General features: G+C 38.8%; 1 protein-coding gene across 1 annotated transcript; it reads left to right on the forward strand.

The window, feature by feature from the left end:
* Window positions 1-22751: 22751 nt before the first annotated feature.
* LOC112817787 (intraflagellar transport-associated protein-like) lies at window positions 22752-23670 on the forward strand. The gene has a single exon (XM_025865108.2). The coding sequence runs from the start codon at window positions 22860-22862 to the stop codon at window positions 23592-23594; it is 735 nt and encodes a 244-aa protein (XP_025720893.1). The 5' UTR covers window positions 22752-22859; the 3' UTR covers window positions 23595-23670.
* The last annotated feature ends 48419 nt before the right edge of the window (window positions 23671-72089 follow it).

Here is a 72089-nt window from a genome sequence, read left to right on the forward strand (position 1 = left end):
AGAAACAAAAAATGTAGATCACATTGCCCAACATTACCAGAATTGCTAAATTCTATATGTTGGAATAACATCCGGCAATTATAACTGAGAAATACCTAATAGCATAATACATAAAATGTGGTCTATACTATGATCCCAATGATATTATTGCATTATTACGTATGTCAACACAAAACTTTTCTAGAAATGCAATTAAAATGACATTAGTGGCTGATTTGGGTTATAATGATTATGGGTTATTTTCCATATTCTCTTTAAACTTTCCTGGGTGGCAACCCCTCTCAACCAGCTCACCAAGGAGCATTATGCCTTAATGTTCTTAAGTGGGAGTTAGCCACCTTTTTCTATACAGGAGTGCCGAAGAGTAATTATTTTAGATACCGCAGGCCATATGGTCCCTTTCACAGCAACTGCTCAACTATGCCATTTTAGTGTGAAAGCAGCCATAGACGATGGCAAACACCCATGAAATTAATGGGTGTGGCCTGTTCCAATAAAACTATTTGTAAATAGTTTTTACAACCTGACCAGGCAGCAGGTCAGGTTTGGCCTGCAGGCTGCAGTTTTCCCAGCCCTGTTCTAAAGCATCTGTCCTATTCATCCAGACTGGTAGTAAATGTGCACTGTCCTTGGACAATTAAGAAAACAGTTATTCCCATCATTTTCTGTTGGGCTTAATTCCTTCACTGAAGTTGTTGAGAAAGATTTCCATATTTTCTAAATTTTCAGAAAATCGGCTACTTCTTCTATAATCATTTTCTTTTAAAAAGCATGCATTTTTAAATGAAATCAATATACTATGGAGGCGGGACACGAAGAGGATGAGAGAAGTACTGATGCACAGGTTGTGCAAAAATGATATTCCGCAGTAAGGAAGAACACTGGCTATGGAAAGGCATGGATGGATTCCAGAGGTTTTAAAGTTTGACAAACGGGCACCTGGGTGGCTCGGTTGGTTAAGTGTCTGCCTTGGCTCAGGTCATGATCTCAGGGTCATGGGATCGAGCCCCACATCGGGCTCCTTGCTCAGTGGGGAGTCTGCTTCTCCCTCTCCCTCTGTCCTAGCGCTTTCATTCTCTCCCGCCCTCTCTCTCTCTCTCTTCCCGCCCTCTCTCCCTCTCTCGTAAGATAAATAAAATCTTTAAAAAAAATAAAGTTCAATAAACAGAGATTGATGACTCATTGGCTGTGAGGGGAGTGGAATTACTTCATTGATTCTGATTTGTGTACTGAGTGGATGGTGCTAGCATTTACTCTAAATGAGAAATATAGGTACACAAAAATATGTGAGGAATACTAGTTGGGAAATTTAAGCGCCTGTTTTAAAGACTCTGTCATAATACTTTCCAGGTGCTCTGTGATAACCATCCATTACTTGGGTCTTGATTTGAGAGATGGCTGTGAGACAGTACCCCTTATACTGCATCTCAGATGAGTGCTTTAAAGACTTTTGAACAAGCATGGTATCCGGTTAATTAACTATAACATGTGTATCTTTGGGAAATATAAAGCAGAGAGTCATTTTGGTATTTACAAAGATGAGAACAGAGCCTCCCACCTGCTTTTAGCTCTTTGTAATAATCCCCCTTATAAAATCCTCTATGATTCCAGCTGTCAAGTGAAAAGTTGGACAAGAGATGCATTACTTATTAACTGGAAAGTCTTACATCTATATTTTATTAATGACATTTCATTTATATATCCTAAAGATTTTATGATTAAGCTGGGAGATATATACAATAAGCATACATAAATTCATTACATAGCCTCCAAATATATGGGAAAATTCAAAAAAAAAAAAAGAAGGAAAAAAGATACATGGGTGAGAGAACTGCTGGAAACAAGTAAAACAATTATGGCCATGACAAAATTCACCAAAATAAACCAGCTTTGTCTTTGACATTCTCTTTCAATGGCATCCTGGATCCAATCAATTGTCACAGATGCATCACCATGCCCTTTACCATCTGCCCCTCAGCTCCATTCCCAGAGCCCTTTCAACAGCTCAGCCTCACATTTCTTTTCTCAATTATTTCACCTGCTCTCCATGCCTCCAGGCTCTCCCCACTCTTAATTCACTTTCCTTCCTGCTGCCAGAATTCATGTTAAAGCTTTACTGATGATGTAACTCCCTAACTACAAAAGCTCATCTTCAGCTACTGCAGCCAAATTACATCACTTGCACTTCCCAGAACCCTCCCTCTCACTCTTCAATTTCTGGCCACCCTCCATTTCTTAATGCTCTTCACTCTTACCAATTGATCTCCTTCTGCCTTGGTCATCATCTGTGTCTATCAAAATCCTGCCCATTCCTCAAGACTGGCCTCAGAATTCTCTAACTCTCCTTTTAGGGAGCTGTTATAACTGTGTTTACCGATGGAACTGGGAAGTGGGCCTGGACAGCATAGAAGTTGCACGCATTCCCTTGACTTGAAGTGGACTTCCTGTACCTTAGGAAAGCTTAGGTGGCACATAGAGACATTAGTCAAATCAGCACAGAACAACGATGTGATCCTTATCAAAGCAAATTTCTCCACATCCTTTTCTTGGACTATAGTTGTCTGTCTTATTTGTTAGCAAACTCCAAGAGAACCCAGACTGTACTTTAAACCTCTTGGTACCCTTGAGGAGCTTAAGGCAGTGCCTTCTTCATAGTCCATACTACATTAAATCAATTTAGTTGTAAATTTGTGTCTGGACAGCTAAGCACACACGAGTCCCATCATGCCGGCACTGGTATAACTGCTTCTTCTGTGTCATTGACTATCATACACACTGTTTTCTGTCCTGGCCTATCTCTAACCAGCATTCCCCGGGCTCTAATAGCATGGCCACAGAAGGACTGAGGTCAGTCTTCCACATGGCAAAGACTAATAGGAAAATTTCCACCTCAATTTTCACAATTAGTGTGCAAAATGAGACACCTAAATGCCAAATGAATGTAGGCCAGAGCACGGACTACTGACCAGAACAATATAACAAAAAAAGACACAGCAGGAATGTGTTAATTTTTTTTTTTTTCCTTTTGACATCAGCAAATGAAGCAGGGCCCCCACAGAGGCTGGAAAGATAGAGATGTTAGTCTATGTGTTTATTTATTAACTTATTATGCTTTCTGTGTGAACAAAAAACAAGGAATAACAAATAGAGAAATGCTTTAATTAAATAGAAACAGTGTAGAGAAACAGACTGTGCCATTAGAGTCCAGGCACTTTTTCTTTATGCTTTTGGCTGAAAATGCAATAAGATACAGCGCTCAAGGCATCTTTAATATTACATGGTTGTTGCTTTCCTCCCCAAATGGTTTCTTTAAATACCTACAATGCCTGGATAGCCACCTGAAGACAAATAACACATGGTTTTGGCCTGATATGAGCCAAAAGAGTTAGAAACAATAATGGCCAAATATATAGTTATAGAAAATGCCTGCCCATAGCAGGGAGAACGAGCTCTCTTAAATGTTGTATGTTCACCGTTTCATGCAACACAGAATTCTTAGTTTTATCGAGAGCTGAACCTCACCTCTTTATAGAAAACTATCCACTTTGTCATACTACCACCCACCCACCCACCCACCCACCCACACACACACTCAAACCGAAAAGGATTTTAGGAGTTCTGAGAAGACCCAAGACTCAGGATTTTAGAGCTGGAAGGAATTCTGGGTGTAATCTTATAAATTCCTTTCTCATATTTCACCAGAGTAAGCAGAGGCTCAGAGCGGTAAAGAGATCTGCCGATTTGCACAAGAATGTCTGAGTCAAGGACAAGACACCAAGTTTGTGGTAGTGAGGCCAGCACTGTTTCCAATTAAGCTTTCTGCAGAAAATGAACTTTCTAGCTAGGTTTTAGGACCATTATTTATATAACTGAAAAATAAAGGGTTTCTAATTTAAAAGGACTTCCAAGGGACTCTGCAAAAATGGATCATTTTCTTTTTATCTTGGCCTCTGATGTTCCTGTTATAAATCTAAGACTAGCTCTTTCTTGCACATGATCACCTTAGTCTACGGGAATAGAAACCAACACACGGCAAACTTATAACACCTCTTCCGAATGTTCTCCTATTCCCATTGCAGGTCAAAATGAAAGCTACCCCAATTAGAAATCGATTTTTGAAAACTTTGTAAACATAGTTTGTTATTTTGCCAGGTAAGCCTATTAACTTCTGAAAGAAAGAAAGAAAGAAAAAAAAAAAAGAAAAGAAAAGAAAAAAAAAGAAAAAAAAAGAAAAAAAAAAAAAAAAAAAGAAAAAGAAAAAGAAAAAGAAAAAGAAAAAGAAAAAGAAAACAGCCTTGCAACTACTCAGGTTCCTAACAGTCTAAGTTTGGACCAAAAAAAATTTAGAGTTGCAAGCTATTTCTTCACCAAATTACAGATTTCATGCCTTCCTCCCTATCCCAGCACAAATACCTTCCCCTACGTATAGATCACTCAAGGAAACTCCTGGATGTCAAAACAGGCCCGGTGGTTTCCCGGGTGATAACCGAATACTGCAGTGAAAATGTAGGAATGCTCTTCCTCAGAAACGCTGACAGCCAGCTGACAGAATATAAGAATGCTATCTTTTTTTTTTTTTTACCAGAGTTTTGAATATATTTGAGTATTTCCATAATGCACAAGGAATACACAAGGGGGAAATCCCTTAAAGTTTCTGTAATAAGAATATACATGTCCTTCTTTCTCAAGTCTGAATAGGAAATTAGTTTATTACATGTGTAGTCACTTTTTAGGCTTTCAGAATACTTTCCCATATCAGTCCATTCGATCCCTACACAGAGTTAAAGTAAGATGAGCCTGTCTTATTATCCTCTTGTTTAGATAAAGAACTTAGGTACAAAGAGATGAAGTGACTTGCTAAAGGTCATGGCAGAAATGGGACTAAATAGTTTTTTAAGACTGCTCTCTTGTTAAAAAAAATTGAAAGGACATACTCGGAGAAGACAAATATATTTGATAACATATGGATCAGAAGATAAATCGAACATATCTGTTATGATGAAGTCTGTTAATTCCACACGTATTAGACATCCCCCAGTGGTGTCTCATACACCTCTACAACTCAGTATCCTTACTAGCATTACTATTATTATTACTACCCACACAGCCAAACATTTAGCATGACTCTCCAGCCTATTGTCTTCAATCCCATTGAGTGGTAGGACTACTCAGCTTGCCCGCCAATCGCCCATCGATAACGCTCAGCTCCTCTTTCTCCTTCACCCACCACATTGGCTTGTTCAGTCTCCGCCAGCACTCACCTATGCTCTCTCTGGTCTCCATCTTGACACTCAATGACCTGGTTCAATTCGTGACCTTTCACGAGGAATAGGAAAACGGACCTCTAATTGCTCTTCTTGGGCTATAGTTTGGCCTTCTCCTAACTGCCCTTCCAACTGTTGCCAGAATGACCTGCTTGCCCCAAAGCAACTACAGCATTCCACCACCTTTGAGCACTTCCAGGACAAAGTACAGATTCCTTAGCGTGAGCAAAATAAGACTTTTCCATCTGGATCCAACCAAACTTTCCATCTTTCCCTCTATAGATTTCTATATCTTTTCTGTACAGTGCAAGGATAGGAATAGATGATTTCTAAGATTTCCTTCCAGCTGACACTCTGTGATTTGCTAAAGAAAATGGCGCTTGAGAGATATGACAAAAAACCCTGTTTCTGAACTTTCAGAAATATCTATATGTCAGGGTAGAATAGTGAGCTTTAAATACAAATCAGGGGGGTGCCTGGGTGGCTCAGATGGTTAAGCGTCTGCCTTCGGCTCAGGTCATGATCCCAGGGTCCTGGGATCGAGTCCCGCATCGGGCTCCCTGCTCCTTGGGAGTCTGCTTCTCCCTCTGCTTCTCTCTCTCTCTCTCTCTCTCTCTCTGTCTCTCATGAATAAATAAATAAAACCTTTAAAAAAATACAAATCAGGGAAGTAGTACCAGTCAGGAGAGAAGATATGCTATCCACCCAAGTGGAGCAAACCAATCTAAAGAGAATTTCATTTATCCTCTAAGCTACAAGCCCCAAATCTACACTAATATGATTTCTTACCGAGGAGCACTGCATATTCAGGACCATTAGGCTGGGTTCTCTAAGGGGCTGAATTGAGAGGTGAAGCTATTACTTGCATTAAAAATTAATTAGTTGTGGTAGGGGACAAAAAACAATGTGAAGTGGTACATGTACAGAAAGTAGCCTGAGAAGACTATTAACCAATGGGGGCAGCGGAGGAAGAGACAGAAGCCTCTCAAGTCTCCCCTCCCATCCATCCTTCACACAGCAGCCTGAAGAACCTCTTTTCAAATGCCATTTCCCTCACGATAACCTGCAGTGGGTCTGAGTTAGATGCATTTTAATAGTGACTTAATGAGATCTGTTTCACGGCTAATGTGATTGGCCAGGCAAAAACCAATTATTATTTTAGATTAATCAGCTTTTCAGTAGATTCTCTCACCACATGTAGACACAGGAGGCTGGTGTAACTGATCAAACTGGAGCCCTATTTAAATTATACACTGATTTCCTTCTGCCTTGGCTTCTCTAGGTCTTTCCTTTCAAAGGCAGCCTTGGGCCCTTAGCCCCTCAGGCACACTGCCAGGCTGAAGTAAGGCATTGTCACCGAGCTCTGAGAACTCTGGGAATCTCTGCATTTTATGCTCCAAGAAATCCAGCAACATTTTCCCAAGCTTATGTATCATTCAGAGAGAAAACAAAGAAGAATGGACTACAATTCAAGTTTGTGAAAAAAGGTCATTCAAAATAGCCAAACCTTTCTTGGATGGGAAATCATAGGCCGTGTTTGCATGAAGCAAGAGGAGGAAATGTAGATATTCTGGAATAAATAGGTTGCTGAGGAAATCATTAAACACTTAAAAAAAAAACCCTTCAACTTAATGGATTTGTAGAGTGGACATTAGTTGCATTTACTCCTTTGGTCTACAGAAAGGCAGAGCTGTTAAGTTCCAGATTTGAGGTTTTTCCCTATTACTAAAAGCAGCCATTTAAGCAACTTTGACAAGTGGTAAACAATAAATGCTATTAGTTTTATTTAAAATGCTTTTTCAGAGATCATTTGTGACTAAAAATTCTAAAGACAACCTGATATTAAAGTGCGATACTTATGTCAGAACACATTTTGCTTGGGGCCCCTGGGTGGCTCAGTTGTTAAGCGTCTGCCTTCGACTCAGGTCATGATCCCAGGACCCTGGGATTGGGATCGAGCCCCACATCGGGCTCCCTGCTCAGCGGGAGGCCTGCTTCTCCCTCCGCCACTCCCCCTGCTTGTGTTCCCTCTCTCGTTGTCTCTCTCTCCCTGTCAAATAAATAGAAATCTTTAAAAAAAGAAAAAGAAAAAGAACATGTTTTCTTGACCAGGACAAAGCAATTAAAGTAATGAGAGATATTCTATCAAACTGACTAGAAACTCGTTTTCTGATTTTTAGTGTTTAATTTCACCCTGAGTTAAAGCATTATTTTTGTCCTAGGGAAAGCCTGATCAAGACCCCCATACTGAATTATAAACGTGAACAGTGAGCAACGGTAAATTATTTACGATCTCTAGATTAGGGTTAGTAGTAGAAACTACACTTGCCAGCATATGAAAGTCACTTTTTTTTGTAGCACATTTTCTGACATGGAGGTGGCTGACAGAAAAAGAGGCTTTCAGATGTCATGCCTGAACTTCAAGGATTTGGTCCTCGTCTTTAAAGCCAAAAAACCCAGTTTTCTTAGTTTCAATAGATTGAAGAGTCCTTCATATGTTAACCTTTCTTTTCCTCTGGATTTTCAATTACTTATGGCTAATGTTCCAAATTTCAATGTGATTAGTGTTCTACTGATCTGCATTTTAATTTTCTCTATTAAAGTAAATGGAAACAATTTTTAAACCGTATTAGACTCTTTTCACAAAGTGGTGAGGACAGGATAGAGAATAAATGAGAAACTTCAGATCTAAAGTAATGGGAACATACTTCCATAAGAGATCGTTCTAATCCGAATTCAGTATACTCTATAAATATCTGAATTGGACTATAATTTATAACAAATACACTAATAACAGTTTATCAATTACCTTTTAAGATATACTGAGATATAATTCACACCATAAAATTCACTCTTTCAAAGTACACAATTCAGTATTTAATGTTTTGACAAAGTTGTGCAACCATTACCAAAATTTAAGTTTTGATCATTTCATCAACCTAAAAGGAAATCTTATACACATTAGTCACTTGAATATTACCTTTCAAAATATTTTACAAGGACTCAGTGTCTATGTACTTTCTCAATGTAGGTCACCCAAATAAATAGCTGAGTCAATTGATTTAGTAGTTTATTAAAAATAATGACCAGTTTAGGAAAATCCTAATACTAACATTACCTGTGAACTTCTGTCAAATGTTTAATGAATAAGCAAAAAAGGGGGGGAGGGGGACTTACATTACTATATTTGAAGATGCCTGAAAGAATTCTTGAGAATGTGGTAGTGGAAATCTCTTCTTGCATTTAGCAACAACAAGAAAAAGGCATCAATTGCAAAATACCAAATAAAGTTTAAATGTTCTTATCTCCACCTGAGTGTTACAGAGTTCTTGTGTTTATCTGACCAAAGAACTGAGGGAAAAAAAATCCATGTTGTGTTCTGTATAGGCACGGTATCCAAAACAGAACAAAAGACAGCCACTGTTTGGATTTAATTGTGTCCCCCCAAATTCATATGCAGGTGCCCTAATCTCCAATAAGACTGCATTTGGAGATAAGGCCTTTAGAGAGATAATTAAGGTTAAACAAGGTCCTAAGAGTGGGGTGGTAATCCAGTATAACTGGTGTCCTTATAAGAAGGGACACCATGGATGTGCATACACAGAGAAGTCCATGTGAGGATGCAACAAGAAGGCCGGCATCCGGAGTTCAAAGAGAGGCCTCAGAAGAAACCAAACCTGCTAACACCCTAATCTTGGATCTCCAGCCTCCAGAACCGTGAGAAGTTTCTGTTGTTTAAAATCACCAGTTTGTGGTATTTTTCATACGGCAGCCCTAGAAAACTAACAGCTATAAAAACCAAAGTATTAGAGTTTAATATGTTGTCTTGAAATGGACACATTGTGGTTCTTAGTCTTACAGAAGCTCTAAACCTAGAGTAGTGGCAGCTATTTAAGGGCATGCAAGATATGTCAAATAATATTTAATGGAATTTTTTTTACTAGGTCATGTGTCAGAGAATAGATTCCAAGGATAAATGGGAACATGCTACAAAAAAATGAACTTGCCAGATACAGGAACTATTGAGAATTATTTTCCTCAAGTCATAATTATTATTTATTTAACAGATGTTTATTGAAACCCTACTATGTGTGTACTATGCTAGTTGCTAGAGATATGGAAATGAACACAGCCAATCCAGGAACTAACATTATGGAACATCTAGTATAGCGAGGGAAGTAGAAAATAAGCAAACAAGCACATAAACAACTATTAAAATTTGTGCTGAGGCCATATGAAATAAGTGAGGGTGCTAATAGGAATATGATGTCAATATAGGGTTTGATGAATGCTCCTTTGGGAGAATTTCAGGTGAAAGATGAATATAATCTAGTCTTGTGAAAAATGGAAGGAAAAGTTTTCCAGATGCAGTGAAGGTGCCAGGGTAATACAGAGTTTGAGCATGCTCTAGATGTGCATTTGAGCACAGTTAGCCCCAAGGAGTATGAAAATTGACTACATATGTACTCTCAAGTGATAGAATACATGTTGGGAAGGGAATCTCTCAGCTAGTACAAAGTGGCATGAGGTGGTCCCACTGGGGGTTATGACTAATTAGATGTAAAATCTAGGGGGATATCTCTTGGGTAGTCCCATACAGCTTGCCATTGGATGTATGAACATTTCAAAAATACATGTCAAAGCCAGATTAAGGAGATACTGGCTAAATATAGGATCGATAAATAGATAATGCTCATAATCAATTATAACCTATGGAATCCATGAGTCGACACTAATATAAAAAAGATTAATACAGAAATGGAAATCAAAAAAGAATCTCTTCCTTAGAGTACAATGTCAACAACTAGAAAATGTAGAATAAATAATGGGATTACAGAATCAACATCTGGTAACAATTATAGGAATAATTCAGTCATAAAACAACAATAAATGTTAAAATTATTGGGTAAAAGTTTAAGAATAGGATTTTATATAGTCTCAAAGTATCTACTCATAAAATACTTAAAAGTAACTCTATGGTGGAAAAACCTGGCAGTCAACATCTTAATCATGTGACTCATCAAGTGATAAAAGTTAACACCACAAGTGATAAGACAAATAGATATTTGCCCCCTTATTTGCAATAAGAAGAAATACAGTTTATGACAGACCCTGGCCAAAATGCATAACACAGATCTAAAGATCAGGAAACATTGGGTAAATCCAACTTGAAGGGCATATTGCAAAATTAAGAGCCTATATACTCTTTACAAATATCAAGATGATTGTATTCAAGGGAAGATTGAGCAATAAGCTCTTCTAGGTTAAAAGAAACTAAAAAGACATAACTTAGTGCAACTCAAGACCTTGGAAGCCTTTTGCCATAAAGGATATCACCGGGACAGATGGTAACATTTGAATGAGATCTCTGGGCAAGTGATATACAAGACTTCTTTGTACTAGCCTTAAAACTTTTCTGGAAGGTTCCTATATTTCAGGAGGAAAAATAAAAGAAACCGTAACAGTGTGTCTCTGGCTGAGTCACCAGAATATAGATCTGAAACAAATATTAGAACTATGCTGAAGTAATTTTTTTAAAAGAGCCAATATGGATAGAACATGAATGGAGGAGAAAGTTGGGGGGGTGGAGCAAGATGGTGGAGGAGTAGGAGACCTGGGTTTCATCTGGTCCCAGGAATTCAGCTGGATAGGGATCAAACCATTCTGAACACCTACGAACTCAAGAGGAGATCGAAGAAAAGAATAGCAACAACTCTCTGAACAGAAAAGCGACCACTTTCTGGAAGGTAGGACGTGCGGAGAAGCGAATACGAGGCAATATTCAGGAGGATAGACGGCGGGGGAGGGGGCCTCCGTCAGCCGCTTCTGGCAAGTGCTAGAGCCGCGGAGCACAAAATCGGAACTTTTAGAAGTCGGCTCCGCTGAGGGACGTCGCTCCAGTGGCTAAGCGAGGGGTGGAACCCTCACGGGACAGTGTGGTCTCAGGACCCTCGGGGTCACATAAAGACCGGGGGTCCCTGAGTGCGGCAGAGCTCCCAGGGATCGGAGCGGGGAAGCCGGCTGCAGAGACGGAGCCAAGGCGCGGGCTCTCAGCTCAGGGTTGCCATAAAATGTGATCGGTGACAGTTGGGCCACTGCTCCTCCAGCAGGGACCCAACAAGTAGCAGATCCGGGGAGACTCCCCTTCCTCCCCCGGGAGGAGCGGCGCGGGAGCGCACCGCAGGGATCTGCTGGGTTTGGAGACTCCACACGGGGTCGGGTGCCAGAGATAGAAACGCTCGGTCACAGGCCGGGTGAGCACGGAGTGCGGCCGGAGACCGGGGAGACGGGAGTAACTGCTTTTCTCTGGGGGCGCACTGAGGAGCGGGGCCCCGAGTTCTCGGCTCCTCCGGGCGGAGATTGGGAGGCCACCATTTTCACTCTCATCCTCCAAAGCCAAACGGAAAGCTTGCAGGGAACAAAAGCTCCTGATCAGGAGCAAACCCGAGCAGATTACTTAGCCCCGACCAACAAGGGAGGGGCAAATCAGCCTCCGGCAAAGACATTTGGGAACCATGGCAACAGGCCCCTCCCCCAGAAGATCAGCACGAACAGCCAGCCAAGACCAAGTTTACCGATCAATGAGAACGGCAGAACTCCAGCGCTACGGGAATACAGCACATAGAATTCATGGCTGTTTTACCATGTTTCTTTAGTCTTTCAAAGTTAATTTTTTTTAACTTTTTTTTTGACTTTTCCTTTTTCCCTTTTTCAACCACATCTTATCAATCCCTTTTTTTAAAAACATTTTTATTTTTCATTTTTAGAGTCATATTCTATCCCTTCATAGTAGTTTCCCTTATTTTGGGGGTATATATATATATATATGTGTGTATATATATATATATATATATATTCTCTCATTAAAATTTTGGGATACAGTTTCTTCTAACAGACCAAAATATTCCCTAAATCTCTACTGTATGGCTTTGTTCTAGGCTCCTGCCTGATCACATTCTCTCCCTTTTTTCTTTTTTTTTGAATCCTCTTTTTTTTCAAACAACTTATCAATTCCTTTTAAACAATTTTTTATAATTTTCATCTTTACAGTCATATTCCATTCCTTCATCATATCAACCGTTATTTTGTACATATATAAGTCTTTCTTTCTTTAAAATTTTGGGAGGCACTTTCTTCTAACAGACCAAAATATACCCAAAATCTATTGTGAGGCACTGATCTATGCAGCAGCCTGATCATATTTGATCATATTCTGTTTTTTTTTGTTTGTTCTGTTTTTGATTCTTTTAATTTTTTCTTTTTTTGGCTCCTTCTTTTTTCTTTCTTTCCCTTTCTCTTCCCTGGGTTTCAGGTCTTTTCTGGTTTGTTTAGAGTATATTTTCTGGCCTCGTTGTTACGCTGTCAGCATTTTGTTCTCTCATTCATCTCTTCTCCTCTGGACAAAATGACAAGATGGAAAAAATCACCTCAACAAAAAGAACAAGAGGTAATACCATCTGCCAGGGACCTACTCAATACGGACATTAGTACGATGTCGGACCTAGAGTTCAGAATCATGATTTTAAAGATACTAGCTGGGCTTGAAAAAAGCATGGAAGTTATTAGAGAAACGCTTTTTGGAGAAATAAAGGAACTAAAATCTAACCAAGTCGAAATCAAAAAGGCTATTTATGAGGTGCAATCAAAAATGGGGGCACTAACTGCTAGGATAAATGAGGCAGAAGAGCGAATCAGTGATATAGACGACCAAATGATGGAAAATAAAGAAGCTGAGAAAAAGAGAGATAAACAACTACTGGGTCACGAGGGCAGAATTTGAGAGATAAGCGATATGATAAGACGAAACAACATTAGAATAATTGGGATCCCAGAAGAAGAAGAAAGAGAGAGAGGGGCAGAAGGTATACTGGAGCAAATTATAGCAGAGAACTTCCCTAATTTGGAGAAGGAAACAGGCATCAAAATCCAGGAGGCACAGAGAACCCCTCTCAAAAATCAATAAAAAAAGGTCAACAGCCCTACAACTAATAGTAAAACTTATGAGTCTCAGAGACAAAGAGAAAATCCTGAAAGCAGCTCGGGAGAAGGGATCTGTAACCTATAATGGTAGAAACATTAGATTGGCAACAGACCTATCCACAGAGACCTGGCCGGACAGAAAGGACTGGCATGATATCTTCAGAGCACTAAACGAGAAAAACATGCAGCCAAGAATATTATATCCAGTTAGGCTGTCATTGAAAATAGAAGGAGAGATCAAAATCTTCCAGGACAAACAAATACTAAAGGAATTTGCAAACACGAAACCAGCCCTACAAGAAATATTGAAAGGGGTCTTCTAGGCAAAAGAGAGCCTAAAAGCAGCATAGACCAGAAAAGAACACAGACAATATACAATAACAGTCACCCTACAGGCAATACAATGGCACTAAATTCATATCTTTCAATAGTTACTCTGAATATAAATGGGCTAAATGGCCCAATCAAAAGACACAGGGTATCAGGTTGGATTAAAAAACAAGACCCATCGGTATGATGTCTGCAAGAGACACATTTTAGGCACAGAGAGATCCCCAGATCGAAAGTGAGGGGGTGGAAAATCATTTACCATGCCAATGGACACTAAAAGAAAGCTGGGGTGGCAATCCTATTAACAGACAAATTAGATTTTAAACCAAAGACTGTAATAAGAGATGAGGAAGGACACAATATCCTACTTAAAGGGTCTATCCAACAAGAAGATCTAACAATTGTAAATATCTATGCCCCTAACAAGGGAGTGGTAAATTATATAAGACAATTAATAACAAAAGCAAAGAAACACATTGACAACAATACAATAATAGTGCGGGACTTTAACACCCCCCCCTGACTGAAATGGACAGATCATCTAAGCAAAAGATCAACAGGGAAATAAAGACTTTAAATGACACACTGGACCAAATGGACTTCACAGATAAATTCAAAATATTCCATTCCAAAGCAAGAGAATACACATTCTTCTCTAGTGCCCATGGAACATTCTCCAGAATAGATCACATCCTAGGTCACAAATCAGGTCTCAACCGGTACCCTAAGATAGGGATTATTCCCTGCATATTTTCAGAGCACAGTGCTTTGAAACTAGAACTCAATCACAAGAAGAAAGTCGGAAAGAACTCAAATACATGGAGGCTAAAGAGCATCCTACTAAAGAATGAATGGGTCATCCAGGAAATTAAAGAAGAATTTAAAAAATTCATAGAAACAAATGAAAATGAAAACACAACTGTTCAAAATCTTTGGGATGCAGCAAAGGCAGTCCTAAGAGGAAAGTACATAGCAATACAAGCCTTTCTCAAGAAACAAGAAAGGTCTCAAATACACACCCTAAACCTACACCTAAGGGAGCTAGAGAAAAAACAGCAAATAAAACCTAAACCCAGCAGGAGAAGAGAAATAATAAAGATCAGACCAGAAATCAATAAAATAGAAACCAAAAGAACAGTAGAACAGATGAATGAAACTAGGAGATGGTTCTTTGAAAGAATCAACAAGATTGATAAGCCCCTGGCCAGACTTACCAAAAACAAAAGAGAAATGACCCAAATCAACAAAATCGTTAATGAAAGAGGAGAGATCACCACCAACACCAAAGAAATACAAACAATTAAAAGAATATATTATGAGCAACTCTATGCCAGCAAAGTAGATAACCTGGAAGAAATGGATGCATTCCTAGAGATGTATCAACTACCAAAACTGAACCAGGAAGAAATAGAGAACCTGAACAGACCTAGAACCACTAAGGAAATTGAAGCAGTCATCAAAAATCTCCCAACAAACAAAAGCCCAGGGCCAGATGGCTTCCCAGGGGAATTCTACCAATCATTTAAGGAAGAATTAATACCTTTACTCCTGAAACTGTTCCAAAAAATAGAAATGGGAGGAAAACTTCCAAACTCGTTTTATGAGGCCAGCATTACCTTGATCCCCAAACCAGACAAAGACCCAGTCAAAAAGGAGATTTACAGACCAATATCCCTGATGAACATGGATGCAAAAATTCTGACCAAAATACTAGCCAATAGGATCCAACAGTATTAAAAGGATTATTCACCACGACCAAGTGGGATTTATCCCTGGGCTGCAAGGTTGGTTCCACATCTGCAAATCAATTAACGTGATACAATACATTAACCAAAGAAAGAACAAGAATCATATGATCCTCTCAAAAGATCCAGAAAAAGCATTTGACAAAGTACAGCAGCCTTTCTTGATCCAAACTCTTCAGAGTATAGGGTTAGAGGGTACATACCTCAGTATCATAAAAGCCATCTATGATAAACCTACAGCGAATATCATTCTCAATGGGGAAAAACTGAGAGTCTTCCCCCTAAGGTCAGGAATGTAGCAGGGATGTCCACTAGCACCACTGCTATTCAACATAGTATTAGATGTCCTACCCACAGCAATCAGACAACAAAAAGAAATCAAAGGCATCCAAATCAGCAAAGAAGAAGTCAAACTCTCACTCTTTGTAGATATGATATGCTTTATGTGGAAAACCCAAAGACACCACCCCAAAACTGCTAGAACTCATACAGGAATTCAGTAAAGTGGAAGGATATAAAATCAACGCACAGAAATCAGTGGCAATCCTATACACCAACAACAAGAGAGAGGAAAGAGAAATTAAGGAGTCGATCCCATTTACAATTGCAACCAAAATCATGATACCTAGGAATAAATCTAACCAAAGAGGCAAAGACTCTGTACTCAGAAAACTATAAAATACTCATGAAAGAAATTGAGGAAGACACAAAGAAGTGGAAAAACGTTCCATGCTCATGAAGTGGAAGATCAAATATTGTGAAGATGTCCATGCTACGTAGAGCAATCTACATATTTAATGTAATCCCCATCAAAATACCAACCACTTTTTTCAAAGAAATGGAACAAATAATCCTAAAATTTGTATGGAACCAGAAAAGATCCCGAATAGCTGGAGGAATGTTCAAAAAGAAAAGCAAAGCTGGTGCCATCACAATTCCGGACTTCCAGCTCTATTACAAAGCTGTCATCATCAAGAGAGTATGGTACTGGCACAAAAACAGACACATAAGATCAATGGAACAGAATGGAGAGCCCCGAAATGGACTCTCAACTCTATGGTCAACTCATCTTTGACAAAGCAGGAAACAATATCCAATGGAAAAAAGACAGTCTCTTTAACAAATTGTGTTGGGAAAATTGGACAGCCCCATGCAGAAGAATGAATCTGGACCATTTCCTTACACCACACACAGAAATATGCTCCAAATGGTTGAAAGACCTCAATGTGAGACAGAAGTCCATCAAAATCCTAAAAGAGAACACAGGCAGCAACCTCTTCGACCTCAGCCACAGCAACTTCTTCCTAGAAACATCGCCAAAGGCAGGGGAAGCAAGAGCAAAAATGAACTATTTGGATTTCATCAAGATATAAAGCTTTTGCACAGCAAAAGAAACAGTCCACAAAACCAAATGACAACCGATAGAATGGGAGAAGATACTTGCAAATGACATATCAGATAAAGGGCTAGTATCCAAAATCTATAAAGAACTTATCAAACTCAACATGCAAAGAACAAATGATCCAATCAAGAAATGGGCAGAATACATGAACAGACATTTTTCCCCAGAAGACCTCCAAATGGCCAACAGACACATGAAAAAGTGCTCAACATTGCTTGGCATCAGGGAAATCCAAATCAAAACCTCAAAGAGATACCACCTCACACCAGTCAGAATGGCTAAAATTAACAAGTCATGAAATGACAGATGTTGGCGAGAATGCAGAGAAAGGGGAAGCCTCCTACACTGTTGGTAGGAATGCAAGCTGGTGCAACCACTCTGGAGAACAGTATGGAGGTTCCTCAAAAAGTTGAAAATAGAGCTACCGTATGATCCAGCAATTGCACTACTGGGTATTTACCCCAAAGATACAAATGTAGGGACCCAAAGGGGTATGGTCACCCCGATAATTATAGCAGGAACGTCCACAATAGCCAAACTGTGGAAAGAGCCAAGATGTCCATCCACAGATGAATGGATACAGAAGCGGTGGTATATATATACCAATGGAATATTATGCAGCCATCAAAAGGAATGAGATCTTGCCATTTGCAATGACGTGGATGGAACTGGAGGGTGTTATGCTGAGTGAAATAAGTCAATCAGAGAAAGACATGTATCATAGGACCTCACTGATATGAGGAATTCTTAATCTCAGGAAACAAACTGAGGGTTGCTGGAGTGGGGGTGGGGTGGGAGGGATGGGGTGGCTGGGTGATAGACATTGGGGAGGGTATGTGCTATGGTGAGTGCTGTGAATTGTGCAAGACTGTTGAATCACAGATCTGTACCTCTGAAACAAATAATGCAATATATGTTAAGAAAAAAAAAAGGGAAGAAGATAGCAGGAGGGGAAGAATGAAGGCTGGTAAATCGGAGGGGGAGACGAACCATGAAAGGCGATGGACTCTGAAAAATAAACTGAGGGTTCTAGAGGGGAGGGGTTGGGGGGATGGGTTAGCCTGGTGATGGGTATTAAAGAGGGCACTTTCTGCGTGGAGCACTGGGTGTTATGCACAAACAATCATGGAACACTACATCACAAAATAATGATGTAATGTATTAACATAATAAAAAAATTTTAAAGAAAAAAAGATATATGTTCCAACTAGAAAAAATAAAAGGAGAAAGTTGGTGTTTGCAATTTCTAAGACAATGGCTTACAGAGTTTTATAAGCCAAGATAATGCATATGAAATTTATTCTAAGGTCACTAAGAAACCATTGCAAGGTTGTAAACTAGGGTACAATAAAGACTACTTTGAGTGTTATACAAAGAATATAGTAGAAGGAAGTTGAGAGAATGCAATGAAGGAGACCATACAGGAGGTTTTGAAATTGTCCAGGTGAGCGGTGATTTGGGCCCTAAGACAAAGTCAGTGCAGACTACAATTTGGAAGATAGACTATACAGGACCTAGCAATAGGAGGAGAGAGAAAAAGATATCAAACCAATTCCTGGCTTGAGGTTCCAGGTGGGAGGTAATGCCATTTTATGGGAGTGGGGATGGTATCAGGGAAATTAACAATTATTGAGCAGGCTTATTCAATGTATTATGCAAGCAGCTTACAGAGGGTTTTTTGGTTTTAATTTAGCATAATGATTTATCTCAATTGGGAAATAATAGTTGAGTACATCCTATAGAGCACAAGAGTACCTAATCAGAATCCTTTGCAAGCATTGAAATCTGCCACCAGCTAATTAAAAATCCCTGACTGAACTTCTCTGGGTCAGTCTCTGGGTTAGGCATTAGGCCAAAGGCAGCAAAGAACTCAATATTTGAGAGAGGGAAACAGGAAGTGAGATCTATGTTCACTCAGGCCCCTCAGCTGATGAATATTTCCCAGGCACAGCACATGGAGGCTGAGCCGAAGCAAAGCAAGAAAATCCCACTTGAGAAAAGTGGCTCTGCAAGGGTGGAGCCTGGGAGTGTTGGGGGAGGGGCGGGGGGGGGTCCCCTCACAGATTACTGGCTTGAAGACTGGGTGGCATGTGTGCAGGGCAAGACTTACAGAAGCTATGAAGATTTCAGTTGCTCTTGGGTTGAGAGTGGAACAGACACATTAAAAATTGCACAATGCTGGGATACAGAATACCGGCCTTTCAGAATGGAAGTATCTCTAACACTACACACATTCAGCTGAAATGTCAAAGTGCAGGATTTAGGATTAAGGAACATACTCTAGAGCAAGGACTTCTCTACAGTCATCCTAAATGCTTAGCAATAAACTGTAACAGGATGAGGAAGTGATTACAACAAATTCACTTCCAGCCAGCAAAAAAAGAAAAAAAAACACTCAAGGAAGATAACATAATTTAGATTTAAATGTATTATTTACATTGTCCAGCATATAAAAAAAAATTACAGGGGTGCCTGGGTGACTCAGTTGGTTAAGCATCTGCCTTAGGTTCTGGTCATGATCTCAGGGTCCTGGGATCCAGCCCTACCCTGCATCACGCTCCCTGCTCAGCAGGGAGTCTGCCTCTCCCTCTCCCTCTGCCCCTCCCACCTGCTCATCCCACACACGTGTGCTCTCTCTCACACATGTGCACGTACATGCATGCACTCTGTCTTTCAAATAAAATCTTTAAAAAAAAATTACAAGTTGTGAAAAAGTAGAAAAATATGACCAATAACCAAGGAAAAAGCAATGCAATCACAAAGATGATACCGATGTTGGAATTCACAAAGATCTTAAAGTAACTCATAAATATATCCAAGACCATAATAGAGAATATGGTCTTAATGCATGAATAGTTAGGGGATGCTTAGCATAAAAAAGGGAGACAACTAAACTTCTAGATATAAATTCTAAACTGAAAAGTTCAGTATAAGAAACATTAAAAAGAGGGCGCCTGGGTGGCTCAGTTGGTTAAGCGACTGCCTTCGGCTCAGGTCATGATCCTGGAGTCCCGGGATCGAGTCCCACATTGGGCTCCCTGCTCAGCAGGGAGTCTGCTTCTCCCTCTAACCCTCTTCCCTCTCGAGCTCTCTATCTCTTATTCTCTCTCTCTCAAATAAATAAATAAAATCTTTAAAGAAAAAAAAAGAAACATTAAAAAGATCACTGAGGGTTTTTTTAAGTATTTATTTTTTATTTGAGAGAGAGAACACGAGAGTGATAGAGCACAAGGAGGGGGAGGGGGAAAGGGAGGGGGAGAACAGATTCCCTGCCAAGCAGGGAGCCCAGTGCAGGATTCGATCCCAGGACCATGAGATCATGACCCCAGCCAAAGGCAGACACTTAATCAACTGAGCCAGCCAGGCACCCCCTCACTGAGTGAGTTTTAAAAGTGCATTAGTGATGGTAGTCAGTAGCTTGAAGACAAAGCCATTGAATTTGTCAAATCTGAAGAGAAGCAATAATAATTGATGAACTGTACACAAAATATTAAGCAGTATAACACATGTGTCATTGAAAACCAAGAACAAAAACATAAATGATGGCTCATTCATCATTAGTAATAAGGGTTATCAAAAGAAAAGGAATGGATGTAGTTAAATACTAAAAAGTATTAATCCCCTAATTGTACACATGGCAAAAAAAAATACCCTTCAAAAATGTTTGAGACTAAAGACATTCCAATAAGCAATAACTGAAAATTTGCTACCAACACACCCACACTAAAATGAACTTAAATAAGTCCTTCAAACTGATACTAGATGGAAAGAAGACTTTAAAAAAATGGAAAGATACAATATATACACTAGGAAACTCAAAATAATCAGGGGTCAATTCTTCCCAAATTTTTCTAGATTCAAGACCCCCCCCCAAAAAATATCCGGAATATTGATAGAAATTGACAAGTTGGTTCTAAAAATTGATACAAGAAAAAGCGCATCTAAAGTAACCCAAGTATCTTGAAAAAGAATGGAGTTGGAAGACTTATACCACTTCAAGACTTAATAGCAAGTTGCAGTAATGAAGACAACATGGTAATGATATACAGAGAGATGGAGGAAATCACTGAAACAGAACAGAGTTTACAGAACTAGAACCAGCCATGTATATTCAAATATTTTTATAAAGTGGCCAAGGTAATTCAATGAGGAAAGGGCAGGCTTTTCCATAAATAGTGCTGGATCCACAGGTATCTGTATAGAAAAGAAAAAGACTATATATACAAACCAATATATACATATATACAAACTAATTCAAAATGCACTGCAGACCACAATCAATGTGTTTGTTAACAATGGAGAAGGAGTACACAGCCAATAAACTGGTTGTTTATGCTCAGGATGTTCACCAATCAGACCAAAGTGTTGAATGGAGTGGCTTATAATTTTTTTTTTTTTGGACATAAGAAACGTAAAAGAAAGTATCTGAGGAAAAGCCCTCATAAAGGTACAAGGTGATATTCTGTAGATAATCTATACCAACCTAATAACAATGGTTTCTTTAGTAAGATTGTAAACAATGTCCCAGCCTTCTCCCTTGGAGACTAGTAGATTCTCAAAGGAACAGGAATAGAAATAAATGTATATGTAAATCTCCATGGATATTTTTCCACTCCCTGGGGAAAGTCTAAGTATCATAATAATTATTCTAATAATCAATAATATCTTTTTTAAGACAGAAATTAAATTCTGTTACTTCCACAGTATGACACCAGGAGTCGGACATTGGTAGCCAAGAGCAAATGCTGCAGAAAGGGCACATTCCCATTTCACCCAAAGTCTGGCCTCGACCACAGTGCCCCTGTGCACTTTTATAAAACAGACTCTAATGGAGGGAGCCTGTTGGTATTGTTTACATTTCTTCATATAACTAGTGTGCTTTCAGTGCCTTAGTTTGGGATCCTTTTCCTTGTTCCAAGAATTCTGCAATGTGTTTCTTATGTAAAAGTCTCTTTTTTCTACTCACTGGGAGGAAAATGGTTTCTAAACACTGCTCACTGTGGTAAACACCACTTTGTGATGACATCTGGAGTGAAGAGTTTAATGCTGAGGTAGCCTTTGCCTTCGAGCTATTATTTATGCTGTAGGAAACAAAAATGGATGGTCTTTTCACATGATGAACTTTCAGACTGGAGATGGCCCTAAAGTTGTCTTGTACCAGCCTTAAATTTTTAGTTCAGAAGAGAATCTTGGTCTTGGAAATTTATTTTTTAAAAGACAATTATGTACAAAGCATCAAGTTTTAAAAATAACTCACAGAATGGCCTTAGTGTTCAATGTCCACGGGTATGTTTGGGAGTTATGCTACCTATAATTTACATCCCAGAATAAAGTTGAGTGAATTAGAAAAAAAAAATGAAATTCTGTTATTCTCACCTGGGAAAATGAGAGTATCATTAAAATCTACAATAAGTGCACTGTGCTATCCTGTGGGAGTTTGAAATTGTTTCCTGACTCTCAGATAATGATTTCTCTAATGATTTAATTTGTGTGTTTTAGAGTGGCATACACACTGAGCCAGGCTTGAGGAAAAAAAAATTTTTTTTAAGGAAACAGCCTTCAAGTAGTTCTAGAACTCAACTAGTGATCCAAGGAGTCTGTGCACCAAACATTGATAACTTGTGTCTTATTTGTAAAAGTGGAACAGGGTCCTCTTTAAATACTATATTAATTGCTGATTCTGTGGTTTTGCATCTATGTGAAATATCTTTAAGAACCAGCATTTTCTTTTTTGCCTTTGAAGTTACCTAAGATGCCAGAATTTTTATTTTGTATTTGATTCTAGTGTGAAGGAACTCAAAGTAAGAGACTTTTTGTAAGCTAAATCAAAAATAGTACTTTGAGGGCCATTTTCTCCATAGGAGATTAGAGTTTATTATATATCTGATGCCCAGCAGAAAGAACTGAGAATTGAATAGGAAGATTATTTTTCTCATTTTATTCTTCATTCGGAGTTGAGATTTGCAGTCCATTTCCAGCATTGTCTCAAGTAGTTCAAACAAGAATTTTGTATAGAAATACTGTGATGTGACTCCTAGGATGCCTCGCTGAATAAAGACGCTCAAAGTGCGAAGTGACTAGATGGGAGCCAAGGCAGAAAACTAGGAAATGGGAGATAAAGTGGCCTCCTGAATAGGAATGCCTGCCCAAATATCAGAATTGGAGATCATGGATGAAGATCAGTTAATTGAAGAAGTCTTGGATAAGTTTGTTAATTGCCATGAACAAACATATGAAGAATTTCTGAGCACTTTTACTCATCTTTCAAAAGAGGATAATGTGACCAAAAGAGGAGCATTTGAAACCGATTCTTCAGAAAACATATTTCCTTCAATAAAATTTGCTCGTGAAAATGAACCAAGTGATCATCATCTTAGAAATAAAGCCATCTTTCTTCGTACTTCATCACAATGTTCAGAAGAGGAAGAGATAGTGATAGATGAAGGCCAAAAAGTTGGCAGTTCCTTTCAAGGTGATCTGAATCGGGCGGGAAAGGTGAAGGTAGACAATTTCCTAGATTTAGAAGATTTGGATGTGGATGAAGAGACTCAGCCCCAAAAGAGCAAGGATTCGCTGCTGCTTCCAGGAGAAGTGGAGGAGGACCTATGCACGCGTGTCCCTTCCTACATTCCTTCTGTGGCCCAGCCCTTTGCCCCTGGGTTCAAGCCGGGGCCCGCTGTGGGAGGAGGAGACAAACAAACAGAAGAGACACTCGGAGATGAAGTTCAGCCCTTCTCACTTGATGAAGAATTCGATTATGATGTTGTGACGCTAACCCCCAAGTTCACTCCTGCAGAGCTAGATGTGATCACAGAGCTATCCAAGCAGAAGAGAGAGGTCACCAACACAGACTTGGAGGGACCCCGCGGTTGATTCACTGAGACATCTTGGTGTTAATGTTTACTTTGTTGTTATGCAAGCAACATTAGAATAAAAGGTAAAACTACAAAAAAAAAAAAAAGAAATACTGTGATGTTTCATATACTTAGTGAGTAGACAGATTAACAGTATCTCTTCTATTTCTGTCTTGGCCACAAGAAGACAGTTATTGGTTGCAATACACCACACCACACCTCCGAATAGAGATGGGCTCCATTGGCAGCACTGCCAACATTTTATGTTCATTTGTTTCTCTAGTAACCACACCCATTTCAGTGAAAAGCAATAAAGTCAACCAGCTATTTAGCAGATAATTACCAATACACTAAAGCTTGACTGAATTTGCCACATTCCAACTGATTATATGGACATTATGTACACAAAGGATAATTTCAGGTGATCAACAGTAGGAAGACACAAATTATAATTTACATCACAAAATACTGAAATAATTGGTGAGTTTGCAACTGGAAGGAGAATGAGATCTAATGCTGATTAGACTCTAATTTAAGTCACAGTTCAAGGTAGTATTATGATTATGAAAAGGCTTCACAGATACACCTCTCTTACTTGATATCAGTTATCCATTCTTAAAAATCATCTTGCCTGAAAACACTAATCAGGAGGTAATTTTCCATCATTTTAAATGGAAAACAATATAATGTATTTTATATAAACTCCAAATTTCTAACCAGCTTCCTTTAAAGTAATTAAAAATGGTAAAACATAGAACTGTTATCATGTAGTATGTAAAATGCTTAAAACAGAACTTCCTGGGGGGCGCCTGGGTGGCTCAGTTGGTTAAGCGACTGCCTTCGGCTCAGGTCATGATCCTGGAGTCCCAGGATCGAGTCCTGCATCGGGCTCCCTGCTCAGCGGGGAGTCTGCTTCTCCCTCTGACCCTCTTCCCTCTCATGCTCTCTCTCATTCTCTCTCAAATAAATAAATAAAATCTTTAAAAAAAAAAAAAAACAGAACTTCCTGGGGCACCTGGGTGGCTCAGTCAGTGAAGCATTCGCCTTTGGCTCAGGTCATGATCCCAGGGTCCTGGGATCGAGTCCCGCATCAGGCTCCCTGCTTGGTGAGGAGTCTGCTTCTCCTCCCTCTGCCTCTCCCCAGCCTGCTAGTGCTCTCTGTCAAATAAATAAGATCTTTAAAAAAAACACAAAACAGGACTTCCTGATCAAACAATTAATAGGTTTTTAAATAGCTGCTGTGTATGTTTTGACATGGGCTGTCTTTGAACAAACAATATTTGTGACTCACATCTCCTTTGTTGACACTTGGTGTAGTTTTAAAGATTCCTATATATGACTCTGACATTCTACAGACTGTCTGGAATGTAAGTCAAAAAGTTCCTTAAAATATTGTATTCAGTTTTTGTGACCTAAATATAAATTTCCTATAAAAATTGTGGTCAGAAAGTAAAACACTGAATTGAGAAATAAATCCATTCTATGAAGTTTGGGTATTAAAAGCCAAGAAATATTCTATGGAAAACCTTAGCAGAAAAATATTCTTTTTTAAGATTTTATTTATTTGTCAGAGAGAGGGAGAGAGAGAGCGCGCATGCACAAGCAGGGTGAGTGACAGGCAGAGGGAGAAGCAGGCTTCCTGCTGAGCAAGGAGCCTGATGCGGGAACTTGATCCCAGGACCCTGGGATCATGACCTGGGTCAAAGGCAGACGTTTAACCAACTGAGCCACCCAGGTGTCCTAACAGGAAAATATTCTGTAAGGGATGCCTATAGAATAAAAACTGGTCCTGTACATCCTATACACAAGAGAAAGAGGAAGCTAGAGAAGAAAATGGTCAGCCAAGATCACAATAGAAATGAATGGAGAAGCAAAAAAGCAGGTTGGTTAAAAATTTTGAAGAACACAATGTAAGAAAACTTTTCTGATTTGCAACTGCATGTACATACACAAAAATATCTTTATTTCCCTTGTCCTGTTACACTTCTTCTATGCCTACTTTACACATGCTAAACTTTGGATTGGGCCAACTATTTACCCTGTTTATAATGCATGATATTAAGCATAATAAGATAGGATACAATATGTTAATAGTTCCTGACTTACTATGGCTTAGGTTCAGCTTCAAGTGACCCAAACAGATGAAAATGGCTTAAGCAAATTTATCTCTGTCTCATATAAATGAAGTCTGGAGGTAACTAGTCATTCTCCCCATCTAAACCTATGAATTCGAGCTCATGATTCGAGATGATGCTTCAGCTCTAGCCATTATGTCCACATTGAAGCCAGCAGGGAGATGGGGCAAGTAAGAGTGTGCCTTCTCCATTTAAGGACATGTCCAGAAAGTTGCTCATAATATTTCTACTCACATTCTGTTGGCAAGAACTTAGTAATGTGTCCACACCTAAGTTCAAAGTCATCTAAGAAATATAATGTTCATTCTGGACAACTATGTGCCCAAATAAAAATCAGAAGGTTTCTACCACTAAAGAAGGGAGTAAGAAAAGACATTTAGGGACAACTAGTATTTTCTCTGTAGTATGAGTGTAAATTCATGGTAGTTAGCCCAGGTGCCAAATTCAACCTTCCATCTGTCTTTGCATGTGAAGTTTTATTTCCACAGCCATGCCTATCCTTTTTCGTGTTGTATATGACTGTGTTTGGGCTAGAGTAGCAGAGCTGAATAGCTGTGGCAGAGACCATTATGGCCTGCAAAGCATAAAGTATTTACTCTCTGGCCCTTTACAGAAAAAAGTTTGCTGACCCCTGATAAAAGTCAGCAGGTTTCTCAGTCCCTGCTCTCATCGCTCTCCACATTTTGTTTGTGGGCTCTTCCTCTGTCCATTCCTTAAACAGTAATATTCCTAAGGCATTGACCTTTGTTTTATACACTCTTGCACTCCATGATCCACCAGGACAATCTCATTTGCCAAATAAGGAAGATACCTTTGCTTGGAGCTGATGGTATTGTTCTGATGGAAGACAAAGAAGTAGTAGAGACTTTCTATTTTAATTTTGTATTCTCTATCCAGCTAAGTGTTGCTTGCACTGAAACAGCTAAAAGATTGTAAAATGGTACAGAGCTGTTCTTAATGCATCTCTTGGCCTAATCAAATCCTGTCTCTAGGGATTGAAAAAATACATATACATGAGTTTACCTAACTACTGTAGGTAACAGTAGTTAGGTAACTACTGATACTTGAATAATCAGGGAAAACAAGAGATTTTGAAAGATTTGAAACAGACACATGGTATTTTAACTTTCCAGAGGACAAATGTGATTTCTAACAAATTTAGCCTAGCAATATTAACACCATTTATTATCAAGATTCTGGAATGATTTATTAAAGAAATGGTATGTGAGAATTAAAATATTAGAAGTGAATAAAGCATCTCATTTTGGGCATTAGATTTAATAAATATCTTACTTTGACAATGTCCATAAATTAACATTACATAATACTCAATACCATCAATAAATATTAATACAACCTGACACCATGAAACTCCTAGAAGAAAATATATGAATAAAGCTCCCTGACATGGGTCTGGGTCATAATTTTTTGGATAGGACACCTAAAGCACAAGCAACAAAATAAAACAAGCGGAAACATACCAAATAAAAGAACTTCTGCACAGCAAAAGAAAACAACAAACTGAAAAGACAAGCTACAAAATGGGAAAAAATATTTTCAAACCATATATCTGATAAGCAGTTAATATCCAAAAATATATAAATAACTCATACAATAGTAAACAAATGACCCAATTAAAAAATGGGCAAAGGACCTGAATAGACATTTCTCCAAAGATAACGAGTGGCCAATAATACATGAAAAAGTGTTCAACATCAATAATCAGAGAAATGCAGATTAAAACCAAAGTGAGATATCACCTCATACCTGTTAGAATGGCTATCATCACAAAGAGATAACAAATGTTGGCACGGAGGTGGAGAAAAGGGAACCCTCGTGCACTATGTGTGGGTTGTAATTTGGTACAGCCACTGTGGAGAACAGTATAGAGGATCCTCAAAAAATTACAAGTGGAACCACCACACAATCAAACAATTCCACTCTGGGAATATATCCAGAGGAAATAAAAACACTAACTCAAAAAGATATCTTCACCCCATGTTCATTGCAGCATTATCTACAATAGCCAAGACATGGAAACAACCTAAGTGTCCATCAATGGATGAATGGATAAAAAAAGTTGTGGTATATATACACAAGAGAATATTATTCCACCATGAAAACAAGGAAGTGCTACCGTTGTGACAACACACATGGATTTTGAAAGCATTATGCTAAGTTAAATAAATTCAAGACAAATACTGTATACATGAAATATATACGTTGAATCAAAGCAAACTCATAGACGTATTTGTGGAATCAAATACAAAATGAAACAAACTCCTAGAAAAATATCAGGCTTGTGGTTACCAGAGGCAAAAGGCCTTAATTTATTCAGAAGTTTTACATTAATAATATTGTCATTTTCAGTCAGCTTTTGAAACATGAATAATTCAGTAGGTTTTTTAAATATGCATATATTTATAAAATATCAATATGATATATTGATTTTTAAAAGTTCAGTATATTGAAAACTTTAACTGTATGCATTTTTCTTTTATTATGTTATTTTAATCACCATACATTAGTTTGTGATGTAGTGTTCCATGATTCATTGTTTGCATATAACACGCAGTGCTCCATTCACTACGTGCCCTCTTTAATACCCATCATCAGGCAAACCCATCCCCCACACCCTCACCACTAGAACCCTCAGTTTGTTTCTTAGAATCCATAGTCTCTCATGGTTTGTCTCCCCCTCCAACTCCCCCCCTTCATTTTTCCCTTCCTGCAATCTTCTTCTTTTTTAACATAAAATGTATTATTTGTTTCAGAGGTACAGGTCTGTGATTCAACAGTCTTACACAATTCACAGCGCGGACCATAGCACATACCCTCCACAATGTCTATCACCCAGCCACCCCATCCCTCCCACCCCCCACCACTCCAGCAACCCTTGTTTGGTTTCCCGAGATTAAGAATTCCTCATATCAGTGAGATCATATGATACAGGTCTTTCTCTGATTGACTTATTTCACTCAGCAGAATACCCTCCAGTTCCATCCATGTCGTTGCAAATGGCAAGATCTCATTCCTATTGATGTCTGCATAATATTCCATTGAATATATATATATACCACATCTTCATCTATTTATCAGTTGATGGATACCTTGGCTCTTTCCATAGTTTGGCTATTTTGGACGTTGCTGCTAGAAATATTGGGGTGCACATACCTCTTCAGATCCCTCCATTTGTATCTTTGGGGTAAATACCCAGTAGTGCAATTGCTGGGTTGTAGGGTAGCTCTATTTTCAACTGTTTGAGGAACCTCCATACTGTTTTCCAGAGGGGCTGCACCAGCTTGCATTCCCACCAACAGTGTAGGAGGGTTCCCCTTTCTCCGCGTCCCCGCCAACATCTGTCGTTTCCTGACTTGTTAATTTTAGCCATTCTGACTGGTGTGAGGGGGTATCTCATTGAGGTTTTGATTCGGATTTCCTGGATACCAAGTGACGTTGAGCACTTTTTCATGTGTCTGTTGGCCATTTGGATGTCTTCTTGGGAAAACGGTCTGTTCATGTCTTCTGCCCATTTCTTGATTGGATCATTTGTTCTTTGCATGTTGAGTTTGATAAGTACTTTATAGATTTTGGATACTAGCCCTTTATCTGATATGTCATTTGCAAATATCTTCTCCCATTCTGTCGGTTGTCATTTGGTGTTGTTGACTTTTTCTTTTGCTGTGCAAAAGCTTTTTTTCTTGATGAAGTCCCAATAGTTCATTTTTGCCCTTGCTTCCCTTGCCTTTGGCGATGTTTCTAGGAAGAAGTTGCTGTGGCTGAGGTCGAAGAAGTTCCTGCCTGTGTTCTCCTTTAGGATTTTGATGGATTCCTGTCTCACATTGAGGTCTTTCAACCATTTTGAGTCTATTTTTGTGTGTGGTATAAGGAAATGGTCCAGTTTCATTCTTCTGCATGTGGCTGTCCAATTTGCCCAACACCATTTGTTGAAGAGACTGTCTTTTTTTCCACTGGACATTCTTTCCTGCTTTGTCGAAGATGAGTTGACCATAGAGTTGAGGGTCAATTTCTGGGCTCTCTATTCTGTTCCATTGATCCAGGTGCCTGTTTTTGTGCCAGTACCATACTGTCTTGTTGATGACAGCTTTGTAATAGAGCTGGAAGTCTGGAATTGTGATGCCGCCAGCTTTGCTTTTCTTTTTCAACATTCCTCTGGCTATTCCGGATCTTTTCCGGGTCCATACAAATTTTAGGATTTGTTCCATTTCTTTGAAAATAGTGGATGGTATTTTGATAGGGATTGCTTTAAATGTGTAGATTGCTCTAGGTAGCATGGACATCTTCACAATATTTGTTCTTCCAATCCATGAGCATGGAACGTTTTTCCATTTCTTTGTGTCTTCCTCAATTTCTTTCATGAGAGTTTTATAGTTCTCTGAGTACAGATTCTTTGTCTCTTTGGTTAGAGTTATTCCTAGATATCTTATGGTTTTGGGTGTAATTGTAAGTGGGATCGACTCCTCAATTTTCTTCTGTCTTGTTGTTGGTGTATAGGAATGCCACTGATTCCTGTGCATTGATTTTATATCCTGCCACATTACTGAATTCCTGTATGAGTTCTAGCAGTTTTGGGGTGGAGTCTCTTGGGTTTTCCACGTAAAGTATCATATCATCTGCAAAGAGTGAGAGTTTGACTTCTTCTTTGCCGATTCCGATGCCCTTTATCACTTTTTGTTGTCTGATTGATGTGGCTAGGACTTCTAATACTATATTGAATAGCAGTGGTGATAGTGGACATCCCTGCCGTGTTCCTGACCTTAGGGGAAAAGATCCCAGATTTTCCCCATTGAGAAAGATATTCCCTGTTGGTTTTTCATAGATGGCTTTTATGATATTGAGGTATGTACTCTCTATCCCTATACTCAGAAGAGTTTTGATCAAGAAAGGATGCTGTACTTCGTCAAATGCTTTTTCTGGATCTATTGAGAGGATCATAAGGTTCTTGTTCTTTCTTTTATTAATGTATTGTATCACATTGATTGATTCACGGATGTTGAACCAACCTTGCAGCCCAGGGATAAATCCCACTTGGTCGTGGTGAATAATCCTCTTAATGTACTGCTGGATCCTATTGGCTAGTATTTTCGTGAGAATTTTTGCATCCATGTTCATCAAGGATATTGGTCTGTAATTCTCCTTTTTGATGGGGTCTTTGTCTGATTTTGGGATCAAGGTAATGCTGGCCTCATAAAACGAGTTTGGATGTTTTCCTTCCATTTCTATTTTTGGAATAGTTTCAGAAGAATCGGTATTAATTCTTCTTGAAATGTTTAGTAGAATTCCCCTGGGAAGCCACCTGGCCCTGGGCTCTTGTTTGTTGGGAGATTTTTGATGACTGCTTCAATTTCCTTATTGGTTATAGGTCTGTTCAGGTTTTCTATTTCTTCCTGGTTCACTTTTGGTCGTTTATACATCTCTAGGAATGCATCCATTTCTTCCAGATTATCTACTTTGCTGCCATATAGTTGCTCATAATATGTTCTTATAATTGTATTTCTTTGGTGTTGGTTGTGATCTCATTCAGGATTTTACTTATTTGGGTCCTTTCTCTTTTCTTTTTGATTAGTCTGGCCAGGGTTTTATCAATCTTGTTGATTCTTTCAAAGAACCAGCTCCTAGTTTCGTTAATCTGTTCTACGGTTCTTTTGGTTTCTATTTCATTGATTTCTGGTCTGATCTTTATTTTTTCTCTTCTCCTGCTGGGTTTAGGCTTTAGTTGCTATTTTTTCTCTAGCTCCTTTAGGTTTAGGGTTAGGTTGTGTATTTGAGACCTGTCTTGTTTCTTGAGAAAGGCTTGAATTGCTATATAGTTTCCTCTTAGGACAGCCTTTGCTGCATCCCAAAGATTTTGAACAGTTGTATTTTCATTTTCAATGGTTTCCATGAATTTTTTTAATTCTTCTTTAATTTCCTGGTTGACCCATTCATTCTTTAGTAGGATGCTCTTTAGCCTCCATGTATTTGAGTTCTTTCCGACTTTCCTCTTGTGATTGAGTTCTAGTTTCAAAGCACTCTGGTCTGAAAATATGCAGGGAATGATCCCAGTCTTGGTACCAGTTGCGACCTATTTTTTGACCTAGGATGTGATCTATTCTGGAGAATCTTCCATGGGCCCTAGAGAAGAATGTGTATTCTGTTGCTTTGGGGATGGAATGTTCTGAATATTCTGTGAAGTCCATTTGGTCCAGTGTGTCATTTAAAGCCTTTATTTCCTTGTTGATCTTTTGCTTATATGATCTGTCCATTTCAGTCAGGGGGGTGGTAAAGTCCCCCACTATCACTGTATTGGTGTCGATGTGTTTCTTTGCTTTTGTTATTAATTAGCTTATATAATTGGCTGTTTAGGCATAGATATTTACAATTCTTAGATCTTGTTGGATAGATCCTTTAAGTATGATATAGTGTACTTCCTCCTCTCTTATTATAGTTTTTGGTTTAAAATCTAATTTGTCTGATATAAGGATTGCCACCCCAGCTTTCTCTTGGTGTTCATTAGCATGGTAAATGGATTTCTACCCCCTCACGTTCAATCTGGGGGTGTCTTTGGGCCTAAAATGAGTCTCTTGCAGACAGCATATCGATGGGGTTTTTTTTAGGTCTTTTCTTTTCAATCTGATACCCTGTGCCTTTTCATGGGGGCATTTAGCCCATTTACATTCAGGGTAATTATTGAAAGATATGAATTATGTGCCATTGTGTTGTCTATAAGGGTACTGTTACTCTATATTGTCTGTGTTCCTTTCTGGTCTATGTTACTTTGAGGCTCTCTGTTTGCTTAGAGGACCCCTTTTTATATTTCTTGTAGGGCTGGTTTCGTGTTTGCAAATTCCTTTAGTTACTGTTTGTCCTGGAATATTTTTATCTCTCCTTCTATTTTCAATGACAGCCTAACTGGATATAGTATTCTTGGCTGCATATTTTTCTCATTTAGTGCTCTGAAGATATCATGTCTGTCCTTTCTGGCCTGCCAGGTCTCTGTGGATAGGTCTGTTGCCATTCTAATGTTTCTACTATTTTAGGTTACAGATCTCTTCTCCCGAGCTGCTTTCAGGATTTTCTCTTTGTCTCTGAGACTCATATGTTTTACTATTAGATGTCGGGGTGTTGACCTATTTTTATTGATTTTGAGGGAGGTTCTCTGTGCCTCCTGGATTTTGATGCCTGTTTCCTTCCCCAAATTAGGGAAGTTCTCTTCTATAACTTGCTCCAATATACCTTCTGCCCCTCTGTTTCTTCTTTTTCTGGGATCCCAATTCTTCTAATATTGTTTCATCTTATGGTATCACTTATCTCTCAAATTCTGCCCTCGTGATCCAGTAGTTGTTTATCTCTTTCTCAGCTTCTTTATTTTCCATCATTCAGTCTTCTAAACCACTAATTCTTCTGCCTCATGTATCATAGCAGTTAGAGCCTCCATTTTTTATTGCACCTTATTAACAGCCTTTTTGATTTCGACTCCGTTAGATTTTAAGTTCTTTTATTTCTCCAGAAAGGGTTTCTCTAGTATCTTCCATGTTTTCAAGCCCAGCTAGTATCTTTATAATCATCATTCTGCACTCTAGTTCCCACATCTTACTAATGTCCATATTGATTAGGTCCCTGGCTATCGGTACTGACTCTTATTCTTTTCCTTGAGGTGATTTTTTTGTCTTGTCATTTTGTCCAGAGGAGAATAGATGAATGAGAGAACAAATGCTGACAGGGTAACAAAGACACCAGAAAAATATACACTAAACAAATCAGAAGAGACCTGAAACCAGGGGAAAAGAAAGGGAAAGAAAGAAAAAAGATGAAAAACAAACAAAACAGAATATGATCAAATATGATCAGGCTGGTGCATAGATCAGTGCCACACACTAGATTTTGGGCATATTTTGGTCTGTTAGAAGAAAGTACCTCCCAAACTTTTAAAGAAAGAAAGACATATATGTACAAAATAAGGGTTGATATGATGAAGGGATGGAATATGACTGTAAAGATGAAAACTATAAAAGATTTTATAAAAGGAATTGATAAGATAAGTTGGTTTTAAAAAGAAAGAAACTGTGAAGGGGTGCCTGGGTGGCTCAGTTGGTTAAGCGACTGCCTTCGGCTCAGGTCATGATCCTGGAGTCCCGGGATCGAGTCCTACATCGGGCTCCCTGCTCAGCAGGGAGTCTGCTTCTCCCTCTGACCCTCTTCCCTCTCATGTGCTCTCTATCTCTCATTCTCTCTCTCTCAAATAAATAAAATCTTTAAAAAAAATTGAGAAAAAAAAAAGGAGAGAATGTGATCAGGCAGAAGACTAGAACAATGCCATATACTAGAGATTTAGGGTATATTTTGGTCTGTTAGAAGACACTATATCCCAAAATTTTAAAGAGAGAACTTATATATATACCAAAAATAAGGGAAACTACTATGAAGGGCTAGGACTCTAAAAATGAAAAATAAAAAAGATTTTTTAAAGAAGGAATTGTTATGAAGTTGGTTGAAAAAGGGAAAAAGAAAAATTCAAAAGAAAAAGAAAAAAAGAAAATTAAAAAAAAATAACTTAGAAAGACTAAAGAATCTGGGGGTAAAACAGCCATGAATTCTATGCGCAGTATTCCCCTAGCGCTGGAGTTCCGCCGTTCTCATTCATCAGTAAACTTGGTCTTGGCTGGCTGTTCCTGCTGATCTTCTGGGGGAGGGGCCTGTTGCCGTGGTTCCTAAATGTCTTTGCTCCGCCCTTGCTGGTCGGGGCTAAGTAATCTGCTCGGGTTTGCTCTCAGGAGCTTTTGTTCCCTGCAAGCTTTCCGTACAGCTTTGGAGGATAAGAGTGCAAATGGCGGCCTCCCAATCTCCGCCCGGAGGAGCTGAGAACTCGGGGCCCCGCTCCTCATTGCGCCCCCAGAGAAAAGCAGTCAGTCACTCCCGTCTCCCCAGTCTCCGGCCGCACTCCGCGCTCACCCGGCCTGTGACCGAGCGTTTCTATCTCTGGCACCCGACCCCGTGTGGCGTCTCCAAACCCAGCAGATCCCTGCGGTGCGCTCCCGGCTGCTCCTCCCGGGGGAGGAAGGGGAGTCTCCCCAGCTCTGCCGCTTGTTGGGTCCCTGCTGGAGGAGCAGTGGCCCGACTGTCACTGATCACAGTTTATGGCCACCCCGAGCTGAGAGCCCGCGCCTCGGCTCCGTCTCTGCAGCCGGCTTCCCCGCTCCGATCCCTGGGAGCTCTGCCGCACTCAGGCACCCCCGGTCTTTCTGTGACCCCCAGGGTCCTGAGACCACAATGTCCCAGCAAGGGTTCCACCCTCCACTTAGCCACTGGAGTGACGTCCCTCCGCGGAGCCGACTTCTAGAAGTTCCGATTTTGTGCTCCGCTAGCACTTGCCAATAGCAGCTGACAGAGGCCCCCTCCCCCGCCGTCTATCCTCCCGAATATCGCCTCGGATTCACTTCTCCGCACGTCCTACCTTCCAGAATGTGGTCGCTTTTCTGTTCATTGAGTTGCTGCTATTCTTTTCTTCGATCTCCTTTTGAGTTCATAGGTGCTCAAAATGGTTTGATCCCCATCCAGCTGAATTCCTGGGACCGGACAAAATCCAGGTCTCCTACTCCTCTGCCATCTTGCTCCTCCCACTATTGACAACTTTAAATTCTTTGATTAAAAGTTACTTAACCATACTGCAGTGTCAATAAATACTTGTTTTCCTCAATGAAAACTGAGAAAAATCTGTAATTATGGTCATGTAAATTCATGAGTAAAACATGGTTAAAGAGGAAATATGTAAAAATAGAGTTCTTATCTTGGTATTAAATCAAAATACCAAGATAAAAGTTATATCCTAGGTTAACAGGTTAATCATGGTTGTATTTGATTTTTCTTTTGGTAGTTTCAAGTTTTTATTTAAATTCCAGTTAGTTAACATACAGTGTAATATTAGTTTCGGGAGAATTTAGTGATTCCTTACTTACATACAACACCCAGTGCTCTTCACAAGTGTACTTAATTTTGATGAATTACCAAAATACAAATCCTAGCAACTGTATTTAGTCTTGTTATATTGGCAACTCTCAGTGGCATAGCATTTATCATTGGTGTTTGTGTTGGAGGCAACCATACCAACTACATCAAACATCCCCCAAATCGTGCAACTACCACGTTACTGTAATGACTACCATTGCAATAAAAGTTTTGGTAAAAACAAAGCTTTTTCCTTGACCCACATTTCTTGAGACTTCAATTTTATTGAACTGGTTATAACTCTAGTTGAACACACTGCACTGAGTACATGACTCATGAACAAACAGAATTAAATTAATAGCTTGAGACATTATGTCCCATTCATTTTGTGTAATTGCAGAACTGCAACTTGACTTTACTGGTCTTTAGGTGCTAATATCTCCTTTTTTAATCAACAAAATGGGATTCCCAGTGAAATGAATGCACCTGAGGAGCCTACACTGAAGATAAGCATGCAGTTAGTGTGTTGACTACTACTGAAGTACAGATAGATAAATGGTTGTTACTATTTCTATATCACTTCCGATGGGCCAGGCACTGCCTCAGACTACCAGCATCATCCCACTGATTCTTCGTCTATAATGTAGGTCCTACTGGAACCATAATTTTTCACATTTTACAGAGGACGAAATAGAGGCTCACAGTTCTCACAGGCAGTAAGGGATAGAACTGGAGCTCAAACCTATGTTTATTTGATCTTGAGGCTCATCCTCTTAATTACCATACTACCAAAAAAAAAAAAAAGTCAGTGATACAGGAAAAAACGTGCTGAATCCAAAGATAACACTGCAAATAGAAACCTATTTTATTTCAATGAATTCTGCTGAATGACAAGCAGGGCATACTTTACACTTCCTACAAAGTCCGTTTTCCTATAAGTCGACCTCTGAGAGTTGGGGACCTCGGGCGGCGAAGGAACTGAGAAAAGAGACGACAGTATAGCGAGGCACAGGGGACCCCGAGCTAACAGCCCGAGGTGCCGAGGGTGTAGTAAGGCACATTCCTCCATGTATACAGGATTAGTCAAGCGCGTAAGAATCTTTAAAACAGAATTTACAGGACAAGGGAACAAAGGGGAGCACACAGCGTGCGGTTTACAGCTGGCTTCCCATCTACAAGACATCTTCTGCTGCGGACTTTAGAACTGACCACACACGTTCCAAGGGCATTTCACTCTGATCCTTTCGGGTTATTTTTAACCCTGCAATCTCGAGTTTCCTCAGAGATCTCGGGGTCTGAGCGAACGTGCACCAGTGGCCGTTGTGGCGTTCTGTTTCCTACACCTATATACACCTATATACTTGTATCTTTGGCCAGTTTGCATTTCCTCCAAAACACAAGGCTCATTCATGTCTCCATGTCTTTCCACATGGTGTCCCTTTTGTCTAGAATACTCTTCCCAAAGTTTCTCCATATGGTAAATTCCTACTCTTCTTTCAGGTGCAGTCAATAATGCCCCAATCTCCAGCCACTAGCAGAATTGAAGGAAAAAAACAAAATGAAGGTAACCTCTGTCTTTCACAGTTTTAGAGATGTTTGGTACTTTCTAAAAATCTTTGCTTACTTAATACTTCCTCACCTTGTACACTATACTCCATCTTTGCTTGCTTACTCAAGAACCTTATTTGCCACAATTTCTCCCCTCTCCGTCCACCTCAAGTTTTCTTCTTTACTAGAACATTCTCCTCAGCATGCAAAAATTATTTGTTCTAAAATAACTTAAGAACTCTTTTGACTCACCAGCTACTGCTTCACTTCTCTGCTCCCTTTTGTAACAATACTTGTGAAGAGTGGCCTATACCTGCTATTTCTTTATTCTTACTTAAGGGATTCCTGTGCCCCTTGCTTAGTCCACTCCAGGCCCACCAGTCACCTTGTCCCTCTAGCATTCCAAGAACATTCTCAACACAGAGCCTTTCCATTTGTTTCTTCTAACTAGAGTGCTCTTCCCCCAGATATAAGCATTCTCACTTCCTTTTAGACTCTATTCCTCTTGAGGCACGGACTCAGTGTGATTAGAAAACCAAAACAGCATCCCTCCCTCCCAATGCCCAAGCATTGCTCTAACCTCAACTTGCTTAAATTTTCTAGTAATTACCACCATTTTATTCACTATATGTTTACTTGTTGATGTGGTTTTGTCCCACCAATAGAATTTAAGTTACATGAAGGCAGGGACTTGTTTTATCCACCAGTATATCCTCAGTGTCTTTAGCCATCCATAACACAACAGCAGACCCTTAATAAAATACCTACTGATTTAAATGAGTAATTTATTGAATAGCTTTTTAATGTTTATCAAACACAAAGAACATTTTATTCCTTGAAGTGATTAAGTTATTCACCTTGTTTTCCTTCATAGTTCTCTCATACTTGGCAATAAGAATTTTTATCGAATAAACAAAAAAAAGGAGATGGGAGTCTTGAAACAATAAGGAACCTTTTGCCCAACTATCATCCACTTGAATACAAAACTTTCTTCCCAATCCAAATGTAAAAGAAAATTAATATTAAGGATTTCCTATGACCCAGGCATTGAATTGATATCATGCAGGCAAGCTAAGACATAAAGCAACTGTGTTATTAGTTACAATCCTGCTCTTATTTTACAAATGAAAAAACTGAGGTTCAAGGTGGGTACAGTAACTTACACAAGGTTACAGAGATGAGAAATACAGAGCTAGGATTTGAACACACTTCTCCTGGACTCTAGGGAGTGAATGCATAAGCACTGAGACCAGCAGTTGATTAGCTGTTCAAACTTCCCCCACTATCTTCTAAATATTGAAATATCAGGGTAATATATAGAATCAGGGATAAATAGAGCCTGATCATAATTTTATGACCAAAACTTACATAAGACCAATTTTAAAAACAAAATCTTTTGTGAGTTAAAGTTGTCTAATTACCAATTCATTTTTAAGTTACATATTGCATTTTCATAGCACTTTAGAGGTTATTCTTGGCACTTATTTCTCATAAAAATCTTTTGATACACATAGGAAAGACCCCCTTCTCACCTGGGAAAACTGGGACTCAGTGTGTCAGGGTCAGTCCACTACATCCATTGTTCTTTTCATTTATTTTAAATTGATACATCATAAACCCAGAATAAAGTTGGAGAAGCATTCAGTGTAGTGCTGGAACCACTGGGCTAGGTACAGGGTGGCAGGGTACCAAAAGCACATACTATACGGTAAAAATAAATAAAATAAAAGCCTAATTTATTGTGGATATATTTAAGTTTCCTTGATCCAACAACCTCAACACCATGACTCATTAGAAGTATTTGGTAAAAAGAAAAAAAAAATGGAAAAACAGATACAGAACAGATCATAAAAGATAAGAGTAGAAGGGTTAATCATCCATTATATGCAATAGCAAAGATGGAAAGCAAAGTCAGCATCTGTCAGACTCACTGAATGCATTCTAATAGTAACTGAAAATGAAGAAATTAAATGCTCTGATTTGTTAATCTAGCTAAAGGTTAAGAATTTCCTCGTGATTTATACCTAATCATTGAGAAATTTACATCTGAATTATGTATAACTACAGTTTCTGATTCCTTCTCAGAAAAGCACTTGGAATTTAGATTCAACTCTACGTTACATTGGCCCTTGCCTAAATTGCAGGTAATAAAGGAGTTTTTGAAATCCTGGCATTTTCTATGAAGTAGTTTCGTGTCACATTTTAAGCTATGCATGTACTCATTCTTCACAGATGACTATTAATTAACTATAGTTGGAAGCACACTGTGCCAGCATCTATACCTCCATTCTTTTGAAGTGCTGTAAAGATTCTTGAGAACAGTAGGCATCATTTCCAAACCTAATTTTAGTGAAATCATATACTTTAATAAAAAGATCAAGCAGATCATTCAAGTAGATGATGTACAGATGAGAGTGTAGTTGACATTTAACGGTCCTATAGATCTGTAATTTTGCATACTGCAGTTTTAAAACCCAGAGCAATTTAGAGAGAGGGAACAAAGGTAATTCATAAACTTGGAAACAACTGAGGTAGTTGGCCAAATGCTTAATAATTAACACTTTAAGAGATGGAAGAGTGATTTGGGCTCTTTCAGTACTTAACATTAGCTTAAAAGCATACATGCTAACCACTTGAACTGGTATTCATTCATTCATCTATTCATTCAAGCACTTAATGAACATTACCTACACACAAGACACTTTGATATGTGGCCAAATAACATGCTGCAAATAAAATGTACTTTAAGACGCACAGTTAATATCATCACAATTCACATATATCTCCTGCAAGATTTAAATATTAACACTGAAAGTAAGCTGGCGTACTTCATTCTATTCCGTGAGGGAAGAGGTAAAGGAAAGCTGTGGGAAGAGAAGCTGCCACTTATTGTGGGAAGGATATGGCAAGTGAAACTGGTCCAACCCTAGGTTCCAAAAAAAATTTTTTTAAAGATTTTATTTAAGACACACACACACACACACACACACACACACAGAGAGAGAGAGAGAGAGAGAGAGAGAGAGAGAGAGAGGAATCACAAGTAGGCAGAGTGGCAGGCAGAGGGAGAAGCAGGTTCCCCACTGAGCAGGGAGCCCGATGCAGGGCTCGATCCCAGGACCCCGGGATCATGACCTGAGCTGAAGGCAGACGCTTAACCGACTGAGCCACCCGGGTGCCCCATCAAGCAAAAATTTTTAAAAAGGAAAATGAAGTAGGTCTTCTTTCTTAATCCCTCTTTAATGAGTCATTTCTCCATCCAGTGTCTAATATCCCGGGTGCTATGGAGCCAATGTTATAGCTTATGGTTTTCTACTAGGTCCAGACCCTCTATATTCTTATATCTAAAATAGAAAATAACTACCTTGCCCCTTTTGTGGGGTTTAGTGAATGCTATGTAATATGTAAATATGTAAAATGTGGCATGAAATATAAGACTGATTTTTAATTACAATTATTAATAATAGAGTAACAATCCAGCAAGTTTAGGTCCACGGATCTCAGTTTTGATTTTGAGAGTCAGCAAAATGTCATTTTATTACAAATTCAAGCCAGAGTGCCTGGGTTCAAATCTCACTTCCACTACTTATTTTCTCTGCTTCAGTTTTCTCATCTGTATGTAACAGGGATAAAAATAGCCCCCACCAATTACGGTTATTATAAAGATTGAGTTAGTGTTTGTAAAGTGCTTAGAATATTGCCAGATAAGAGTACACAGAACTTATTGCTACTATAATTTTATTAATGTTCAAAATCATTGATTTGATCTACATCTATGATATACATATTCTTATTTAATATGATCAAAGAGAATGTACTCTATGTGCCAAGAATAATGATTACTTTGGAGTTACTGAGTTCAGTGATATATGTAAAAAGCCACTGGTACTAACAAGATGTAAAAATCATTATTTCCATAGCTCCAACTACAGGCCTGGAGAAATTGGCAGCATCACTGAAGTCTTAATGCTTAGACAGAGTACAATAAGGCTCACTTGTGGAATATATACCACTGATTACACCTTGTATGTTCTTGTGCAAGGTATTCTCTGGTGCCAACATCTGCAGTTTAACGAGTGGCCATCTGCTTCTATCCTAAAGTACTTGGTCCGGTTTGAGAAAACAAATTAGTTGTCCTCCGTAGATTTTGAAAATGTTTGCAGAGTATGTGCCCCTTCATGTAGACAGAATTTATAAAACCCTAATGTAAAATTGTACTATACCTATAAGCCTAAAATGTGTTTCTTTATTGCAATGTCCTGAATGAAATCTAGGATTTGGTCTATACTGTGATTTAAAAATAAAATGCTGTGGATGTCTCTAAAATATAGTCAATATGCAGAACTACACTCCTTTCTTTAGTTTCCAAAGTTTAAGAACTCACATATATGGAGATAGAGAATAGTGCTACTTCCAATTAACTAAGGAAAACTCCAAAATCCAGAATTAAGAAAAGATCTCAACCCTCTCCCAATAGAAGACATGTTCTTTTTAAAAGCAAACAAATCTAAAGTCAGCCTGGAATAGACAAAAATTTGCTCCTGTGATGAAAATACAAGGACACTGGGGAAGCCATTTCCTTTGTGTGTGCTGATCTAATCCTCTATTTAATTGAATTTCAACAATCATAAAAATTTTACAAACCAAATTTTATAAGTTCAGCATTTGTTTACATTGAAAAACATTATTTGCTGACAAACCAGGACTTCACTTTGAGACAAGCTGCAAATTATTTCACCAACATCTAGCCCGTGTTGTTTTTGGGTGAGCAGATTCTTTACCTGGAGAATGGAAATAAAAGTGTAACTTGACTTTGTAAAATCCCGATACATCTTATCAATAAAAAGGAGGCATGATAGTCCAGAATAGACACTACCTGTGATGGGTCTTAGATGGGACCCAAGAAAATTTGTCACTCCTTTTTCCAAGCTCTACAAAAATTTTAGATAGCTTCTCTTGCTTCTGATCCAGAAAATATTTTATGGAAAATATTCTACAACGGTGGTGCCTTTTGCAATGACTTCATGCATTGTGTGTTGACTAAAATAATTCGACTTTCGTATAAAGTTGACAGGCAGACCCCTGATTCTCATATGAAACATTTATAGACACACACATAAATTTGCATTAGAAATCCAAATCAAGAATATTGAGGTCCTGACAGCCCAGAAAAAAATTCCACCGATAACACCAGCATGGGAAACTAATACATAATTTCAGGACAACAGAAAAGGTAGGAAGAGATTCCCAGTTATGGTCCATTGAGCACACATTCCATTGACTAGGAAACCTTGTTACACAAAATGGTTTCTAATATCAGAACTGCTTTCTGTGGAGGTAGAAGGCTTTTCTCCTAGCCTCCATCAGGACTGTTAACATTTCCCATGTTTTATTCTTTTGGAATTCAGTGAAGTAGAGAGCAGAACATATAGGACATCTTATAGCTTTCTCAAGTTAAAAGTTTGTCCTGCAAATGTGTTAACACTGGGCAAACCCTGGAAGAGGAGAAACAGTCTTTCATGGCTTCTTCAAGATAAACATTATAGACTGTTTTAAAGTATCCAGATATTAATATCCCTTTGTATAATCAGATAGCTGGGCCCTAGAAGTTAATATTCCTTCATAGAATCAGATAATCAGGCCTAGAGGGAAATAAGATACCTCCCCTTCAGTCTAGCAGTACCACACTATTGAAGTACACCAAAATAATGGTAAGTGGCTAAGTACGTCAAGCAAAACCCCAATGTAATATCAAAGAGAAAGAACACTAAGAGCACCCAAGTAGAACCTGTGGGTAATCAAAGAGAAATAATCTACATTGTTTAATGGAAAACCACAGATGTGAATGAAACTCATTATTTCAAAGTAAATAAAACTCGTTACTTCAAAGTTAATGAAACAAACAATATGGAGCTTTTGAAAAGATTTCATGGTCAAGGGATAAAGAAAACACAGGTATGCTTGAGAAATACTTAGTGTAATTAATCAGGAAATTTTAAAAAATCATCTGCTTTGAACAGTCACTTAAAATGAAAAGAAACTCAAATAAGCAAATGATAAAATAAAACTGTAAGAGACTAAGGTGGAAAGATCATTTATTTCAATGTCCAGAGCATCAAAAGAAAATGGATATCAGAATTTTATATATAAGCCAAATAGAAATACTGGAATAAGAATTTGCATCCAAAGCCAAAAAGAGCAAAAATTACACTATAGAGTGTCAAATCAGGGATGTAACATTCAAATCTGAGAAACAAACATTATTAATAAAGTATCTAATTTCAAAATACGATGTGTTTTGTTTTTTTTTAAGTAATCTCTACGCCCAACGTAGGGCTGGAACTCACAACCCCACAAACAAGAGTCACGTGCTCTATCAACTGATCTAGCCAGGTGCCCCCAAAATACTGTTGATAAGAGTTTCAAGTAGTAAACATTTTGGAAGACAATATGGAAATACTGTAAAGGAAATAAAGGCCTTGAAATGTATATGACTGTTAATAGTTCCCATTTTACCTTAATAAAAAATGTGATCAAATCTTATTTATACATTATCATGCTATTTAGAATATTTATAAATTTACAGTCTAAATGTCTAAAATTAAATGAATGCCTAAGTATATTGTGATAGAGCCATATGATGGGATGCCATGGCAAGTCAATGAACTGGAGAAGGTCATGCATTTTCAATCAATTCTTCCCCAAATCCTCAACTCCAGTGAACCAGAATTCAATGAAACTTAAAAAAAAAAAAAATGAGAACAGATTTATGCTTAAACTGGGAAGTTACCTCAAAGAACATCTGTCAGATAAAACGTGTATCTGACCATATTGGAAAAAAATATTCCAGCTCAAGTGTCTGCAATACTACTTCAGACAAAAAGAGGAAGAAATTTTGAAGAACTGATGGCCAGTAACACAGTCGGCTGGGGACCACCATATTTTGGACCCTGTTCACCCATTAGAGATTGGCAGTGATAGCAAGGCTTAAAAAGTGACTACATGGTCTCACGGAGCCATTCTGATTTTTTAATATCAACTACCCCACCGAGTTTTGAGGGAGAAGGTAGATGGGGAGAAAAATGGAAAATGACATTTGGGAGTCAGTTTTACAGCTGTGACCTAAAGGTATAATTTTTAGGCATGAGTAAGTGCTCTTTATGGTACAAGGCCACAAGCTGAGGAGCAAGGTTTTATCCTAACTTCTTATCCATAGATTAGTTCTCACTAATCTATGGTACCCAGGTACCCCTGGGTGACTCAGTCAGTTAAGTGACTCTGGGTTTTGGCTCAGGTCATGATCACGGGGTCATGAGACTGAGCCCTGCATCTGGCTCTGCACTCAGTGCAGAGTCTGCCTAAGATTCTCTCCCTCTCTCTCTGCCCCTTCTTCCACTCACACACACTCTAAAATAAAATCTTTTCAAACAAGAAAAGGAAGAAACACTGAATAATAAAAGGACAGGACAGGCCTTAAACACTGTAGACAGAGCTGATCCCTGGTGCGTAGTTTCATTATACATATTTTTTAATTTTTAGAATAGCTTTAGATTGAGAAGTTGCAAAGATAGTACAAATTCCTATATACTCCGTTTCCTCTGTTGTTAACAATGGATATTACCATAGTACGTTTGTCACAATTGATGAACCAGTATTAATACATTGTACTAAGTCCACATTTTAAGATTTCCTTAGTTTTTACTTAGAGTCCTTTTCCTGTTCCAGGACACCCTATCACATTTAGTCATCAGGTCCCTTTGGACTGCTCTTGGTTATGACAGCTTTTCAGGCTTGGATCTTAATGACCTGGATGGACAGTTTTGAATACTATTCCAGTATTTCATAGAATGTCCTTCAATTGGCATTTACCTTATGTTTCTCTTATGATTAAACTGAAGTTATGGGTTTTTGGAGGATCACGGAGATAAGGTGCACATCATATCATAGGTACATACGGACAATATAACCTATCACTCTTGATGTTGGCCTTGATCACTTGGCTGAGGTATTATTTGTCAGGTTTCCCCACTGTAAAGGTACTTCCTGCCCTCCTTTTCAAAATTTTATCCTTTGGAAAGAAGTCATTATGCACAGACCACAATTAAGGGTGGGAAGTTATGCAGTGAGTATCTACATAAATGGATATTCTTCTGCACAGATTTGTTCATTCCCCCCACTTATTCAGTCATTCATTTCTGTTAATATGGATTCATGGACATTTATTTTATAATTCGGGTTGTAATCGACTACTACTTTACTTTTGCCAAAATTATTCTGGCTTTGGGACATTAGGTCTCTTAATTCATTCCTGTGCCCCTTGGACATGCCCCTGTGATTGTAGTGGCTTTTGATCTCTACTTTCAGACTTAACAAGACGCTCCAGGCCCATGTTGCCTATCCCCTACCCCAGCACTAGAACCAACCATTTTTCAAAGAACTATGGGAAACTTTTTAGTCACACTTTCTCCAACAGTCCTGGTATTGTATGTACACTGTCATATCATTGACAAATGTACATTTCTCCCTTTCTACCTATTTGTACTTATTTTAGAACTTTTGTCTAATCGCATTAGCTGGTTCTTCCAGAAATATACATACATATATTCACATACATACATGTGTGTGAAAGTGTTTAGAAAAAAACCTGAGACTAGAACATCCAGAAACAAATCCAGTCTGTGATAAAATAACTGGAAAAAAAGATAGGTTATTTACTAATAGTGTTGGGAAGACCAGATAACTATGTTAAAGTTAGGTGTGGTATCTACTTCATAATTTTTAATTTTCTTTTATGTTAGTCACTATACAATACTTCATAATTTTAATCAGAATAAATCTCATGCAAAATAGAAATCAGGATACTACTAGAACAAAAGTACAAACATCTTAAATACAAAACAAGTTCTACACTTTACCTATTACGAATAATGCTTCTTTCAACACTTAGGTGCAAGTTTTTGTGTGGACATGTTTTTAATTCAACTGTGTATGTACCCAGGAGTAGAATTGCTTGGTCATAATGTTAACTATGTCTAGCTTTTTATAGAACTGTTAAACTGTATTTAAAGTTCTTGCACTCTTTTACATTCCCATCAGCAAGTTATGAAGGTTCCAATTCTCCACATACCAACACTTGTTATTGTCGGCTTTTTATTATAGCCACTATAGTACCTATGAAATGGTACCTCATTGTGGTTTTGAGTTGAATTTCCCCAATAGCGAATGATTTTGAGTGTCTTCTCATAGCCTAATTAGCTATCTGTCTAGCTCTTTGAAATGCTCATGTCCTCAAATGAATTTCATGTGTCATGTAGCCTTAATTTTAAACCAGCACAACCCAAATCTACTCTGAATATTTGATGAAACAGATTCTAGTCATTTTAATGACTTGATAGTAGAAAAAACTATTTGATACATAAGACAGAAAAGTAGTACACCAAAATATTGACTGTGATCATCTTTTGACTAGTATAATTGCAGATGATTTGAATGTTTTTGTGTGCGCCTTGTTCTGTATTATGAAGTATCTAATTCTAAATAAATTTTTTAGTCAAAGGAAACCATGAATATAATTTGAAAGATCAACTATTACCATGAGGGTTATTAAAAAAATCAGTGATCTACTCTATGACACACCATCATTTACTCTCTCTAGAAGTAGCCACTTCGAAATTTTAGATGTTTTCAGTGTTATCTCTAAACAGGTTTTGTTATTTCCTGAACTTTCAATTATATATAAAATTCCAACTAGGAAGAGGAAGAAATATAGCTGTTCCTAGTAGCACTATTCCTTCACATTTAAATGCTTTTTTCAACCCTCTCCCAAAGATAATTGCCCATGCAATTTTTAGGTATATAACTTGTCAGTTTTTAATATCTGTATAGTTGTCATAATATAATCAGAGGTGAGCTATGGGTTATACTATAATTACATTTACATTCCCTGCAACATTTTGTTTTAAAGGAATTCATTACCGTGGGTATCTATTTATAACTGATCTGATCCTAAAATCTGTCAGAGTTTAATTCCTTCATTATAGTCAAATACCTAAGATAATCTGTCAGTTCCAGTTTTTCCCCTTTGAGTGACATTCCGTGCCCTCAGCTATCTGGTTCCAATGTGGACCAGATCTAATTGGTGCAGAGCTTTCATCACAGTGTTTCCCTATAACTTAATCCAAAGAAATCCTTTTCTTTCTCTCTCCTTTGTTGAATCTCCTAATTTTCTGGATACCAAACCTTCCCCATTAGTAGTCTAAATCCTTGTTTTAGTGTAGCATATCCTTCAGTAACTTCCTAAGAAAGGGTGTTTGATATTTCTAAATATTCAAGCTATCAAAAATAATATCTATACTCTGCCATTATACACAGTTTGGCTGTGTATGGAATTACGGACTGGAAAAAAAAAGTGTCCCTCTTTTCATTGCCTTTGGATTCCAGTTTTAAGAATTTTGAAGTCATTCTAATTTCTATTCCTTTGTGTATAACCCGAACTATTTTAGGTATTGTAGCTCTAAAAGCTTATAGGATCCTCTCCTCTCCATCCCTAGCATTTTCTCCCCTTAGTTGGTATTAGACTTCTTGAATTGATTTTCTAAGTTTCTTAATTTCTCTTTTGTATCTTTGAATTTATGGAATCTTCCATTTTTTGTTTATCTTTAGGGGAGATTTCTCACCTTTATATCCTAATCCTGCAGTTACCAACTTAATTCAGCTTTAAAGATTTTCTGGAGGGTGCAACTGGGTTGCTCAGTTGGTGGAATGACCAGTTCTTGGTTCTGGCTTAGGTCATGATCTCATGGGTCAGGAGATGGAGCCCTGTTAGGCTCTGTGCTCAGCAGGAAGCCTGCTTGAAAGATTCTCTCCCTCTGCCCCTCCTCCCACACGAGTACATGTGTGCACACGCCCTCTTGCTCTCTGTAAAGAGAGAATCTTTAAAAAAATTTTTAATAGCCCTTACTCTTTGAAATGTTTTTAAATAGCATACAGCACATGACCTCACTCACTGATATGAGGAAGTCTTAACCTCAGGAAACAAACTGAGTGTTACTGGAGTGGTTGGGGGTGGGAGGGATGGGGTGGCTGGGTGATAGACATTGGGGAGGGTATGTGCTATGGTGAGCGCTGTGAATTGTGCAAGACTGTTGAATCACAGATCTGTACTTCTGAAACAAATAACGCAACATATTTTAAGAAAAAAGAAAAAGAAGAAGATAACAGGAGAGGAAGAAAAGGGGAGTATGTCAGAGGGGGAGACGAACCATGAGAGATGATGGACTCTGAAAAACAAACTGAGGGTTCTAGAGGGGAGGGGGGGAGGGGGATGGGTTATCCTGGGGATGGGTATTGAGGAGGGCACGTTCTGCGTGGAGCACTGGGTGTTATGAACAAACAATGAATCATGGAACACTGCACCAAAAACTAATGATGTAATATATGGTGATTAACAATAAAAAAATTAAAAAATAAAAAAAATAAATAGCATATAGTCTGTTTCATCACTAGTTTCATCAGTTTCAAGAGTGTTCCATCACTCTTTCCTTCTAGTTCACATGTCATTATCTCCTCTGAGTATCATTTTTTTAATTTTAATCTTGTCTTTTAGGTTAAATGCTTTCCTCAATGCCTGACAATTGGCTGGCAGTTTATATTTGAGGGTGAAATATTTTTAATGCGGATTAGAAGTTCTATGTGTGGGGTGGGGTGGGGGTAGGAGAAGCCAATTGATGGGCTTTGCAGTATAACAGGATGGAAATCCTGCATATTGTTAAGTTATTTTCTTTCTTATATCTGCCCGTTTTCCCAGAGACTGCTCCAACCTCTTATTTGGAGTACGGAAACCTGGCTGCCAGTGTTCTAATATCCAAGTGGGAAATGGGACTAGGCTCTCATGTTTAACTATGCTATTCTCACTTAATTACCTTACTTTCAATAGGACACTTCACCCTGAACTGTACCTTGCTGCCACAAGTCCAGAATTTCTTTGGGCTCAACCTCTTCAGTCTCTCTAGAGATTAAAATTCCTGTCTTCTACATAAGGCTGGCAGGAGACCTGTCCACAGAGACTTGGCAGGCCCTAAAGGACTGGCATGATATATTCAATGTGCTAAATGGGAAAAATATGCAGCCCAGAATACTTTATCCAGCAAGGCTATCATTCAGAATAGGAGGAGAGAGAGTTTCCAAGACAAAAACTAAAGGAATTTGTGAACACTAAACCAGCCCTGCAAGAAATATTAAAGGAGACCCTTTGAATGGAAAGAGACCAAAAGTAACAAAGACCAGAAAGGAGCAGAGACAATCTACAGGAATAGTGACTTTACAGGTAATACAATGGCACTAAATTCCTAACTTTCAATAATTACTCTGAATGTAAATGGACTAAATGCTTCAATAAAACGACATGGGATAGGACAACTAATAAAAAAAAAAACAAGACCCATAGATAGCTGCTTACAAGAGACTCTTTTATACCCAAAGACCCCTTCAGATTGACAGTGAGGGGTGGAGAATGATTTATCATGCCAATGGACATCAAAAGCTGGAGTAGCCATCCTTATATCAGACAAACTAGATTTTAAACCAAAGACTATAATAAGAGAGGGAGGACACTATATCATAATAAAGGGGTCTATCCAACAAGAAGATCTAACAACTATAAATATTTATGCCCCTAACCTGGGAGCAGCCAAATATACAAGCCAATTAATAACAGAAAAATTAAAGAAACTCATTGATAATACAATAGTAGGGGACATTAATACCCCAATCACAGCAATGGACACATTCTCTAAGAAGAAGATCAACAAGGAAACAAGGACTTCTAAGGACACACTGGAACAGATGGGCTTGACAAATATATTCAGAACATTTCATCCTAAAGGAGAATACACATTCTTTTTGAGTGCACATGGAACATTTTCCAGAATAGATCACATACTGGGTCACAAATCAGGACTCAATAAGTACAAAAAGACTGAGATCATACCATGCATATTTTCAGACTATAATGCTATGAAACTTGAAGTCAACCACAAGAAATAATTTGGAAGGACCACAAATACATGGAGGTTAAAAATATCCTACTAAAGAATGAATGGGTCAACCAGGAAATTAAAGAGGAATTTTAAAAAATACACGGAAGCAAATGAAAACAAGACAGTCCAAAACCATTGGGATGCAGCAAAGGCAGTCCTAAGAGGAAAGTATATAGTAATACAGGCCTTCCTCAAGAAGAAAAGTCCTAACCTTACACCTAAAGGAACTGGAAAAAGAACAGCAAACAAAGCCTAAATCCAGAAGGAGAAGAGAAATAAAAGATTAGAACAGAAATCGATGATACAGAAATCAAACAAAACAGATCAACGAAACTAGGAGCGGGTTCTTTGAAAGAATTAATAAGATTGATAAACTCCTAGCCAGACTTATCAAAAAGAAAAGAGGAAGGACCCAAATAAAATCATGAAGGAAAGAGGAGAGATCACAACCAACACCAAAGAAATATAAACAATTATAAAAGAATATTTTGAGCAATAATATGCCAACAAATTAGGCAATCTGGAAGAAATGGACAAATCCCTAGAAACATATAAACTATGAAAGTTGAAACAGGAAGAAATAGAAAACCTGAACAGAACAATAACCAGGAAAGAAATTGAATCGGTAATCAAAAATATCCCAACAAACAAGAGTCCATAGCCAGAGGGCTTTCCAGGGGAATTCTACCAAATATTTAAAGAATACCTATTCTTCTGAAAATGCCCCCCCCAAAAAAATAGAAATGGAAGGAAAACTTCAAACTCATGAGACCAGTATTACCTTGAATCCAAAACCAGACAAAGACACCACAAAAAGAAGAATTACAGACCAATACCCCTGATGAATGTGGATGTAAAATTTCTCAAGATACTAGCTAATAGGATCCAACAGTACATCAAAAGAATTATTCATTACACACCAGAGGGATTTCTGGGCTGCAAGGGTGGTTCAACAGCTGCAAATCAATGTGATATACGACATTAATAAAAGGATAAGAACCATAGGATCCTCTCAATAGATGCAGAAAAAGCATTTGACAAAACACAACATCTTTCTTGACAAAAACTTTCTGCAGTGTAAAGATACAGGAAACGTACCTCAACAGCATAAAAGCAATATACCAAGGACCCACAGAGAATACCGTCTTCAATTGGGAAAAACAGAGCTTTTCCCCTAGGTCAGGAACACAACAGGGATGTCTACTTTCACCACTGTTGTTCAACATAGTACGGGAAGTCCTAGCCTCAGCAATCAAAAAAAAAAAAAAAAAAAAAAAAAGAAATGAAAGTCTTCAAATCAGCAAAAAGTCAAACATTCACTCTCCACGGACATGATACTCTACATAGAAAACCCGAAAGGCTCCACCAAAACAATTGTTAGAACTGATACAGAAATTCAGCAAAGTCACAGAATATAAAATCAATGCACAGAAGTCTGTTGCATTTCTACACACCAACAATGAAGCAGCAGAAAGAGAAGGAATCAATCCATTTTCAATTGCACCCAAACCCCTAAGATACCTAGGAATAAACCTAACCAAAGAGGTATAAGACCTTGTACTCTGAAAACTATAGAACACTGATAAAAAAAAAAAAAAAACTGAGGAAGACATAAAGAAAAACATCCCATGCTCATGGATTGGAAGAATATTAAAATGTCTATATTACCTAGAGCAATCTACACATTCAATGTATCCCTATCAAAATAACACCAGCATTTTTCATGGAGCTGGAACAAACAATCCTAAAATTTGTATGGAACCAGAAAAGACCCCGAATAGCCAAAGGAATGTTGAAGGAGAAAATCAAAAGCTGGGGGTGTCACAGGATATATATATATATAAAAAAAAATCAATGCACAGAAGTCAGTTGCAATATTATACACTAACAATGAAGCAGCAGAAAGAAATCAAATCAATCCCATTTACAAATGTACCAAAAACCATAAGATACCTAGAAATAAATTTAAACAAAGAGGTAAAATATCTATACTCTGAAAACTATAGAACACTTAAGAAATTGAGACACAAAGAAATGGAAAGACATTCTATGCTCATGGATTGAAAAAAACAAATATTGTTAAAATGCCTATGCTTCCCAAAGCAATCTACACATTCAATGCAATTCCTATCAAAGTACCACCAGCATTTTTCACAGAGCTGGAAAATTCAATTCTAAAATTTGTATGGAACCAAAAAAGACCCAGGATAGCCAAAGTAATGTTGAGGTGGCGGGGGGGAACAAAGCTGGAGGCATCACACTTCCAGACTTCAAGCTCTATTACAAAGCTGTAATCATCAAGACAGCATGGCACTGGCACAAAAACAGACACATAGATCAATGGAACATAATAGAGTACCCAGAAATGGACCCTCACCTCTATGGTCAACTAATCAACAAAGCAGGAAAGAATATCCAGTGGAAAAAAGACAGTCTCTTCAACAAATGGTGTTGGGAATATTGAACAGCCACATGCAGAAGAATGAAACTGGACCATTTCCTTACACCATACACAAAAATAAATTCAAAATGGATGAAAGACCTAAATGTGAGACAGGAATCCATCAAAATCCTAGAGGAGAACCCCAGCAGCAACCTCTGTGACCTCAGCCACAGCAACTTCTTGCTAGACATGTCTCCAGAGGCAAGGGAAACAAAGGCAAAAATGAACTATTGGGACTTCATCAAGATGAAAAGTTTTTGCACAGCAAAGGAAACAGTCAACAAAACTAAAAGGCAACCTATGGAATGGGAGAAGATATTTGCAAATAGATAAAGGATTAGTATCCAAAATCTATAAAGAACTTATCGAACTCAACACCCCAAAACAATCCAGTCAAGAAATGGAGAGAAGACACCAACAGACATTTCTCCAAAGACGTCCAAATGGCCAACAGACACATGAAAAAAAAATGCTCAACATCAATCATCATCAGGGAAATACAAATCAAAGCTACAATGAGATACCACCTCACACCAGTCAGAATGGCTAAAATTAATCACTCAGGAAACAATAGATGTTGGTAAGGATGCAGAGAAGGGGGAACATTCTTATACTGTTGGTGGGAATGCAAACTGTGGCAGCCACTCTGGAAAACAATATGGAGGTTCCTCAAAAAATTAAAAATAGAGCTACCCTATGACCCAGCTATTACGCTACTAGGTATTTATCCAAAGGATACAAACATAGTGATTTGAAGGGGCACATGCACCCCAGCATTTATAGCAGCAATGTCCACAATAGCCAAACCATGGAAAGAGCCCAGACATCCATTAACAGATGAATAAAGAGGTAGGGCGCGCGCGCGCACACACGCGCACACACACACGGAATATTACTAAGCCATGAAAAAGAATGAAATCTTGCCATTTGCAATGGCATGGATGGAACTAGATGGTATTATGCTAAGCAAAATAAGCCAGTCAGAGAAACACAAATACCATATGATTTCACTCATATGTGGAATTTAAGAAACAAAACAGATGAACATAGGGAAAGGGAAGGAAAAATAAGACAAAAACAGAGAGGGAGGCAAACCATAAGAATCTCAACTATAGGAAACAAACTGAGGGTTCCTAGGGGGAGAGGTAGGTGGGGGGATGGGGTAATTGGGTGATGGGCATTAAAGAGGGCACACGGTGTAATGATCATTGGGTGTTATATGCAACTGATGAATTACTAAGTCCCACCCCTGAAACTAATAATACACGATGTAAACTAAATTGAATTTCAATTTAAAAAAACTACCGTCTTCTGCTGATGGATTTTGGAGGTTATCTGAGTAGTCTGATAGCTCCTTAATATATACTTTTGACCAGTACTATCTTCAGCCCACCTTACATGCACTCCTGCTCCCAGAGGTACCTGGTGCCTCCATTTCCTAAGCCTTTCCAAGATGAAAATGTGCAGTGCAAGTCAGCTTTGCACAGATTAACGATAAGCAAAATAAGTGAAAATTGGCATAGTTACCAATGAGGCCTAATCTATTTTCCCATTTGGATGTCAGAGCGTTGGCAACCAGGTTTCTACCTCCCTAATGGGGAGCGGGGGGGGGGTTGGAACATTTTTGTCTGACCTAACAAGATATCTTGTTTATAGTCCCTGCTGCAGATGGGGTTTACATCTATCTGCATTGTGCTAATTGAGTTACCAGTTCTCCATCTTGCAAGATTTTTAACACTTCTGGTATCATTTTCTTACCCATATTTTGTATGTTTACATATTTGTATATTTTTGTTCCCGCAGTCTAATTTTATTGGAGTTTGAACAGGAGTTAAAAAGTAGATGTTCAGGGCGCCTGGGTGGCTCAGTTGGTTAAGCGACTGCCTTCGGCTCAGGTCATGATCCTGGAGTCCCGGGATCGAGTCCCACATTGAGCTCCCTGCTCAGCAGGGAGTCTGCTTCTCCCTCTGACCCTCCCCCCTCTCATGTGCTCTCTCTCATTCTCGCTCTCTCAAATAAATAAATAAAATCTTTAAAAAAAATAAAATAAAATAAAAAGTAGATGTTCAATCTGCCATATTTGACTGTAGTTCTCTTAAATCAGATTAGATATAACTGTAAAAATCAAGTTTTTAAACCTTAGTGTTTTAGTGTCTGTTTAATTCCATTCTTTATAGTGGCTCAATTAGAATTTAGAATTGCCTATATGGATTGTGGCTTCTTTTTGCTCTGTGACAGTAAAAAGCCATGCTAACCATACCTGGGGGCTGCAAGTATATCTTATCAAACTAAACTTACTATAAAAAAATTTAGAATATGCCACCATTCATGGGTGATTGATTTACAAAAACCCACATATATCATTTTCCAATATAATTTGTTAATGGGCTTCTTCTGTTCATCTGAATACATTTTTGACCAAGGAATCCTGATGAAAAACTTGCATCTGAAGGGGGAAAAAAAACAAACTCAAAAACACACAAAAAACTAAGGTTCCCTATATGTTCAAAATGAAACCCCAAACTTCCAAAGAGGGGAACTGACAGGACCAGAAACATGTGACAGTTGTTTATCTAATGTCCGATTTCCCCTCATTGGAAAAGCCCTCACAAAGGCACTCGATAATCATCCTGTTCTTTTTAGTAAGTTTTCCTAGAAGTACCTGGGGACAAATTTTATTTGGAAAAAAAAAAATCAGCAAGGGCTGCCTCATGTGACTTGGGGAAGGGAGGCTGAAATGATCACAGGCCAAAGGAAAAAGTGATGCACATGTCCTTCCCTGATATATGTCTGAAAATTTCCAGCATCGTGTGAAATAATCTTGTTACTAGTGAGTGAATCATGAAATAAAGTGGAGAGGACATTATTCCTTGATTACAAATGACAGCATTTGGAGAAATATTGGGGGATATAAAATTTTATGAACATTTATATAAAGTTGGACTACTTCATAATTGTTCAGATTCATAAAAAAGTACTTGACATAATCAAAGCCATGATAATGGTAGATGCCAAACCAAAACCTTGGTTCCTGACTTAAAGTGTTTTATCCTCTGCCACTGTGGTACATTATAAACAAACTACTTTGTCACCAGACAGAAATAAGTCCTGATTCCAAAAATCACATTTTATAGTTGTATGGCTTTGGGCGTGTCATTAATTTCAGTTCATTCATTTGTAAAAATGGTAAAAATAAATTCATAGCAGTATGGAGATTAAGTAAGATTATACAGGAAGTATCACCTAGAGTTACAATATTTTAAGTGCTGAAATATTTGTTTTAATCAATAAATGTTTAGTTAAGACCTAGTATGACCCAGGCACAATGTTGAAGCTATAATACTGAGCAAGAGAGATGTGATTCTGTCCACAAAAAACTTAGAACCCAGGGAGAAAGAGGTAATATTACTATGAAGAAAATAGATTTCCATGGTAGAGAATAATGTCTGGAGGGAATATTAAAATAGTTAATGATGGACTAAAAGTGGGAATGAGGGAGACTGAGGAGTAATGGGTGACTCCTAGACTTCTGGTTTTAGTAACTGCATAGATTTTTGAGATCCCTATAAGATATCCAAATGAAGATCTTTGAGAAGCCATGTGTATTTGAATCCGAAACCCAGTGAAGAGATAAGGTCAGAGATAACTCTGGGCATTATTAGCATATAGATAGTATCTGAAGCAAGGATACTTGAAGTATGAAGTATGAAGAGGGCTCAAGATGTAGCCCTGAGGCACTCCAAACATGAGAACAGGAAAATAAAAATCAGCCAAAGAGATAGATAAAGGGTTGATGGAAAAATCTGGGGTGTGATATCACTTTAGCCAAGAGAAGATCATTTTCAGAAGAGGTGGTTCACTGTGTTTAATGATCCTTAAATTTTTTTCTTCTATCATAGAGGGGAAAAAAATGTTTATAACTCATGGTTATTTTCTTCTTACCAGTGCAGTTGGCTAGCTCCCTTCCTTAGGGGTTCTAATTATCTATTTGGCCGTTGGTTAAGAAAGCAAAAATAGAGCCTACTGAAGATTTGAGAGTGGTTGAGCATTATGGGGGGAAAACTTCCATTCCTCCATAAAAATGGCTTCTTTCACTGCATTTTTTAAGACATTTTTTAAAGATTTTTTTTTTTTTTTACTTATTTGTATGAGAGAATGGGCACGAGCAAGGGGAGGGGCAGAAGGAGAGGGAAAAGTAGGCTCCCTGCTAAGTGGGGAGCCCAATGTAGGGCTCAATCCCAAGACTCCGAGACCACAACCCAAGCCGAAGGCAGACGCTTAACCAACTGAGCCAGACACCCCTGCATTTTTAAAATTATGGCAAAAAAGTATTGATTTATCTTAATCATGCATTACACAATTCTTAACTATATGTACATTATCGTACAACAGATCTTGAGAACTTTATCTTGCATAATTAAATTCTGTCCATTGAACAATTCCCCATTTCCCCATCTCCCCCACAGCAAGCACTATTCTACTTTGTTTCTGTAAGTTTGACTGCTTTATATACCTCATATAAGTAGATTCATATAGGGTTTGTACAATTGGCTTATTTCACTTAACTGAGTGTTCTGAAGGTTCATCTATGTTGTGGCATGTAACAAGATTTTTTATGGCTGAGTGATATCCTGATGTTTGTATATACATTTTCTTCACCCCTCAATGGATGTTTAGGTGGTTTTCACATCTTGCCTGTTGTGAATAGTACTGCAATTAACATAGGAGGGCTAATATCTAAGCTCCTGATTTTGATTTTTTCTCGATAAAGTGGGATCACTGGATCACATGATAGTTCTATTTTTAATTTGAAGAACTTCCATACAGTTTTCCATAGTGACACCATTTGGCAATCCCACCAACAATGGTTCCAATTTCCCCACATCCTCACCAACACTTTAATAGTGTGTGAGGCGATAGCTCATGGTAATTTTGATTTCTACTTCCCAGATGATTAGTGATGTTGAACATATTTTCATGTGCTTGTTAGCCATTTGTGTATCTTTTGAGAAATGTCTATTCAGGTCCTTTGCCCATTTTTTAAGTTAGGTCATTTGTTATTGAGTTGTGGGAGTTCTTTATATATTCTGGATGTTAACCCCTTATCCAATATATGGTTTGCAATATTTTCTCCCATTCTGTAAGTTGCCTTTTCACTCTAGATTTTTTTCCCGTGCTGAACAGAAGTTTTTAATTTTGATGTAGTCCCATTAGTCTATTTTTGCCTTTGTTACATGTATGTTTGGTGTCCTATTCAAGTTTTACTGTATGTACATTTTTAATCTAATATTTCACTAGATTTGTTTTTACCAAATTGAAAATGAGGATGCCTAAGTGGTAAATTGGTATGTTCAGTGTCCTTTTCATCTCCATCGAGCAATTGCAATAAGATTCATTTTAGAGTTTGTATGCAATATAGAGTTTCAGAAATCCCGGCCATAAACCCAGGCCTGTCTGGCCTACTCTAGCACACCATGTGGCCTGCTGAATTAACGGCCACTTTGTGGTGACATCAATAACAACATGCGTTCTACAATTCAGTGATTTTTAGTGATCAACAGGATTTTACTGAGATCAAGGGATCGAGGACTAGTTAAAATTGAGGTTTGAAAAATGAGTATTAGAAATAAGTCAAAATCACTTGCAGATAGGCTTGGTCTTTCAGCAAATCTAAGAAACTGAAAAACTACTAAAACAGAAGTGTTTGAGGAGACTGGCTCTTTAACCAATATACAGAAATCAATAGCTTTTCCATAGGCAAGTTAACCAGCTTCAAAATTAAAGAAATTTCCAATTTCCAACAGCCACAAAATGTAAAACAGAAACAAACTCAATACAAAGTGCATAGTTGCTGTATGAAGAAAAAGCTATAAAACTCAGGTAAGGGACATGAAAGGAGACATGAGTAAATAGAGAAGCATTTCGCTTTTGGATAGGAAGATACAACATAGTTATATAGTGCCAAGTCTTACAAATTAAACTATAAATTTTATGCAGTAGCGCTTGAAATTTAAACAATTTGGGAACTTGACAAAAAGAGTAAAATTTATGTGGAAAATAAACATTAGAGGTCATTCAGGAAAATTCTGAGAAAGGGGAGGGATTAGGCATCTCAGCCCTGCTAGATATTACAATTTATTATTACAAAGCTGCAATAACTAACACTCAAGAGTAGACAGATTGTTGTGAGTAAAGATAGTACAGAAAAAGGCTTTCCTCTAAGTTTAAAATTATTTAAAAATAAACAGGTTTGGGCGCCTGGGTAGCTCAGTTGGTTAAGCGACTGCCTTCGGCTCAGGTCATGATCCTGGAGTCCCGGGATCGAGTCCCGCATCGGGCTCCCTGCTCAGCAGTGAGTCTGCTTCTCCCTCAGACCCTCCCCCCTCTCATGCTCTATCTCATTCTCTCTCAAATAAATAAATCTTTAAAAAAAATAAAAATAAAATAAACAGGTTTTACCTGAATTTAAACCTTAGAGGCTCAAGAAAGTCTGCATTAAAAAAAAAAAAAAAACTAACTTCTTGGGGCGCCTGGGTGGCTCAGTCGGTTAAGCGTCTGCCTTCGGCTCAGGTCATGATCCCAGGGTCCTGGGATCGAGCCCCACATCGGGCTCCCTGCTCAGCGGGGAGCCTGCTTCTCCCTCTGCCTCTGCCTGCCTGCCTGCCTACTTGTGCTCTCTCTCTCTCTCTGTCAAATAAATAAATAAAATCTTAAAAAAAAAAAAAAAACTAACTTCTTGTTTGGCTAATAGCCCAAACCTTAATTAAGGCAATCCTTAATATTAAACTGGCAGTCCCTTCTCAAAATACTCATAATCCCTCCTCTCCAGTAGGATTTTTCTTTGGGCTTACATCTAGTTTCACCCCTGTGCCATATATGTACTACATGTCAAATATACTATATTTATTTTACAGAAAAGACAGTGTAAAAAGATGTAATATTTCATGAACACTTTCCATTTTCTATATATAGCCTTAAAATGACTAATTTGACAGTTCTCTATCATTGTGAAGTGAATGGATCTTTTAAAACTTAATATTGTTCTATATTAATTTTTATTCAGGTTTTTCTTATATAAACGTCATAGAGCTGTTTAGTCCATCTTCTCCATTATTCTTTTGTAATATATATAGGAGGTACACTTCTGGAACAAATGTTTTAGTAAGTGTAAATTGCTTTTTGAAACTATGGTATGAATGTACATTGCAACAAATAATTGATTGTTTATGTTTACCCATTATCTTTTTGCTCTGGAACTGAGAAAAACATAACTTGATTTTAATCTTTGTTGTACAAATTGATAGTGCTACTGTAGTGATACTGAAATTTTCTGCTATTATATATACATGTATATCATTTTTAGTTATCTAAATATTATTCCCTTACCCAAATACACATTTCTCTATGTATCAGAGGTTAACTTAAATACAAATATCATTTACTATTAAATCAGAAACTAGTTATATTAGGTCTGATAGGAAACTTTTCTATTAACTAGTGATGAGCCCAATAAGACATTTTTAACTTGTTTCCATAAAATATTAGAAAATACAGATTTGCAATAAACAAAGGTAATTTTTTTGGGATCAAATATAAAAACTAAAATATACCTCTCAGGGCTGAGAACATAAGAGGAAAATGGGAAAGAAAAATAGTAGCTTGGATAAAGGGTTCTCAGAAGTATTTCTGATGATAGCTTGTCCTCCTAACAAGGAGACATCTAGGAAAGAGTGGCAAGAGAATGAGCGGTTTTCTAAAAAGATGAATTACCAACAATGACTCAGAGAAATAGGAAACCCCAGAAGAGCTATCATCATTTTAAATTTTAATTCGTATTCAAAAATCTATCCACAATAAAGCACCATTCTTAATGAACGTTCTACGGACAGATAATTTGTATAGGTAGCATAGAATTTAAGAGAAGAGATTGTAAAGATAAGCTGCCTGACTCACAAAACCAACTCAGCCTCCATACAAAATCAGATAAGGTTAGTATAAGAAAGGAAAATCATAGGAAAATTTCACTAATCGAATGTTTTTGCAAAGGTCTGGTATAGAGAATGATATATAGTAAGATTTATATGCATTTGAGATAAAAATATAGGAGTATTTGTTCTATGTATAAATACCTATTCAATACAGGCATACAAATGTGCATAAGGCACACACTGACTTCTGGAGAGTGGTTAATTTGGATAGCAGTAGAGGATCAGAGAAGGTAATAAAGGTTACCAGTCTTTCCTTTTAAATAATAATCCAAAACAAAAATTGGGAAAATGTTAAGATTTGTTCAGCATGAGTTTGGCCACATGTATGCTTGTGATATTATTCTTTGAGCATTTCCATGAGTATGAAAACTTTCATAATGAGAATTATGAGAAGAGATATGTACTACTGGACTTCATAACAGGGGCACCTTCAAGTGATAACCTGACTAGAGTGAGCTCAGGAGAGGTAAGAGGAAGGGAAACTGGAGACAGCAAGTATAGTGATTTCGACAAGTTTTATCATAAGTAGGGAGAAACAGCAATGTAGGAATAGCTGGAGGAAGTTAGAGAGTCTCAGGGAAGGTTTTTTATAAACAGGACAGACATTGTAGCATGTTTTATGCTGATGGGAAAGATATAATGAGAAAGATACTTCCAGAAATTCTTCCCTGTCTCTTGAATTATGTCAAGCAGGTGAGGGGGATGGGACGTATAGTGGAGAGGTTCAACTACAGTTAACAGGAGAGAAGATAGAGTAGATGGTCTCAGATGCAAGTAGTTCAATAGTAATAATGTTTAGGGCTTGTGGAAGTGGTCTTCAGATTGCTTCTCGTTTCTTACTGAACTAGGAAGATGTAAAATGGAATATGGGAAGGTAATAGTTCTTCCAGGCAACATTAAAGATTCACTTGAGGCCAGGCATCATAAATTTTAAGTGAGACCCATTGGTATTGTTAGGTGTTTTCCAGTAGCCACGTTCAGCTGCATAACTGTAGGTGGAGGGTAGTCAAAGTTAAACAGGGATTTTGCTTTTTCCTGGATGGATAAAGGGCGAGAGAGAGGAAGAAAAAAAAAAAAAAAAACACAAGTTGAGAGTATAAGCAGGTGAGTGATTATGACATCAGACCATGGAGTTGAAGCTGAGTAATGAGGGAAATAAGAACATGAGGTGGGTAAAGAACAAGAAAAAGGTCGCAGGATCAATGGATTCAAGGTCCCAGTAAGGCTAAAGATGGTTAAAAGTGGGTGGTAGAGAAAGTGACCTGAAAAGACAGAGGTTGTTGATCAAAGACTGAGACTTATGAAAGGGAGTTTATGGAGGGGTTGCAGTTTACCGGAGAACTGTGTCTAGGATAATATTACAGGGGTGAGCGCCTAAGGTAGAGTTTAAGAGCAGATCCTTTGGAGGAGAGGAGGTTAAGAAACTGAGGCCTCAGCACTGGGAGGATCACCCATGGGGAGATTAAAAATCAAGAATTATGACAGGAGTAGTTCTGGAGTAAATGACAGGAAACCAGAAGATAAAAACTTGGAGGGGTAAGGAGGTAGGACTCAGGAGCTGATAACACAAGAGGGAGGGGTACTGAGTCGCAGAATCTGAAGAGGTTGGATTCAAAGCTGGAATCTGTTAGGAAGCAGGGGAGGAAAATGGTCTCCACCTGCAGGTCTAGGGGTGTGAGAGATGGAGGAGAAGGAAAACAGCCACAACAGGAGAGGGCTGTAGGGAAAGCAGTGTCCTCAGAGGACAGGCAGGTTTTAGTTAGATTAAAAAGGGGAAGGGATCTTTCAAAGAAGTTGAGGGTATAGGAGATATTGTTGATTATGGACTATGCATTCCAGGGGGCAAGGGAAGGATTTCAGGATTTGATCAGGGGTGGGAAGTAAGGGCAGAAAATGGGATATAGCGAGCCATATGGGGAACAGAGTTTAGGCAATGAGAACTATCTGCTCATGTAGTAATTTTTAGTTGAGAAAATAAGCTCACTGTACGCAAAGGACAATAGATCAAGTAAATCTACTTTACCTGCTAAGGAATCATGGCCCTAGAGATAGTATCAGTCATTATCAAAAATGAAACCATATCAAGTGACTAAAAAGCTTCTGTACAGCAAAGGAAACAATCACCAGAAGGTACCAAGAGTAAATTTTAAGAGTGCTCATCACAAGGGGGAAAAAAAAACACCCCAAAACATAACTACGTGTGGTGAAGTTAACTACACTTATTGTGGTAATAATTCCACAATATATATGTATACCAAATTATGTTTTACACCTAAAACTAACACAGTGTTATATGTCAAGGTTTTTAGGGTCTAGCTCCAAAAGCTCCAGAGACTACCTAAAAAGATACCGAACCAACTGAAGCTCAGCTTCCTGATAACCAGAAGGCCTTGTTAGTATTGTCAGAATGCTCTAAAGGAAGCCCGGGGATTTGGATGCCACTGGTGAGGGCTTATGAAGAAGGGTACAATTTGGAAAGAATTGGGGGAAGAAAAGTTTTATGGAAATGCTGCCTTACCATTCAGGACACAGCTTGGCTGCCATTGTGACTACCCTGAATTAACTTCTGCTAAAATAATGATAAAGGAAAAGGAGGAACCACCATTTAGATGGACATTAGGTTTAAATTCATCAAATGAAGTTTATACCAGTGGGAAGCCACACTGGTGTCACTCTGTGGTTACTGAAAACTTCGGAAAAAATTCCCTGTAAGAAGGCTGGGGGATTAGGTTTGGTTTTTTTTGTTTTTGTTTTTGTTTTTTTAAGCTCCAACTGTAGAAGAGGATAATCAAGTCTAACCTGGCTTCCTATTTTTTTTTTTTTTGGTGGGGTGTAGGGTGGGGGGAGGAGATGAAACTAAACTTCATCCATGCTCAGGGAAAGTAGGCTCAAAGGCTAGAGGAGAAATGTACAGTTGTAGGCATAGGATATAGAAATCAAGCCATTTTCTGATGGGTATTGAGGAGGGCACGTTTTGCATGGAGCACTGGGTGTTATGAACAAACAATGAATCATGGAACACTGCACCAAAAACTAATGATGTAATATATGGTGATTAACATAACAATAAAAAAATTAAAATTAAAAAAAAATCAAGCCATTTTCAAATTGACATAGAAACATGCCATGGTTGAAAGGAAACCTGAAACATAATTGCAATAATGTTAGAAATAATTTTACTTTTTATGACTCAATTGCAACTTTAAAACATTGGAGCTTTCTCTTTGCTTCTGGTCCTAGCCAAGATGAAATATTCCCATTCCTTCCAGTCCAACACCAGGCACAGATTTAAAGAAAAAAAAAAAAAAACCTGTTCCTCCAAGCCCAGGGACTTGAAAAAGAATGGTTTTTTTTTTATAAAGATTTTATTTATTTATTTGAGAGAGAGAGAGAAAGCATGAGAGGGGGGAGGGTCCGAGGGAGAAGCAGACTCACTGCTGAGCAGGGAGCCTGATGCGGGACTCGATCCCGGGACTCCAGGATCATGACCTGAGCTGAAGGCAGTCGCTTAACCAACTGAGCCACCCAGGCGCCCAAGAATGGTTTTTAATAACAGAAAATTTTGAAAATATCCATCTGGCTCCAGGCAAACACCAATGGCAAAAATGTAGCCCTTCTCTGGTTTCAGCTGGCTTGAGCAGGAAGCTGATAGGAAGTGGACATTCCCCCCCAATCCCACAGAAACAGCCAGCAGTGTTCACCCAGTGGAGTAGTTTTGGGGAATAAAGTAAAAAACAGATCCTCCAGCCCATGTTTAGCAAAAGCAGGTGCTGGTCTGATTGCCCAGCCACATGAGTAGAGGTGGGGGTCAGCAGGAAGCTGAGCTTTCCACCCCCACCCAGCAGATATGGGTAGCAGTCCAATTGCCAGCAAGATTCAGTAAGTGGAGCCTCAACTCCCACCTGCCAGCCGTGAGACTCAGTGAGGCTGCACGAGGCAGAGCAAATCCATACCCCTCCTCAGGTGCTAGCAGGTGCCAGCAGATAGCTGAACCTCCACCACCAATTTGGAGAAACCACACTGAATAAGGTGGTAGGAGTAGAACCGACACTAGAATTTCCCCTCACTGCTGGTGTCAGTGGGACCCAACGGGGAACTTAACAACCACACCCAACCGGCAGCAACAGACAGAGACCAAACCATACGGCATAATGGGCAATAAGGCAGTACAAGACTGCGTTACCTTCTCCTTCTCCCTACCTTTGTGCCAGTGTTAGGGAATTGAGGGCCCACAACCAAACAGCATCAACGAGGCATAAGGAGGTTTTGCTGAATGGGGTTGACAAATTTTCCCCCATCCCAGTCAGTGAGCCCAGTGTGGAACTGAGCTGACACCCAGTCCATTAGGAATAGAGGACTTTCTTCCTTCCTCACACATATTCGACTATGGTTCAGAACCAGCAAAAACCAAATCTTTCTCACGCTTGCAGTCTCCTTAACTCACCTTTCCACTGTATCTCTCCCATCTGCTTCCCCCTTCTTCTGGTGCATTTCTCTGGCTTTTCTTGGCCTTCTGCTGCTGCTTATAAGGTACCATGTCATTGCATCAAGCCCACCTGGATGAACTAAACTACTCTCCCTAATGTAAGGTCACCTGATTACTAACCTTATTGCATCTGCAAAATGTCTTCAGCGCAGTACCTAGTCTAGTGCTTGATTAGAATTACCAGGTGACAAGACTCTTGGAGAGAGATTTAGATTTATGCCTACCACGGGTGGCGGATTCAGACAAATCTCTGTATGGACAGGGATAAGAAATCTTAATGGATAAATGCTGCTTCAGTTTCTTCCTTTTTTCTTCGGTTATGTTGGCTAAATCTTTACTGAGTGAATGATACATACTCACCTTGCGCTAGATGAAAGGGATAGAGGTGAAAGAGAGCCTCTGCCCTCATGGATCTGGTAACCTTGTGGCAAATGCCATGAGGTAAAACTGTGTGGCCAATATCAAGTAAAAAGACAGAATGCAGGAAGAGTGTTTTGGCAGCAGTGATGTGCTAGCTAAAGAGAGAGACACCCAGACCAGACTGATGAAGGCCGAAGTTTGCAATCTACAGCTCTCCAGAGTCGGGGGAACTGATACTTCCCACAGTGATTTTCAGATCTAAGGTTGCATCTAAGAAACGCTGAGCAGATACAGTGGTCTTAAGGCAGGGTGTGTGAAGGCTGGACGGAGATCACAGGGGGCTCCAAATACTTCAACAATGAAGCTCTATAGGAGAGATTTGACGGGAGGTTCGAAAAGGCCCTGTAATATTCCAGCTTTCTGGTCCTCAGTAACCATCCTTGCTGTGCTTCTTATCTGAAATATATAAGATAAACATTTGTATTTCATAAGCAACAACTCAAAATTACAGAGAAGTAGTCTGGCAAGAATTGTCGATAACAAGTTTCTGTCTTCCTTCTACTTTTGAAGCATAAGGGAAAATTGAGGGTTAGGTAACAGTTTTACAAACAAAACAAATCATTCCCCTATGACCTCTGGGCATGTTCACTAAGTGTCCATCATCTGTAGGAACCGCTGCAATGTCCAGTTTTACAACAGTTCATGCTATTGGGATCCTATTTTTCTTCCTAAAATGAAATCTTCCTCAATGATGACTTTCCTTTTCATTTTTAACTTCCCTTAGAAGGAAGAGCTTGGGGTGAGGAGACATACCCCTGTGGTGCCAAGTGAAAGGTTCCTGAAGGAAACGATAGGAGTAACTATTATGATACTGACTGACCGGAATTAAAATAAGTTTTTGATGAGAAAATGGCTCATGAAAACAAGATTCAGGCAGCACCAAACACCCAGTGCGAACTTAGGAAACCATTGTACTTAGTGCACATATAATCTAACTAGCGACACTTAAAAGGTGCTAGAGAGTTTGTCTTAGATAAAAAGTCATGATTACTTTCAAAATGACTTAAGACTTATTCGCACTTAGGGTGCCTGGGTGGCTCAGTTGGTTAAGCGTCTGCCTTCGGCTCAGGTCATGATCCTGGAGTCCCGGGATCGAGTCCCGCATCGGGCTCCCTCCTCGGCAGGGAGTCTGCTTCTCCCTCTGACCCTCCCCCCTCTCATGTGCTCTCTCTCTCTCTCTCATTCTCACTCTCTCAAAAAAATAAAACAAATCTTTAAAGAAAAAAACTTACTCGCACTTAAATAGTGCAAAATGAGGCAAGATTAGAACAGAGACAATCTCAATACTCAGTTCAAGTTTTGCCTCTTCAAGGAATTGTTCCCTGACCCTGCTCCCTTTATGCTCTTAAGGTTGAGTTAGGTCCCCCTTCCTTTGTCTTAGCATAAGACCCTGTGCTACTATCTATAGTAGCATGTATCTCTGGAAGGTTGGAAACCACTGGTAGTTTAAATAGACTTCAGCTTCAGGGTGTGCTACTCATTTTGTGGCAAGTAAATAGACCTTGCTAAGTGCTTGGCATAGACTAAGGACTTAGTAAACAGCTACTCACAGTTATAAGTAGATACAGAAACAGGCCCTAAGTTTCTTGACAGTGAAGAAAAATAGAAGCCATCATGAATTATAAAATTCGAGGACCCTTTTTTGTGCATCCTTACTTGATCTTTCAGAACCAGATACAGAGGGAATCACATCCTCTTTTTGTGAAACACTCTCCTCTCAACTTCTCTGACAACATACTGTCTTGGTTTTCCCCCTACCTCACTGGTTCCTCTTTTTCAATCTTAATTATTTTCCCCTCCTTATAAAGGCTAGAATCCCTCTCAGTTACATCTTGGGCCACATTCCCCTCTCCCTGTTTCTTTCCATTTATTCCCATGGCTTTAAGCATCAATTACGTTCACAAATCTCAAAGGTATATAGTCTATATCTCCTGAATTTCAGATCCCACTATCCCATTGTCTACCTATATCTCCAATTGAATATTTATTTCAAAAGTAATATTCAACATTCAACAATAAACATGACATAGTAGTTTGTGGTTTTCATCCATCCAAGTCTTTCCTCCCTCACCCCAAACTTAATAATAGAGACCATGAGAATGCTCCTCACAGGCCTCTAAACACAGGGACTGTAATGCAATCTGAGGACCAAGTCCTCAGATACTGAGCCCTGAAATCCACCCACACATTGTGCAGAGGCTACACTTCCCACAGACTGTTCCCAGCCAGTAACTAAGAGCAGCAGGGATACTAAGGCAGGCAAATTTAAGGGATATATATATATATATATATATATATATATATAGCTGACTTTTGTTTGAGGATTCCCTGATGACCTTGCTGAACCCTCTCCAGACTACATTCTCTGATATGTACTCAACTTCCTTCTTCTCCTCCAGGTCCAACCTACACTGGGATCTGATAACTCTCTCAATCTTTCCTAGCTTCCTCCTCATTTCCTCTTACAAGCGTTTGCTCTAATAAAATCCATACATGTTTAATATTATCTTGGAGCCTGCCTTTTAGAGGGCTCAGAATAATAAAAGTAGTACCAAAAATAGGGTGGTCTGAGAAAAGAGGCAAAAAGATGGGGATTTGATACTGGCTCATCCATTGCCCAGCAGATGAAAAGGTGGGGCCTGGTTAGTAGCTACGGCATGGGTAGTCCCTAGCACAAGTGATGACTCAATTGCTAAAGATTTCTCAGGAGGATGATCTGGGGCAATATCCCAGTAGAGGAGAATTTTGTGTCAGGTATAATGAGCTAGGCATTTGAAGAATATGGGGGGGGGTGGGTATAATGCCTACAGAGCTGCAGTTGCTAGTTAATGCTAAGTTGTGTCCATATACTGTAGAAGGTTAATGAGAAACTGGAAGATGTTAACAAGCAGTTAATAGCTCAGTGTAAAGGCTGGAGGCCCTTGTTGATAGGCGGTAGTCTATAAAGCAGTCCTTATCACCTATAGTACAAGAGCAGACATAGCTGAATAGCAGGTTGGAGACCCAAGCGTGAAAGTACCAGAGACCCAGAAAGGTTTCAATGTTTAGCCACGGAAGGTGGGTTATACAAATATCAGAGCCCTGGAGTCCTGATACATGGGATTGAGACATCCCCCTGAGGATGATGGCTCTGCAACTGCTTGAGCCCGAGAACTTCTAGGGCTTGCAAAGGTAGTTCATCCTTCCCTAAAAAGAGCTAGCACTTCTGCCATGGTGCAAGATTCACAAGGCAACTGATATCTCCCTCAGGATCTGCCCTCACCTCCTCTCTTGGCTCCCAATCCCATAACTAGACTTAAATCCTAGTGTGACCTGACTGGGAATATGTTGAGTCTGTTTAAGAAGAGAAGGTATTCCACAGGTAAAGAATTATAATAATTAGCTGGTAAGTACTGGCAGGGTCAGGATTGTATCCTAGGGTTAGATTTTGAAGGTACTTGATCAAGGAGGCCAAAATGCAAGACTGGATTGGTAACAATTTATTAACTGAAGATAATTACCAGGACATGGGACAACCTAGCGATGTCCCAGAGATTGGAACAAACTCACTGTGGTTGTGGCTCTTGGAAGCCAGGAAAACTTGATGGTCAATACTTAATGAAAATACCTGATTAGCTCTGGGAAACAGTATAGGAAGGAAAAAGAGACTGTTAGAACTGATTGTGTGAATCTGAAAGGCCAAAGTCTTATGATCCAGGGAAGGGTCAAAAGGACATACCATTCACCAAAGCCATCCAGAATGTGCTGGTGAGAGGGGCCCAAGTATCACTAAGGAGTTCAGGGGTCGTTTTCTTCTGCAGGCCAGGACTGATGATAAGAAAGATAATCATGGAGCTAAGTTGTTAATATCCGTGAGGATGCTGGGGCCTTAAAATAACAGGGACCAAGTTGCAGCATTAAATGCCAGAACCTGCGATACCACAAACACCATACTGACCAACAAGGTTAGAGGGGCAGCTAAGGTGGCCTGACCCACTGGGATTCATAGACATCACTAGATGCAAGTAGACAAGCAACCAACAAACGTGCCACTTAAAATCTATAAGTAAAATAACAAATAGGTTGGAGAAGCAAAAGGCAGAGGGTGGCTGACCCAATAAAAAGTGATGTCTCTTGCTCAGTTCTTAGTCCTGAATGAGTTTGCAGATCTGGAATCCAATAACTGAAGAGATGGCCAAGTCTCTGGGAAGAAGACCCCTTAAACACCGGGGAATGTATATTCTATGATGATTCCCAAAGCCCTTCCCCTAAAGGACCTCGGGTCATTGACTTAGATGACTATACAGTAGGAAAGGGGGATAAGACATGTCTAGGACAAGTATAGTTGACATTGATACACAGAAACTCACAGTGTCTTCACACTCCCCTCTCCCACTGGAGTGGTAACTTGGAAGCCAGGTACTAAATGAAGTACTGGCTAAAGTGCAGCTCCTATTGGGCTCACTGGGTCTACAAACATACCCGGGAGTCATTTCTCCAGGTTCCACTTGAACAATTGAAACTGATATACTTGAAAGTTGGAGTGAACCTCACATTGGGCCCAGTAAGCGGTATCATATTAAGGAAGACCAGATGAAAACCTCTGAAACCACCTGAAAATGATACTAAACCAAAACAATATCTTATCATCACAAGGGAGGGTATGGTGGAGATGAGTGTCACCATTAAAGATCTAAAGGATACAGGAGTGGGAGCCCTTACATCTCTATTGAATTTTCTAATGTGGACCCTACAGAAAATGGATGGATCCTGAAGAGTGACTGTACACGATCACAGTGTTAAACAAGTAATAATCCTGATTGCGGATACTGTGATATATACATGGTATCATTGCTAGGGCATATTAATAAGCCCTCTGAAGCATTGCATGTCACCAGTGATCTGGTGGATGCATTCTTTTCCATTCTAATTAGCAAAGAGTATAAGAAATAGTTCTTACTCATGTGGGATCGATAGTATTCATTTATAATGTGCCATTACTATGTTAACTTCCTTTCCCTGTGTCATAATATAGTCTGGAAAGATCTGAACCTCCTGGATATTCCACAGAGCTTCACACTGATCCATTGCTTTGATAACATTGTGCTGGCTTGACAGGGCAGGCAAGAAGTGACAGACTGGAGGCCTTGTTAAGACGCATTCCGGAAGGTAGAAGACAAATCCTATTAAGTTATACAGACCTGCAACTTCAGTGAAAGTTTTAGGTTTCCAGTAGTCAGGGTCATGCTGGGATATCCCTTCAAAGCAAAAGACACATTGCTATATCTATTGTGAATCCCTCATCACAAAGAAAGAAGCATAGCATCTGGTAGCCACCTTTGTATTCTGGAGGCTCCACTCCAACTTTCAATACCTACAAATATTGCTCCACCCTTTATACCTACTGCCATAGAAATCCACCAGCCGAAAGACAAGTACCATATAATCTCACTCCTATGTGGAATTTAAGAAAGAAAACAGATGAACATATGGGAAGGGGAAAAAGAAAAAAGGAGAGAGGGAAATAAGCCATAAGTGACTCTTAACAACAGAGGACAAACCGAGGGTTGATGGAGGGTTGTGGGTGGGGGGTGGGCTAGATGGGTGATGGGTATTAAGGAGGACACTTGTTGTGATGAGCACTGGGTGTTGTATGTAAGTGATGAATCACTGAATTCTATTCCAGAAACCTATATTGCGCTGTATGTTAACTAACAAAATTTAAATTTAAAAAAAAGAAAGAAAGAAATCCACCAGCTTTGAGTGGGCCTAAGCAGGAAAGGGCAATGGGAGCAGGTCTAAGCCACAATTCCAGCATCCTTGTCACTTGGACCATAGAATTCAATAAACCCTATAGTGTTAGATATATCAGTATCGGAAGAGGATCCAGTTTGGAGCATACGCTCCAGTGAAATATTCACAATATAAGTCCTTGGGATTCTGTAACAAGCTTGAGCAAATGTCACCAAGTAAACATGCATCCAGAACCGTATCTTCTGTTGGACCCAATGAGTTATATAGTCAGACATGCCCAACAGTAGTCTATCATGAAATGGAAATGTACATCTTGAATTGAACCTAAGCAGGACAAGTAAACTGCATGAGCCGGAAGCCTAGAACTCCTGTTACCAAAAGGTTGCACCAGAGCCCTTCCTTGGCTTGCACCTATGGCCATATGGGAACTCCTATATGACTAGCTGAAAAAAAGAGGAAAAACCCTGAATTTGATTTATGGATGGATCAGCATGCTATGGGAATGCAAATCAAAGTGGACAGTGGCTGCACTATAGTCACATTCAGGGCTAACTTTCTAAGATAGTGGAGACCAAAGTCTTCCCAATGGTAAGAGCTGCAAGTAGTGCACCTGGTTATCTACTCTGTGTGAGGGAGACGGGGCCTGAGGTGAGCATATATAGATTCCTGGGCAGTGGTCAACGTCCCAGGCTTCTAATCTGGGGCCTGAAAAGACAAGGACTGGAAGGCAAAGACAAAGAGGTCTAAGGAAGAAGCATGTGGATAGACATATGGGAGTA

This window comes from Callorhinus ursinus, unplaced genomic scaffold, assembly GCF_003265705.2.
Source record: "Callorhinus ursinus isolate GAN/ISIS: 27379988/994484 unplaced genomic scaffold, GSC_fseal_2.0 scaffold91, whole genome shotgun sequence".
Taxonomy (NCBI): Eukaryota; Metazoa; Chordata; class Mammalia; order Carnivora; family Otariidae; genus Callorhinus; species Callorhinus ursinus.

Excerpts from the sequence above, each read along its gene's own strand:
- LOC112817787 (XM_025865108.2), top strand. The coding sequence starts at position 22,860 with ATGCCTGCCCAAATATCAGAATTGGAGATCATGGATGAAGATCAGTTA.